At 35.2% G+C, this 72,089-nt stretch overlaps 2 protein-coding genes and 1 long non-coding RNA gene across 12 annotated transcripts; all 3 read right to left on the bottom strand.

Moving 5' to 3' along the window:
* Positions 1 to 31,636: 31,636 nt before the first annotated feature.
* Positions 31,637 to 34,367, bottom strand: LOC149987911 (uncharacterized). Its single transcript, XR_016505981.1, has 2 exons — positions 32,904 to 34,367; positions 31,637 to 32,710 (listed from the first exon to the last, which is right to left on the bottom strand). It is a non-coding gene; the product is annotated as an uncharacterized LOC149987911 (long non-coding RNA).
* A 704-nt stretch (positions 34,368 to 35,071) lies between these two features.
* LOC112290562 (uncharacterized) lies at positions 35,072 to 40,461 on the bottom strand. The gene is made up of 17 exons (XM_024536949.3): positions 40,245 to 40,461; positions 39,483 to 39,708; positions 39,208 to 39,300; positions 38,774 to 39,048; positions 38,563 to 38,633; positions 38,236 to 38,365; positions 37,986 to 38,058; positions 37,710 to 37,802; positions 37,487 to 37,575; positions 37,272 to 37,312; positions 37,090 to 37,124; positions 36,782 to 36,928; positions 36,414 to 36,520; positions 36,231 to 36,278; positions 35,906 to 36,005; positions 35,553 to 35,645; positions 35,072 to 35,410 (listed from the first exon to the last, which is right to left on the bottom strand). Exons 1-17 carry the CDS (start codon positions 40,436 to 40,438, stop codon positions 35,366 to 35,368), a joined length of 1,860 nt encoding a protein of 619 aa, XP_024392717.1. The 5' UTR covers positions 40,439 to 40,461; the 3' UTR covers positions 35,072 to 35,365.
* Positions 40,462 to 41,615: 1,154 nt separating this feature from the next.
* LOC112290560 (uncharacterized) lies at positions 41,616 to 48,588 on the bottom strand. Of its 10 annotated transcripts, none has more exons than XM_090255219.1 (10): positions 48,355 to 48,582; positions 47,614 to 47,926; positions 46,572 to 46,838; positions 45,942 to 46,278; positions 45,349 to 45,486; positions 44,317 to 45,105; positions 43,894 to 44,099; positions 42,758 to 43,771; positions 42,384 to 42,477; positions 41,616 to 42,065 (listed from the first exon to the last, which is right to left on the bottom strand). In XM_090255219.1, the coding sequence occupies exons 3-8, from the start codon at positions 46,799 to 46,801 to the stop codon at positions 42,946 to 42,948; spliced, it is 2,526 nt and encodes an 841-aa protein (XP_090111345.1). In that variant the 5' UTR covers positions 46,802 to 46,838; positions 47,614 to 47,926; positions 48,355 to 48,582; the 3' UTR covers positions 41,616 to 42,065; positions 42,384 to 42,477; positions 42,758 to 42,945. The 10 variants fall into 10 exon arrangements, with proteins under 10 accessions (XP_090111345.1, XP_090111344.1, XP_090111343.1 ...); XM_090255218.1 differs by having other exon boundaries at positions 48,318 to 48,580; XM_090255217.1 differs by having other exon boundaries at positions 48,148 to 48,576.
* Between the last annotated feature and the right edge of the window lie 23,501 nt (positions 48,589 to 72,089).

The raw sequence follows: 72,089 nt of genomic DNA, 5'->3' as shown, positions 1-72,089 counted from the left end.
TCAGTTCATGCATATATTGCTAAGAGCCAACATGAAGCTTTGATGGAAGAAAAAAGATGAGGAAATTTTGATGATACTAGAGAAGGAAATTCTTTTAAGAGGCAAACTCGAGGAGACAAGGCTCGGGAGGCAGCTTCACAAGAACTGCTTGTAAAGGATACCTCAGCATCATTGGGAGAAAAAACAACGGAGACAAAAGATAAGGGCAAATCAATTGCTTATAAGCTACTTTCTGACATTGAAGCGGCAACAAATTTGAAAGGGGTGTTGGATGAACGTATATTAAACGCTAAGGTGGAATTCACATTGAAAGAAGTCTTGGAAATTGCAAAGAAGGAGTTTCATGATGTTATCATTGACAGCATTAAGCGAAAGAGGCAATTAATGAGCGAAACTGGAATGAGTCATGCTATTGATGCAAGAATATGTAGAGATGAAGAAGAGGTTGATATTGGTTACAAGCAACCAACAAATGAAAAGAATGGATATAATCAGCGAGTACGTTTCGAAGATTCTAGTGACAAGGAAATGGAAACTTTGAGCCATTATACTCGAAAGCATTGGGCAAGGGCAACTACTGAGGTGTTGGTGAAGGTAGGAGATATAGAAGAACCAATAGTTGCTTTGGTGGACCATGGTTCTGAAATAAATCTCATGTCTAAAGATCTTTATAAGAAGCAAAAATGGCCAATTGATATGGAACATGGATGGGCAATACGAGCAGCTAATAACACACGAGGCGAATTATATGGAGCTTGTCCAGATGTGAAAATTCGGATTGGGGATGTTGCGACGGAGCAACATTTCTTCGTTCAAGATACAATGTCTTATCCGTTGATTTTAGGACAACCTTATATCATGGCAACACGGATGGAAACAAAGGTACTTGACGATGGTTCTGCTTATGCAAGGGTACGGAGCGGAGATGGGAGGAAAGCTGTACAATTTCTAACAGTACCTCCTAACCATGAACGGAATCGAGATAGGTTGAGGGAGAAACCATTGCCAAAGATTGTTGAAGGATTTAAGGATTTTGGGGAGGTACCACTGTAAAGCGAGATTATGGAGGTACAAAAGAGGAGGTACTCTCGCGAGATGAAGGTGCCTTTGATGCGAGTTTTATTGGTATATTGGAGAATGGAAATATTATGTATAAGAAAGTTGATGATTTTAAAAGAAAAGAAAGAAAAAGATTATATGATATTGAAGGACAGTTACGCAAGATAGGTACATTGTAAGATGATGAGAGGATTTTGGGTGTTTATGAAGAAAATGGACTGGAAGATTCATTGGAATTGATTACATCTATTAGGTTAGGGGATAATGATAAGATTGTTGAGATTCATTTGAGAGAGGTTTATACCATGCTTGAATCTTTTCAAGCACCAGAAGTCACAGTAGAGACGAGATATAAAACGGCAGATAAGAAGGTAAAGCCTGTTGCCGGACCATTACCAGAGGATTCTAAAGAACAAATGGGAGAAGCATCAAAAGAAGCAAGTTTAAGAGATCCAATGAGTATTGGACATCAGTTTATTGAAGAGACTTTTGAAGAATTGAAGATTGGTTCTGATGGTTCTTTATTGCCGAAGGAAATTACTTGCTTCAAAAAGATGTGGGCTAAACAAGGTAGATCGTTTGCCTTCGAATCTCATGAAATTGGGTGTGTGGATCCAAATATTATAACACCTATAGTTATCTTCACTGTACCGCATGTACCTTGGAATCTAAGACCGATTCCAGTACCGAGGGCACATTTACCTAAATTGGTGGAACTATTGAAAGAAAAGATAAAGATGAAAATATTAGAACCTTCATTTGCGCCGTATTCTAGTCGATGGTTTACGGTACCTAAGAAGAATGGGTCACTACGGTTTATTCAAGATATGCAGCCGGTGAAGGCTTTAACTGTCAGGAATGCAAGAATTGGACCTATTGTGGATGAATTTGTTGAGGCGTTTGTTGGAAGGGCGATCTATTCAATGGGTGATTTGTATTCAGGTTATGATCAATTTCAACTTGCCGAAGGAAGTAGAGATATGACAACGATGAGAACACCGCTTGGATTGGTTAGAATGTGCACTCTTTCTTAAGGCGCGACCAACTCAGTTGCGCATATGATGAATGGGATGAATAAGGTATTGAGAGATTTTATTCCGGAAAAGACTATGCCTTTTTTGGATGATGTTCCTATAAAAGGGTGCAGAGAAGGAGACAAGGATGAAACTTTAGATACGAGGGGATGTCGCAGATATGTTGTTGATCATATACAAGATTGTGAAAAGATTTTAACTCGGCTTGGAGAAGTTCATCTTACATTATCGGGTATGAAGTCCGTATTTGGAGTGCAAGAGGTTGTAATTGTTGGACATTTATGCGGATCTTACGGAAGAAAACCAGATCCGACTAAAGTTGATGCAATTGGAAGGATGAAAGAGGATTGTGGTTCTTTAACAGAGGTTCGCAGGTTTTTGGGTGCATGTGTATTTTATCGAATCTGGATCCCTCATTTTGCTCACATAGCGGATCCATTATATGAACTGTTACGCAAGGGTTACCGATTTGAATGGGAAGAAAGGCATATTCAGGCAATGCAAAGATTGAAGAAATTTTTGATGTCACCTCCAATATTGAGGAAGGTTGATTATAAGTGCAATAGACCAGTGATTCTTACTGTAGACGCTAGTCCAATTGCCGTTGGATGGACGGTGGGTCAAGATGATTCGAATGGGAGTAGATTTGCAGTTCGATTTGGGGCTAAAGTTTTAAGTATTTATCAGCGTGCATATTCGCAAGTCAAAAGAGAACTTTGGGGAGTCGTTTCGGCTATGAAAGCTGAAAAGGACTATTTGATTGGGGCAGTAGTAGTAATTGAAACAGATTGCTTGCCATTGCTTGGAATGATTATTAACTATTCAACGCCAGATATTGCAATGTTGAGATGGATTGCTTATATTAAGTCACTAAATCCAGAATTTAAGCATATCACTGGAAAAGACAATTTAGTAGCAGACATGCTATCTCGAGCAAGATACGAGAGGGAGGACGAAATGGTTGAAGACATTGATGATGTCGGATTGAAATTCTATTCAATATCAAATCTCAACAGAGAAGACAAGCTATTTCTTGAAGAATCTTATGAAGGAGAATTATTGGATATTGGTCATTATTTGAATACCTTGTCTAAGCAAGGGAATTGGTCTACAGAAAAATTCAAACAAATAAGAAAAAAAGCATATGGATTTTTACTTCGAGATGGATTCTTATGGAAGAGACCGAAGAAAGGAATTGGGATGCCACAACGAGTGATAGGCAAAAGGGAAGAAAAACTAAAATTATTAAAGGAGTTTCATGATAGTTTATGGGCAGGGCATAGAGGAATCTGGGCTACTTTTGCTAAACTCAAGGAACGATATTGGTGGAAAAATATGTATCGAGATGTGCTCTCATTTGTAGAGTCATGTGAAATTTGTCAATCGTATTCTAATATCCGACATCGAGATGGTCTTCATCCTACGTATCCTCTGGCTATTCATTTTAAATGGGTTGTTGATTTGATTATTATGCCAGTTGGGTTATGGCAGATGAGATATTTGGTTTTAGCTTGTAAAGATTTATCAAATCAAGTAGAAGGAAGAGCATTGAGGACAAAATCTACAGAGGGGATTTGGAGGTTTTTGCTTGAAGATGTCATTTGCCGTTACGGGTGCATAAGAAAAATCACTGCAGATCGTGGAGAATTAAATGCACAAGAAGCTCGTAAGTTCTTTGAAAGATGTAGAGTTAAACTATCACTGACTACTGCTTATAATCCGGAAGGGAATGCAAAAAGCAAATGTGGTCACCCACCGATTGTGAAAGCATTAATTAAAGCTTGTAATGGGAAGGTTAAAGAGTGGCCACGGCTTTTGTCATTTGCATTATGGGCTGATCGAACAACACATAGTTCGGTGACAGGATATATGCTAGTAGAACTTATGACAGGTCGAAAACCAATTATGCAGATTGAAGAAAAGGTACTTACTTGGAGTATGCTACCATGAAAAGATGGATTGACAAGAGAAGAACTTCTGGCTATTAGGATTCGACAATTGGAGCAAAGAACGGAAGATGTCCAGATAGCATTGGAAAGGTTAAAAAGAGCAAGGTTACAAAACAAGGCGCGATTCGATAAGCAACATCGATTGAGACCAAAAGCAATCGAGGAAGGTGACTGGGTACTTGTTTATGACAATAGTCTGGATAATCAACATAGTACTTTGCGGAAATTTTTAAAACGTTGGTTTGGACCATATGTTGTAACAACTGTTCATGATAATGCGACTTACTCATTACGGGAGTTAGATGGTACAAAATTGAAAATACCAATTGCAGGGAAGCGAATAAAAATATTTAAACAAAGACAGGCGGAGATGAATATGGAAGACCTTAATGAAGGTACAGAGATTCCGCAGCAAGAAGATGAAAGTGATATGGATAATGAAGGTGATGACGACGAACTGGACAAAGACGTAGGGGATATATTCTGAATCAAACAGCAATTGGGTAAATTGGTGCATACCGGAAGATGCACAGGTTCAGAGGGGGTGGATGTCGTGTTGTAACACGAGTATACAGTGAAAATAAAAAGAAAGGGGAATTTTATTAATATTCAGTTATCTCGAATATTGGGAGCATCGACCAACTCCAGTACAAATACTGAGTGGTCAGGTTCAGTCACTCCGATACAGTCAGCCGAGGCATACTGAAATGCTCCATTCGATTCCAATAATGGGAGTCAGCAGGAAGAGAAGGACCAATTCACAAGACGGGTTCGAGGAGCCAATTGGATCCAATTTCGATAATCCAATCCGGGTCCTCTTATCCAATATGAGACCTGAATTGGCCGGTCAACCCAGTGCAGTCTAATTACGGGAAATCCAGGTCTTACTACGGGTCTTAGCCAATCTGACGCGAGGACCAATTTGACCCAATTACGGGAACATCCAGGTTACTACGGGCATCTTTCCCAATATAGGACCTGAATTGATCGAGCGACTCAATGTGGTCCCGATTACGAGGTTCGATTCTGTTTCAGGCTGTCCTGTTCTCTGTGCCGTCTCAGGGAACATTGTTTTCGGTAAATGGATTTCTTAAAGGCAAAAACGGAGGAGAAAGCTTGACGGCGAGAGCCAATTTCGGATCCAAGCTTGAGGTGGGAGCCAATTCCGGATCTAAGACGAAAGATTGAAGAAATTCAGAGGATAAGGTTAGGTGGGAGATAGTTTTGGGAGTGGGTTTTTTTTGAGAGAAATCGGGGGGGGGAGCGAGTTTTCAAGCTTCGGCAAGGTTACCATTTCGGTTTTCATTGGAGGTTTTTGAAGATCAAGGGAATTAGAGAGAGGAGCTTCATGCTTCGGGTCGGGGAAGGAAAGACATAGAATTTGGATTTTTCTTCTTCGTAGAGTTTTGGGGAAGACTGAGGCAATCGCTGCTGAAGTCAGTGTTGTAATCGTGAATCGGGATTCTTAAATGAAGTGGGTTTGAATACTCTTGACTGTTTTGTGAAATCGAGTTACGTCTGTGATTGAAGGATTAAAAGGGTGTCTATAGGATTGAGTATGCGGAGTGAATGAAATTTATTGGATTAATCTAATAAGACAGTCAGTGGATACAAGATCGTAAGTACAAAGGAGTATTGAAGGTTAACAGTTTGGGTTGTACGGGGTTCTCTGTAACGTCTAGAGACCTATCGGCTGGGGCAAAAAGGACTTCGACAAGCAGTCGATGAGCACTCGTGTAGATTTACGGTACATTGTTGCAGTCGTTTATATTCCAGCAGTCAAAAACTGATAGACTGCTTGACTATCGGTGAATCTCCATACTACCTTCTACAGCCAGACGCCCGACGCGTTTTCGAGCAAGAAAGCACGTTATATGATAACGGTACATTGTTGCAATCGTTTATATTCCAGCAATCAAAAACTGATAGACTGCTTGACTATCGGTGAATCTCCATACTACCTTCTACAGCCAGATGCCCGGCACGTTCTCGAGCAGGAAAGCACGTAATACGACAACGTACCGCGTCAATTTACATGTCTTCTACTTTCGAATGTACGTTTGGCAAAGATGTTGATGTTGCCATTGAGTAATAACGTTGAGGTTCCCGTGAATGATTCTCAGATCGAAATTCGAAAAGTCGATTATCACATTTTACCGCAAAATCGATTGCTATACTCAAAGTTTGAGGATTAGGTAAGTTGAGCATCAATTTCTTTACTTCGTATTGCTATCCATAAAGAAATTGACTAATGAGTGCAGCATCATCCCACTTGATGTCAATTGCAAGTTGTCGAAATTGTGAAGCATACACTGTTACTGAGCGATTTCTTTGTCGCAGAATTCGGATCTTATTTGTTGCAACATGAGTTGCATCGTGTTCACCATACATAGATCGAAACTCCACCAAAAAAGCTTCCAAATTGTCCAATATTGGATTTCGTTGTTCAAGAAAAGACGAAAACCATGATAATGCAGAACCAGAAAGTAGAGTGCCAATAAACCTGACTTGTGATCCTGGAGTTGGATAGCTTTGCGGTTGAAGTTCAATTGCCAATTGTACTTGATTGATGAACCCTCGAAACTTAGATCTCGTACCATCAAATTTCTTGGGTAAGGCAATTCTTGGTTCTCTAGTGCTTACAGGGTGTTGTACAATTGGAGAAGGAACGTGATTTGTTATAGATGTTGAAGCAGCTCCGATCATCTCTATATCCCCACTTTCTGCTATTCTTGTTCTTTCTTGTGTTGGTGAATTGAGTTGATGCATCGCAAGCATTAACTCCCTCATTTGCTCTTGCATTTGTGCCATTGCACTCTTCATTTCAACAAGCTCTACCATAATGACACTAAGAAAAATTTGTTTGATACTGCTCAAGACAAAAGAAAAGAAAGACTTGATAACAAAGAAGATACTAAGAACAATATCAGTTTAGAAGTGGGTAATCCGCAAACTTCTAATACGCTTATAACTTGTCAAGAGAAAGGGGTAATCCACTCTCACTCAAGAAAAACAAAGCTCTGATATTGTAAGTGTACTCTTGTCAATCGGTTAAGGACAAAGACTCGATGAGAGAAAATATACACAAAAAGGCTATCTCGATATAATAAGTCAAAATATAAACAAGTATGTATATTAAAAGGAAACTGGAATGGCTATTGCCACAAGACAAGAAACTAAAGACTCTTGAACCTAGACTAGGAGCAAGAAAGGAGTTGACAAGAGTGAAGAAGCCTTCACTCTTGTCTCTATATATACTATCTAACTAGGGGCTACGTGGCGACGTTCTATAGGACCTCCAATATGTGTTGACTTTATAGGACACATGCCTTGACTTACAAGGCAAGTTTTTCTACGTGTGGGCCACACAGTTAGCTTGATCTTCAAGCTAACAACATGTGTGGCACATGGCCAACTTGTTGACCACGTTTCTAATCCAAAAAGTCAATTAAAGACACCTATGAAGTCAAAGCAGCATCTAGGAAGTTTCTAGGAAGCTTCTATATTAAATATTATAGAATTAACTTACTTTTATCTACTTTTACTTACTTCTACCTATTTCTATATGTAATTATTAGCTTACATGATTATGGCCGTGACATAGTTTGATTTAAGGTTTGGTTTAGGGTTTAGGATTTGGATTAGAGTTTAGGGTTGAATTAGAGTTTGGATTAGAGTTTAGGGTTTGGTTAGGGTTTGATTTAGGATTTGAATTAGAGTTTGGACTAGAATTTGGTTAGGGTTTGATTTAAGGTTTGGTTTAGGGTTTAGGATTTGGATTAGAGTTTAAGGTTGGATTAGGGTTTGGATTAGGATTTGGATTAGACTTTAGGGTTTGGTTAGGGTTTGATTTAGGGTTTGGATTAGGATCTGGTTAGGATTTGATTTAAGATTTGGTTTAGGGTTTAAGGTTGGATTAAGGTTTGGTTTAGGATTTAATTTAGGATTTGGTTTAGGGTTTAGAATTTGGAATAGGGTTTAATTTAAGATTTGTTTAGGATTTGACTTAGGGTATAGGAATTATTAGGGTTTAAGATTTAATTAGGTTTGGTCTAAAGTTGAGTGAAATTCAATAGGGTTTTAACTAGAATTAAATTAAGGTTGAATTGACATATATTTGAGTAAAATTTGTGATGATTCTAATATTTCTTTAAGAATTTTATTATTTTTTTGAAATTTCTTTGAATTTTTTTGAATTTGATCACGTTTGTTTATCATTATTATAGTCTAATTAGAGCATTGTTAGTATTCTATTTAGGATTTTGTTATCGCAATTTCTATTCTTCCTTCTACAGCCAGGTGCCCGAAGCATTCTCAAGCAAGACTTCACACATTACGACAATGTTGAATTGGCCTTTATTGGCAAGCAATTTATACCATTCTATGGGACCAATTTTTACAGAATTGGCAGTTTTCGCTATTGAAAAGGTACCCAACAGAGTACCCAATTCTTTTGTGTTTCTTCCACTTACAATTAAAGAGCTCAAAAGATACGTTGGACTGTTGACAAAATTTCTTACGAGTGCTCTTGGCAATTTTTTTAATGATATATATATTTGAAATATTAGAGATCGGTCAGCTTCTGAGTATGCTCGGATATGCTGACAGGCATGCAACCATGGCTTAATCCAACTTTGTTGACGCTTTCTTTTTAACTTGCATTCTTACTCATTTTACAACGATTCTCTTGCCTGCGCTTTCTCTTGTCTTTCTTTCAACTGGCGTGTTTTCTTTACTGTAATGTTTTCATTCTTAATAACCATAATCTTTCATTATATACTGCTGAATTTGCTTCCTATTTCTCAACTATTCATCTGACACTTAATTTCCTACAGTCAATGCTATTGTTATTCCGCGACAGCAGCGCCAAAATGTAATTGTCGTTTTACTTATTCTACAAATTTCTTTCAGAGTAAACATGTATAGGAGAATTTGAACACAGGGAAAGACTAAGCACATGAGCTTTACTTGTTAGGATCACACAATTAATTGTATTCTAAACCACTAAAACACCAAGAAATACTACAATGCTTCTTTCCAGTAACAATACTCCTTCATCAGCTAATAACAACAGTGTACAACCCTGCACTCTTAAAAGACTGCTCAAAATTCATAAATTCCATCCAATACCAGGAATGACAGACTTCACTCCAACCAATCTGAATTCACAGAATTTCTATAATCACAGACTTCTTTTGTCCAAAATACACACAACTCTCAATAAACAACAATCATAATCTTCCATCCATAATCAATCTTCCAATAACTTCTCATATAATTCAATCACATAATACTCCAATTACATAATCAATAACTCATAAATCAATCTCTGATTTATTCCACAAACTCACTTCTCAATATTCAAAAACTATCCATTATTCTTTAATAACAAAAAAAACAAAGAAAAAAGTAGCTTAACCTCGGCTCACGACTATCACAGTCTAGCACCCCAACAAACTTCTACAACTCCTATTTAATTGCTACTGCTTTCTACATCCTAACCGTTGTCGTATTACATACTTTCCTGCTTGAGAATGCGTTGAGCATCTGGCTGTAGAAGGTAGTATGGAGATTCGCTAATATTCAAGCAGTCTATCAGTTTTTGACTATTAGAATATAAATGACTGCAAGAATATACCATAAATCTATATGGATGTCCTTCGACTGCTCACCGAAATCATTTTTGTCCCAGCCAATAGGTCTCTAGATGTTACAGAGAACCCCGAACAACCCGATCTGCTAATCTCTGATATCGCTTTATACTCATGACCCTGTATCCACTGACTGTCTTGTTAGATTAACTCAATAAATTTTATTCACTTCGCATACTCAATCCTATAGACACCCTTTTAATTCTTCAATTATAGACGTAACTTCGATTTTACAAAACAGTCAAGAGTAATTACATCCACTTCATTAAAATCTCGATTCACCAGTACAACACTGACTTCAGCAACGATTGCATCAGTCTTTCCAAAACCCTATGAAGAAAAAAAATCCCAATCCTCTGTCTTTTTTCCCCGCCCAAAGCATGAAGCTAGCTCTCTAATCCCTTCTCTCAAAATCTTATTCTCTCCCCTTCATTTCTTAACCTATCATCCCCTTTAACCCTAATTCTCTCCTCTTTCAAATCCTAGCCTCTGAATTTCTTCAATCTTCCATCTTGGATTTGAAATAGGCTCCGCCGTCAGAGCTTTTTTCTCCATTTTTACCTTTAAGAGATCTTTTTACTGAAAGGACGTTCCTAGAATGGCACAAAGGATGGAACAGCCTGAAACGAAATCGGAGCCCCGTAATCAGAACCACATTGAGTCGCCCGACCAATTCAGGTCTCATTTTGGCTAAGAGGCCCGTAGTAAGACCTGGATGTTCCCGTAATTGGACCGCATTGGGTTGCCCGATCAAGTCAGGTCTCATATTGGATAAGAGGCTCGTAATAGGACCTGGATTGGATGTCTTGAAATTGGATCCAATTGGCTCTTCGAACCTGGCTCACCCGTCGTTGAATTGGTCCTTTTCCTTTCTACTGACTCCCGTTATTAGAATCAAATAGAGCATTTTAGTATGCCCCGATTGACTGTAACGGGGTGACTGAACTTCCCCCGAAATATTGGCACTGGAATTGGTCGTTGCTCCCAATATTCGAGGTAACTGAACATTAATAAAAGTCGACTTTCTTTATATTTTCATGGTATACTCATGTTACAACACGACATCGATCCTCTCTGAACCTATGCATCCTCCGGTATGCACCAATTTATCCAATTGTTGTTTGATTTAGAATATATTCTCTATGTCTTTGTCCAGTTCGTCTTCGTCACTTTCATTATCCAAATCACTTTCATCTTCTTCCTACAGAATCTCTATACCTTCATTAAGGTCTTCCATATTCATCTCCGCGTGTCTTCGTTTAAATATTTTTACTGGCTTCCCTGCAATTGGTATTTTCAATTTTGTACCATCTAACTCCCCTAATGAATAAGTCGCATTATCATGAATAGTTGTTACTATATATGGTCTAAACCAATGTTTTGAAAATTTCCACAAAGTACTATGTTGATTATCCAGACTATTGTCATAAACAAGTATCCAATCACCTTCCTCGATTGCTTTAGGTCTCAATCGATGTTGCTTATCGAATCGCGCCTTATTTTGTAACCTTGCTCTTTTTAACCTTTTCAATGCTATCTGCACATCTTCCGTTCTTTGCTCCAATTGTCGAATCCTAATAGCCAGAAGTTCTTCTCTTGTCAATCCATCTTTTCATGGTAGCATACTCTAAGTAAGTACCTTTTCTTCAATCAGCATAATTGGTTTTCGACCTGTCATAAGTTCTACTGGCATATATCCTGTTACTAAACTATGTGTTGTTCGATCAGCCCATAATGCAAATGACAAAAGCCGTGGCCACTCTTTAACTTTCCCATTACAAGCTTTAACTAATGCTTTCACAATCGGTGGGTGACCACATTTACTTTTTGCATTCCCTTCCGGATTATAAGCAGTAGTCAGTGATAGTTTAACTCTACATCTTTCAAAGAACTTACGAGCTTCTTGTGCATTTAATTCTCCACGATCAGCAGTGATTTTTCCTACGCACCCGTAATGGCAAATGACATCTTCAAGCAAAAACCTACAAATCCCCTCTGTAGATTTTGTCCTCAATACTCTTCCTTCTACATGATTTAACAAATCTTCACGAGCTAAAATCAAATATCTCATCTGCCATAACCCAACTGGCATAATAACCAAATCAACAACCCATTTAAAATGAATAGCCAGAGGATACGTAGGATGAAGACCATCTCGATGTCGGATATTAGAATACGATTGACAAATTTCACATGACTCTACAAATGAGAGCACATCTCGATACATATTTTTCCACCAATATCGTTCCTTGAGTTTAGCAAAAGTAGGCCAGATTCTTTTACGCCTTGTCCATAAACTATCATGGAACTCCTTTAATAATTTTAGTTTTTCTTCCTTTTTGCCTATCACTCGTTGTGGCATCCCAATTCCTTTCTTCGGTCTCTTCCATAAGAATCCATCTCGAATCAAAAATCCATATGTTTTTTTTTTTATTTGTTTGAATTTTTCTATAGACCAATTTTCCTGCTTAGTCAAGGTATTCAAGTAATGACTAATATCCAATAATTCTCCTTCATAAGATTCTTCCAGAAATAGCTTCTCTTCTCTATTAAGATTTGATATTGAATAGAATTTCAATCCAACGTCATCAATATCTTCAACCATTTCGTCCTCCTTCTCGTATCTTGCTCGAGATAGCATGTCTGCTATTAAATTGTCCTTCCCAGTAACATGCTTAAATTCTGGATTTAGTGACTTAATATAAGCAATCCATCTCAACATTGCAATATCTGGCGTTGAACAATTAGTAATCATTCTGAGCAATGGCAAGCAATCTGTTTCAATTACTACTACTACCCCAATTAAATAGTCCTTTTCAGCTTTCATAGCTGAAATAACTCCCCAAAGTTCTCTTTTGACTTGCGAATATGAACGCTGACGAATACTTAAAACTTTAGCCCCAAATCAAACTGCAAATCTATTTCCACTTTAATCATCTTGATCCATAGCCCATACAATGGCAATTGGACTAGTGTCCACAGTAAGAATCACTGGTCTATTGCACTTATAATCAACCTTCCTCAATATTAGAGGTGATATCAATAATTTCTTCAATCTTTGCATTGTCTGAATATGCCTTTCTTCCCATTCAAATCGGTAACCCTTGCGTAACAGTTCATATAATGGATCCGCTATGTGAGCATAATGAAGGATCCAGATTCGATAAAATACACATGCACCTAAAAACCTGTGAATCTCTGTTAAAGAATCACAATCCTCTTTCATCCTTCCAATTGCATCAACTTTAGTCGGATCTGGTTTTCTTCCGTAAGATCCACATAAATGTCCAACAATCACAACCTCTCGTACTCCAAATACCGACTTCATATCCAATAATATAAGATGAATTTTTCCAAGCCAAGTTAAAAACTTTTCACAATCTTATATATATTCAACAACATATTTGCGACACCCCGTCTTATCTAAAGTTTCATCCTTGTCTTCTTCTCTGCACCCTTTTATAGGAACATCATCCAGAAAAGGTATAGTCTTCTCCGGAATAAAATCTCTCAATACCTTATTCATCCCATTCATCATATGCGCAACTGAGTTGGTCGCGCCTTGAGGAAGAGTGCACATTCTAATCAATCCAAGTGGTGTCCTCATCGTCGCCATATTTCTACTTCCTTCGGCAAGTTGAAATTGATCATAACTTGAATACAAGTCACCCATTGAATAGATCGCCCTTCCAGGAAATGCCTTAGTGAATTCATCCACAATAGGTCCGATTCCTGCATTCTTGACAATTACTTCATTCACTAGTTGCATATCTTGAATAAACCGTAGTGACCCATTCTTCTTAGGTACCGTAAACCATCGACTAGAATACGGCGCAAATAAGGGTTCCAATATTTTCATCTTTATCTTTTCTTTTAATAGTTCCACCAATTTAGGTAAATATACCCTCGGTACTGGAATCGGTCTTAAATTCCAAGGTACATGCGGTACAGTGAAGATAACCATAGGTGTTATAATATTTGGATCCACATACCCAATTTCATAAGATTCAAAGGCAAACGATCTACCTTGTTTAGCCCACATCTTTTTGAAGCAAGTAATTTCCTTCGGCAATAAAGAACCATCAGAACCAATCTTCAATTCTTCAAAAGTCTCTTTAGTAAACTGATGTCCAATACTCATTGGATCTCTTAAACTTGCTTCTTTTGATGCTTCTCCCATTTGTTCCTTAGAATCTTCTGGTAATGGTCCAGCAACAGGCTTTACCTTCTTATCTGCCGTTTTATATCTCGTCTCCAGAATGACTTCCTGTGCTTGAAAAGATTCAAGTATGGTATAAACCTCTCTTGAATGAATCTCAACAATCTTATTATTATCCCCTAACCTAATAGATGTAATCAATTCCAATGAATCTTCCAGTCCATTTTCTTCATAAATACCTAAAATCCTCTCATCATCTTGCAATGTACCTAACTTGCATAATTCTCTTTCAATATTATATAATCTTTTTCTTTCTTTTCTTTTAAAATCATCAACTTTCTTATACATAATATTTCCATTCTCCAAAATACCAATAAAACTCGCATCAAAGGCACCTTCATCTCGCAAGAGTATCTCCTCTTTTGTACCTCCATAATCTCACTTTACAGTGGTACCTCCCCAAAATCCTTAAATCCTTCAACAATCTTTGGTAATGGTTTCTCTCTCAACCTATTTCGATTCAGTTCATGGTTAGGAGGTACAGTTAGAAATTGTACAGCTTTCCTCCCATCTTCGCTACGTACCCTTGCATAAGCAGAACCATCGTCAAGTAATTTTGTTTCCATCCGTGTTGCCGTAATATAAGGTTGTCCTAAATTCAACGGATAAGACATTGTATCTTGAACAAAGAAAAGTTGCTCCGTCGCAACATCCCCAATCCGAATTTTCACATCTAGACAAGCTCTATATAATTCGCCCCATGTGTTATTGGCTGCAGGTATTGCCCATCTATGTTCCATATCAATTGGCCATTTTTGCTTCTTATAAAGATCTTTAGACATGAGATTTATTTCAGAACCATGGTCCACCAAAGCAACTATTGGTTCTTCTATATCTCCTACCTTCACCAACACCTCAGTAGTTGCCCTTGCCCAATGCTTTCGAGTATAATGGCTCAAAGTTTCCATTTCCTTGTCACTAGAATCTTTGAAATGTACTCGCTGATTATACCCATTCTTTTCATTTGTTGGTTGCTTGTAACCAATATCAACCTCTTCTTCATCTCTACATATTCTTGCATCAATAGCATGACTCATTCCAGTTTCGCTCATTAATTGCCTCTTTCGCTTAATGCTGTCAATGATAACATCATGAAACTCCTTCTTTGCAATTTCCAAGACTTCTTTCAATGTGAATTCCACCTTAGCGTTTAATATACGTTCATCCAACACCCCTTTCAAATTTGTTGCCGCTTCAATGTCAGAAAGTAGCTTATAAGCAATTGATTTGCCCTTATCTTTTGTCTCCGTTGTTTTTTCTCCCAATGATGCTGAGGTATCCTTTACAAGCAGTTCTTGTGAAGCTGCCTCCCGAGCCTTGTCTCCTCGAGTTTGCCTCTTAAAAGAATTTCCTTCTCTAATATCATCAAAATTTCCTCGTCTTTTTTCTTCCATCAAAGCTTCATGTTGGCTCTTAGCAATATATGCATGAATTGAAAGAGACTCAACAGGATCCTCCCAACCTGTTGCACCTCGTATTGTAGCTGCAGTCCTCAATAACGCTTCTCGAGGTAATTTCCCTTCTTACATTGTAGAAATGGCAGAAGCCCAAAACTCACTAGTTTTCGTACTTCCACCAAGGTCATCTTCTACTCTAGCACCATAACTTGCACTTTCTCGTCCTGCTGTTTGATGCTCTTTTAAGTAATCTTGAACCAATGCTCTCATTCCTCCCTTGCCAAAATTGGTTTGAAGAAGATCCCCCCTATCTTTTAATGCTATCTTCCCATCTTTCCAGCAAATAATTCCTTGTCGTATCATATTATTAAATTCATTGCAATCTTTTCTAGTGTGTGAAGCATCATCACACCAAATGCATCTTTGTACATATCCTTGTTTTGAAACATTCTTCGAATTGTTTGTAGAAGTATTCTCTTCAAGTCTTGCTAATTTGATTTGAAGATCTCGCATTCCTCATATAATTTCTTCCATACCCATATCTGCTTTCTTTGATAAGAATGTCGAAGGTTGAACTGTAGGCATTGTTGGTGGTGTTGTACGTACTGGAGCTTTGGGTGCTTGTACTGTTTTCGGAATATTGCTCTTATCCTTCCTCCTTTCTCTTTTTGCAAGCAAACCTACGGCATCTTCAATGTTTTTCTACTTTGTTTTCAATCCTTCATCTTCTTCTTTATCTTCAAGAAGGAGTTTCAATTTTCCTTGCAATTCTCCATCAGCAGCTTGAAGAAATAGATCAACTTTGTTCGGCTCCAATGTCAATTGTTCTACCTTCGATAATTGAGAGTACTGCCTCTCAAATTCCCTTAGTAGCTCTGTTGCTTGTAAATTCTTATTAGGCCGTTCAATCCATTCCAGAAACACCTTCTTAGTAATGCAATCAGCATCTTTCAAGAAATATTCGTCTTTCAATGCATATAAAAAAATCTCCCATGAATTCCCATAACGATCCGTAATCGATGTAATATGGTCTCTTATCTCTGGTATCGTGGCAAGTCCAAATAATTCAACCATTTTCTTCTCAGAAACCCGATTTAATTCCATTTCACGAACATAACATCTTAAATACCTTGAAATATTCCTTCCATCAAATTGATCAATTTTATTGACCATTGCTTGCAATGCTTTGGTTGCCAAAGCTTCCTTTCGATCATTGCTTTGCTGTTGCTGCATTGATTATGAGAAGGCTTGAAACATATTAGCAATAGATGGATCCATGTGCATACCTTGTCCTTTAGAAGAACCCCCACCAGAAACTCCTCCCAAAGATCCTTCAAAATTTTTATTTTCGTTCTCTATAAAAATAAAAATAAAATCAAATGAAATCCAATACCTTCCACCTCAAGCTTTCACGTCAGGTTCACTACTTGTGTCATATTACGTGCTTTCCTGCTTGAGAACGCACCGGGCGTCTAGCTGTAGAAGGTAGTATGGAGATTCGTTAATATTCAAGTAGTCTATCAGTTTTTTATTGTTGGAATATAAACAACTGTAAGATTATACCGTAAATCTATACGGATGTCCTTCGACTACTCACCAAAATCCTTTTTGCCCCAGTTGGTAGGTCTCTAGACGTTACAGAGAACCCCGAACAACCCGATCTGCTAATCTTCGATACCGCTTTATACTGACGACCTTGTATCCACTGACTGTCTTGTTAGATTAACCCAATAAATTTCATTCACTCCGCATACTCAATCCTATAGACATCCTTTTAATTCTTCAATCACAGACGTTACTTTGATTTCACAAAACAATTAAGAGTAATCACACCTACTTCATTAAAAACTCGATTCACCAGTACAACACTGACTTCAGCAACGATTGCCTCAGTCTTTCCAAAACCCTATGAAGAAAAAAAACCCCAATCCTCAGTCTTTTTTTCCCACCCGAAGCATGAAGCTAGCTCTCTAATCCCTTCTCCCAAAACCTTATTCTCTCTCCTTCATTTCTTAACCTATCCTCCCCTTTAACCCTAATTCTCTCCTCTTTCAAACCCTAGCCTCTGAATTTCTTCAATCTTCCATCTTGGATTTGAAATAGGCTCCGCCGTCAGAGCTTCCTCCTTCATTTTTACTTTTAAGAGATCCTTCTACTGAAAGGACGTTCCCGGAACGGCACAAAGGACAGAATAGCCTGAAACGGAATCGGAGCCCCGTAATCAGGACCACATTGAATTGCCCAACCAATTCACGTCTCATATTGGCTAAGAGGCCCGTAGTAAGACCTGGATGTTCCCGTAATTGGACCGCATTGGGTTGCCTGACCAAGTCAGGTCTCATATTGGGTAAGAGGCCCGTAGTAAGACCTGGATGTTCCCGTAATTGGACCGCATTAGATTGCTTGACCAAGTCAGGTCTCATATTAGATAAGAGGCCCGTAATAGGATCTAGATTGGATGTCTTGAAATTGGATCCAATTGGCTCTTCGAACCAGGCTTACCCGTCGTTGAATTGGTCATTTCCCTTTCTACTGACTCCTGTTATTGGAATCGAACGGAGCATTTCAATATGCCCCGATTGACTGTAACGGGGTGACTGAACGTGCCCCTGAATATTGGCACTGGAATCGGTCGTTGCTCCCAATATTCGAAGTAACTGAACATTAATAAAAGTCCCCTTTCTTTATATTTTCACGGTATACTCGTGTTACAACACGACACCGCAATTCTATAATAAATCACTTTTAATAACTAAATCAACCATCCGTTCTCCTGAATTGACTATTCTATGGACTATTAATCTATTTTTATCAATATCTTACAAAAACGAACTAATATCTATTCTACAATTACTGACATTAATCATAGAAGTATTATTGCTACATCTATGGAAGAAGTTAACAATGAAGTTTAAATTTTATACCAAAAAATATTACTATTGAAAGAAGTAAATATATTAAGCTCATAATTGAATTTGAGAAGTCTTACTACAACAACTATAAGAGAAGTAAAGATAAGTATCTCTAAGAAGTTTGATAGAACAAGATTAAAATTTTGAAGATTTCTACAATAAATTAAGCTCTATCTAAAATTGTATCTTTTTCAATATTTTGATGGATTTAGTCAAGTTAGATTCATAAATTCACTTCTATTTGGAAGTATTTTTTTTAATTTATAATTTTGATAAAAAAATATCCATAATTTTTTTATAGTTAGAATATATTTTTAAAAATATTTATAACCACATTTTAAATTAATAATCAAAAAAAGATAAAAGAGACCAAATTCCTATCTTTACAATAAGAATCACATTCAGCCACCATATACAAATTAATATGATAAGTTTCAAATCTTTCACCGAGCAAGAAAAGACTTGACATTGTAAAAAAAGTTTCTACTTATATTATAGGAAAACTAAGAACATTGCTTAATATTTTCCAAAGAAGAAATACAATTACTAAAATAAAGAACATAGTTACTAAAGAGGACAATGAATCAAAAAATGAGTTTCTCTAGCTACAATAGAAATTGTGCGCTTAGAATCTTGTACAATATTTATTAAAGATTTTATTTTATTTTCAAATTTTCTACCTTATATTATAATAGATGTTTGTTTAGGATCAAAAAATTAAAAATCTCTTTTCTTATTTGATTCAAGAGCCTTAGATTATTTTATAAAAAAAAAAATTGTTAAAAAATAAGAAATATTTTTAGTCAAAAAAATTAAGCTTGTACATGTATAAGTCATAGATAGTTGTTTGTTGTCTTATAGAGTTGTTATCCATGAAATTGATTTTTTAAATATAACAAATAATTATCATAATAGCTTAGTTATATTTAATATTATTAGATTCTTTTTTAATCCAATTATTTTAGAATTATTATTGCTAGAAAAGTATAATCTTTAAATAAATTTTAAAAAATTATAATCTTAATTTTTTTATAGAATAATCCAAAATTCAATAGAAAGTCACAAGTCTAATACATCCAATTCTTTTTTGGTAGATACAAAAGCATTTATGCATGTTTAAAAAAAATGATCATTTTTTTTATATTTATCCCACATCTATTTTTTATGGTGAAAAGATTTCAAATTATATTCTAAATAAATATCAAGATTATGAAGATGTTTTTAAAAAAAAAAATTAGATGCTCTTCTAAAGCATTGTTATTATGATTGCTTAATTAATCTTTACAAAAGATCTTAACCACCATTTGGACTAATCTATAGTTTATCAAGAAACAAGTTGGTTGTACTTAAGAAGTATATTGATAAGAATCTCACTAAGAATTTTACACGTCATTCTAAATCTGCAACAAGTATGGATAAAATTCACCTCTCAACTCAAATTACAAAATGGCCTCAATTAAAAGTTACTTATAATTAGTGGTATGAAATGAAACAAGTAATTAAAAAGAAAAAAATAGGAAAAAATACAAAAAAAGTAAAAAGAATATATTCAAGCAAATACATATTTCAAAACTTAATAATAATCAATTTTTAGGGTTTAGATTTAGGATTTAGAGTAGTTGCTAATCCTCCTATTTATATTAATAAAACTAATATTTTTGTATTTTTAAATTTACCATAGTATTCAAAAATATCCAAATACACTAAGAACCTATGAATGGAATTTTAAATCTTGCTCTATTTTTTCATAATAGCTCTCAAAGTAGAAAATCTCAATTTTATCAAAGTGTTAAAATTTTCTCTAAAAATTTCTTAAAAATTCTAAATAAATTCTAAAAGTTCTTAAAATATTTTTATAATACTACTATCAAATTAAAATCAAAATTTTCTTCCTTTTTAATTTTTTATAGTAATAAAATCAATTTAAATTTACTAAAATATTTATTTTTAATACAACTAAAAAGACATGAGGTTCTTTCTTATGCTTTTTTAAACTATTGATTAATATTTATAGATTTTTAATAAGTAATATATATATATGTATATAAGGTCAATATAAAAATTAGTCTTAATATTGATCTTTAATACTCAATAATAAGTAAAAATATTAAACTAACTAAGATAATTATCTCCAAAATTTAATAAGATTCTATTTTTATAATTTTTTTTCTAATAAGACTCTTGTATCTTAAAAAAAATTCTTAAATTCGAATAAATATTTAAATCATCAAAAAGACTCTCTAATACTAATATTTTATATTTAACTAACTAAAACCTATAGTTTTAATAGTTCCATCAATAAAGATCTATTGGTGGAATTCACAATAGGAGTTCTTATTTTATTTGTAAAAAAAAAAAAAAAAGATAAATCACTCCAAATGTGTATAGATTATTAAAAATTTAATAAGCTCACTATTAAAAATAGGTATCTTCTACCTTTGATTTCAAGACTTTTTGATCAATTGAATCAAACAAAATTCTATATCAAAATTGAATTTAAAAAATTATATAATCTAATATGCATTTAAAAAAAAAAAACTAAAAAGAAATCTTAAATTTTTTTCAAGTTACAATTCTACTTATAAATTTAACTAATAAAGATAAATTTAAATGAAATAAATATTTATATTGAAGATTGCTTATATATTCTAAAAAATGAAGTATAATTACATATTCTTTAAGCTTGTCACAACTTTCCAACTATAAGACATTTTGAATACAAAAACACTTTGAGGCTAATATCTAAAGATGTTTTTTGGCCTCAAATGTAAAAGGCAATCAAAGACTTTATAAAATCATGTGATATTTGTTTAAGTTTAAAAATTCTTTTTCATCAATCTTATTGATTTTTTCAGCCATTATCTATATCAAAAGAACCATGGTCTTTTATTTCTATTAATTTTATCATGAATTTTATAATCTCATATTTATATGACTCTATATTTTAGATTTTATATTATTTCACTAAGATGGCACATTTTGTATCATATACAAAATCTATCACATGTAAAGAAACAACTAAAGTTTTTTTTTTCATAGTATTTATTATTATTATAGATTATTAAGTGATATTATATCAAATAGAGGAACACAATTTATATCAAGATTTTAGAGAATATTTTTTAAGATATTAAAAATAGACTTAAAACTATCTTTGATTTTTATCCTTAAATTAATGGATAAATATATATATATATATATATATATATATATATATATATTAAAAGAATATTCTAGATATATCATCAATTTCCATCAAGATAATTGAATAATTTTATTGCCATTGAAAAAATTTGCTTATAATAATATGGTATATTTTTCAAATAAAAAAATTATTTTCTTTATTAATTATGATTATCATCTACAACTTTATATTTTTTACTTTTCAAAAGTTGATAATCTTATAGTAGAAGATTTGGCAAATTATCTATCAAAGTTATATGCAACAACAAAGATACAATTAACAAAAATTTAAAAATAACAAAAGATCAACATAGATGTCTATTACAAGGAAAAACCTTAATTTCACACTGGCAACAAAGTATGATCAATTTGTTACAATATCAAGTCTATTTGCATTTATAATAAGTTGAAATGTTGTTGACTTGGACCATTTTTTATTTGTTAACATATCAATCTAGTTGCTTATCAATTACATCTATCAAAGTCTATGAAAATCCATTTCATATTTTATGTGTCTTTATTTGAGCCATACAAGATAATGGATATACCAAAAAGGAGACAAATGCCATGTCCTCCAATAGAATTGGATAATAATTAAGAGTATAAGGTCAAAGAAGTCTTAGACTCAAAATAACACCAAATTAGGTTGAAATATTTTATTCATTGGCGGAGACATTATATTAATGAAAATACATAGAAATCAAGTAAGAATCTTATAAATACAAAAAAAAAAATTTGATGTTTTTCACTGAAAATTTTTATTAAAACCAAAATGAAGAATATCAATTCTTTGCTATAAAAGAAATAACGTTCATAAAATATTACATTCTACCTCCTATCTTTGTTTATAATTTATGTATATTTATAACTTGGAGATGGAGAATCAACAATCAATAGATTCAACTTAAGAGTTATCATTTGCTAAGTTATCAAACCAAATGTTACAATTGTTACAACCTTCTAGACTATATAATAGAAATGAAGACTCTTAAGAAAAATATAATCTTCTTTGAATAGATAGTAAAATATAATATATTTAATATCACAACATTAAAAGAGACTTTTAATATTTGATAATATTATTAGAAATAGGAACTACTCTTGATGGTCTTTCAAATGTTTTATTTCAAAAGAAGATAATGTCACAAACATAAATATTTATTTAGATTAAAATAGATAGATAGGAATAAATAGAAGAATTTTTTTTTAATAATATCTTTAAAAGAAGCTTCTTTGAAGTTTTATAGATGTAGTTTGACTTTATATGTATTTATAGGTGATTGGTAGGTTAAAAACTTGATCAACAAGTTAGCCATATGTTGCACATATTGGCCACTTGTGATAGAAGTTTTCTATGTAGTGCACACGTGAAATTTGTCTTACAAGTTGGATATGTGTTGGAGGTCCTATAGAACATTTTCACGTAGCTCCTAATCAAATAGTATATATAGAAGCAAGAATAAAGCCTTCTTCACTCTTGTCAATGCTTTTCTAATTCTTAGTCTTGTTTTAAGATTCTTTAGTCTTCTTGTTTTTAGTAATAGCCATTCAAATTTAAATACTATATTAGTTTTGAAAAAATATCTATTCTTTCCAAATGACACAAAAGTGTATTGAGTTTTTATTTGTTTGTGATTCATGTCCTTGATAGAATATTATTAGAAATTTAGTTATTAATCTTATAAAAAACTACCAAATATATTGGAATCAATATCTATCTATAATTTTATTTTTTTGCCATACAATTTATAAGATAGGAGTGGAATATATATTATTTAAGTTGGTCTACAATTTTCAATACTTATGCTAATAAGATATATAGCATCAAATTTTTATATAATTAAATATATTTTTATATTGCTAAATATGTATTAATATTTTTTATCTAAAATTAATTTTTAAATATTATTAATTAATTTAATAAATATTTTATATAATAAATTTAATAATTAATCTCATATTAAATGAATGTTATTTATAATAATATTACCAATTTAGATTTAAAATTTTGGTAAATTTTTATAAATTATAAATATTTTAATTAAAAATATTATTTTATTTTTTTACTTTATAAGATACTATTAATAGATTTTTTAGTAGGTTAAATGGTAAAATTATTCTTAGTGAGATTTAAATAATTCAAAAAACTAAATATATTGGCATAATTCAAAAAAAATATCTTAATATAATGATAGTAGGTTGATTTAGTAATTAGATTCTTACTTCTTAGATGATAGTATCTATGTGCAACTTTGTGCTACCAATTGAAAATTTTGTAGATAGTTGTAGAAAATAAATTGAGGATTTGTAAAAATATTAAATTTTTTAATCTTTTTTTAAAAAACTATTAATTGATAATAAAATAGACTAAAATATTGATAATTTTTTTCTTTCTGTTAATTATTTTTCAAACTTTGTAACTATTGAATCAATTTTTTTTTCTTTTGTTTAATATTTTTTAAATTTAGAATTCTTAGATAATATTTAAAAAATATGATATTTTTAAGAAATAATTTATCATAATTAGTAAAAATTAATATCAAAAATGATAAATTCCTAAATATCATTAATAATAATGGATTAAATCCTAAAATAATATTTTATTTTTTTAACCTTTTTGATCTATTTTTTATTAGTAAGAATCTTAGTATTAATATATCTTGTAATTATAGCCTATCTAATAATTCAAATAAAATATAAATTTATTATCTTTAAAGCTTGTTGAAAAAAATAATATTTATTTCACATAAAATTATATCATATAGATGAATATTTTTTTATATTTAAGTTATAATATAAAGATGACAACTTTTTTATTTTATTAGATAGATTAGTAGGACTATTTTTTAAAAAATAGGCTATTCAAATTTGAATTCTAAATCCATATAAACAACCAATAAAGATTAATACATAGTAGTTAGTAGGAATTTTTAAGATTAAAAAAATCGAAAATTTAGATAACTAAACTAAAAATTAAGTACTAATTTTAAATCTTAGATAATTTTAGAGAGGTATAATTAAAAAAAATAATTAAGTCTTTTATATATTAAAATAAAAAGTAAATTTAATATTAATAAAAAAATTTAAACTTCATATTGCAAAATCAATAATAATTATTTTTACTAATTTTAAAATTTTAGAATATTTTTAAAATTATAAAAATAGAATATTAGTCTATTATACCAAATATTCTTTTATTTTCCTTTTTAAAGTTCATAATATACTTTTATCTAATAAAAAGTTCTTTTAGGTTAATACATTCTTCAAAGTTATAATATAAAAATACTATAGACTTTAATTGTACATGCACATTTTAAGGAAACATGGCAAAAAAATAAAATAGTAAAAAATATTTAAATCTTTAAAAAACTATTTAGTCAAAATATCAAAATATTACTAATAATATGATATAATTTTAAATAATATTAAAAAAAATACTTGGAATAAATTAAAGAAAAAAATTACAAATAACTTTTTAAATGATGCAAGGTTTTTAAAAATTTGCAAACAAATAGATTAAAAAAAAAAAAAAAAAAAAAAAAAAAAATCATGTATTAGGGCTACTTCATACTATGGCCAATTGTGAAGTAGGTTAAGGAATCCAACAACATTAATTGGTGGCAAGAAAACAATTAACTGCTTGGTTTTTATAGTAGAGGTAAAAGGCCAACAGACAGTATGGTCAAATTAGCCTACATGGTAGCACTTTGTAGTAGTTTTGGCACTGAGTTGTTTGCTAAAGAAGAAAATAAAGGCTCAATTTTCACTCAAGAGAATAAGCCAAAAGCTAGAAATGTTATATTTTAATGACTTTTACATTGGCCTTTTGCCTAATTTCAAGTGGAATTGTCCAAAGTCTACTAAACCAAACGACCATGATGTGAATGTGAAGTGGCCCTTAAAAACAAAAAAGTGAGAACAAAATCTTATTAGGAGAACAACACCCACCCCCAAAGATTTGTATCACTTATTATCTCCTAGAATCATAAATTAGACTCTTCAAAAATATAAATCTCAAATTGCAATCAATAGCAAGAATATCAACCCTCCTACGTTCCCAAAAAAGTAAAGAAAGCGAGTGGCCGGCCATCACAATGGAGGAATCAGTTTTTCTAACGTTGGTCCCAGTATAGTCAGAATCACTCCACATAACAGGCAGACCAGGCCCATCCACGAGCATTTGGGTTAACCCTCTGACGAGCAGCAGTTGTGGTAGGAATTGTAGTAACAGCGGCAGCAGCTGCACAACTCACTGGACTGCACAATAAAAGTGGCGTTACTCCACACCACCAAGGCATCACCGATTCCATGACGCTACCAATCTTCGTGAGAACTGTGGAACTGGAAGCTAATTTGACGCTGTCTTGGCTCTTCCACATGCTGATGTTGAGTTCATTGCACTGTCCCGATTCTAGCAGGATATGATACGGTGCAGAGATGGGCCGAAATGAAGGATCGCTCCCTGGCTACGCACTGCTGCTTCGGAGTATGAGGCAATTTGGAAGGGTTTATTTACGTGGGGTGTTCTCCGAGTTCAGCCTCTTCGATACCGCACAACTTGCGTGGAGATGGGCAGACTTCTCTGCTGTTCTGGAGTGAGTGTGCGGTCGTCAGGTTGGCTGCGTTCAGTAGCGAGATCTCATGCACCATCCTAGGAAAACTGGTGGAGAGAATCTGTGTTCATTTGTATAGATCTTATTTCTATCCGCCACTATAGATCTATGACACCACTTGGGTCATAGCGCTGTCCATGCTCACACACATTCAATTTTCGAAGGCAAGTGAGGATTGTCAGGAATGTGCTCAAGACTTGGATGGTAACGGAACACGTCTTGATCTTACGAGTGTGGTTCTCGGGTAGACTGGAGACTGCTTTCACAGCTCTTACAGAATTATCTCTTGTATAAGTTATGAGAAGAACATTATAAAAAACATAGATATTCTGTTCGCAAGAAAGAATAGATTCCAAAGTTTTATAGATGCGGATACTGCATGATTGTGGAACTCTGACAACCTGAGAAACTAGAAATCTCACCGTGAAAGTAGAAATGCAGTGAATAAAGCTCCAGGTTGTTCGCGGAGCAAAAAGTTGCAGGAAAATATTCTACCGAGTTGAGCAGAATCGTATGATGTGAATTTCTAAAGACAGTCCACCTATGTCACCATGGCGAATCACCGAGGTGATCATCTCTTGACAAGACAAGACTCACAAATCGCACAACTCATCGACATAATTGGAATGAGAGAACAACAGTGCCCTGAGCAGGAGAATCCAAGGAGCCCAAGCAGGAGAATGCATTCGAAGCCCACGATGCTCTAATCTCCCATGACATATTCAAAGCTTCATTCAACAGTATCGGTATCCTTCCACCATCACTTGTCTTGACTGGTACTGAGTTTCTGAAGCTGACGATTCAGGTCAAGTGCACTTCCATCAGTAGCTGCAACTCGCACTAGCATTTTATCAGGCTTGGGATTTGTTGCGCCACAAAGATATAATTCTGGTGGAAATGCATGTTGGATTATAAGGGGGTATTACATTCAAATTGATCCCAAGCGCTATTCTCTTAAAAGAAATGATTTCCCAGCATTTCTTCAGAAGCTTAACATTCATACGCATGAAGGTTTGCCGAGAAAGAATAGTCTGGGATCAAGTATTTATTCCAAAGAGACACAAGTCACAGGCTTGCAAATCATACAACACAATTTACATTCTTGAAGGTTCATGAATAGTTGATTTTATTTACACATTTTTGGACGAAATTATCGTGTGGGTGGGTTTTTCTCTTGTTGCAAATGTGCCATTATTTCTATTTGTGCATAATCGGGTTTTGATTTTTAATTTTAATTTTTTTAGTGCTATCTTTTACATTGAACAAAGTAGAGTCTTAACTGAAAACGACTGAAATTTCTGTGTTATTTGATGCTTCAATGGTGCTAGTGTTTTTGTGTGACTTTTTGAATTGCAATCCATTAGACACTAAGAGATTTGAAGGATTTGTTGATGGCAACAAAACTAGTAAAGAAAGTGTTTTTTTAATGAAGAAATATGCAGAGTACTTAAAGTGAATCCTCACAAGTTTAAATATATCATAAAATTTAATTACAAAGTTTATATTCATCAAAAAAAAATATGCAGATTAAATTTATGATGTATTTAAACTTATGCCTAGTATCCAATACATTCTATAAATCTTGTATTTGATTTAATTTCTTTCTAAAAATAAAAATTCTTTACAATTGGTTATTATTAAAGTTTTTTTTAGTTTTTTACAATCTGCGATACAATTTTTTATTTCTAAAATTATTTTTTCTTAGTTCTTAAAATTAGATGCTAATAATATTAGGTATTAATAAAAAAAAATTAGATGCTAACATTCTCTTTAAATAAAAATATATTATTTCAACCAAATTTCTTCAAAATATAAGTATGTATTTTTTTAAAACTTTATTAGTTTAAAATGTATTTTAGGCATTACATCATTTTTAAAAAATTATATAAAATTATTAAAATTACTTTATAAAACATTTTTTTTCTTTGCAAGCATAAAAATATTAATAAATAAATAAGAAAAGTTTTTTTAAAAACTATTGATTAAAGATTTAAATAAATTCCAATATATATATAATAAAAAAATATCATAATTTTATATTTTTAAATAGACATAAAATTTATTTAATTTTTATAATTTTTGGCTTTTAGAAATTATGATTATTATCTATTTATATTAGAATCTACTACTAAAAATCACAATATTTTATTAATATTTTTTCTAAATTCATATATTAATAATAATTTTGTATATAAGAATATATTAGAAATTAAAAATAAATATTTTAATATTTAAAAAATCATAGAAATTTTAGTTTTAATAAAAAAAAATTTAAAAGATAACATAAAAAACTATGTATTTACATAGTATAGAGAGAATATATATTATATATATTATATGTATAGAAAAATTAGAAAGTTTTAATTTTTTAGATTAAAAGTGGATTTTGAAAAAAAAAAATGGTTGATAATGTAAAGTGTTAAGAAAAAATAAACACAAAATTATATATGCATAAAAAATTAATATACAATAAAAAAAATTAATATTTAATTAATTATATTTACAACTATAATTCTAATAAATTGAGAATTGAATCCACTAAATCTCTTGAAAGTTGTTTACATGAAATCCTGAATTTTTATTAAATAAGATTCCAAATATATTACATCTTTGTTCCCTTTTCTACCTTCAATACAAAGTAAGAGTGCAACATACTTTAAATTATTGATGCTCAAAGGAGAGACACAAATAATAATGCCTTTGTTTCTATTGCAACTTTATGTCAAAGACAAGAATTCTAAAAATGTATGTAAATAAGTAAGATGTGTATTAAAGAGAGATGACAATTTTTTTTTAAATAAGTAAGTATATTTAAGAAGAAATTGAAATGGCTATTGCCAAAGACTAAAAAACTAAAGACTTTTGAAACTAGACTAGAAGTAAGAAAAGAATTGATAAAAGTGAAAAAGATCTCACTCTTTCTTTTATATATACTATCTAACGAAAAGCTATGTAGTAGTGTTTAATAGAACTTCCAATACATATTCAACTTATAAGGCACATGTCTAACTTTCAAGGCAAGTTTTTCATATTTATGCAATATGGACAACTTGTACCACAAATAGTCAATATGTGTGACACATGGCCAACTTGTCAGCCATGTCTTCAATCTACTAATTACCTAAAAACATGTATAAAATAAAATTTGAATTTATAAAGCTTCTAAGGAGCTTATTTATAAGATATTATTAATATATATTTCTACCTACTTCTATCTAACTCTTCTAATTTAGATAAATATGTATGTCCATGATATTACCTCCATTTCTAGGAACAATTTCTATAAAGAGCAATAATCATGTATTGACAAAGTCCAAGATATAAAAAATTGTATTTGCTACATATATTGATCTTTGTTTCCTTCAAAAGTAATTGTGAGATCCTCTTAGCCATTAATTGTGTCTTAGATTAGGACAAGAAAATTATCTTGTTATTTAATCATTATTGGGGTCTTTATAATTTCTTTCAAATTAAAAATTTGAAATACCATTAACAATGGTTTATAATTTGAATAATATTATCAAAAATTCAAAGTCTCTTCTAAGGTCATGATATTAAATATATTATATTTTGCCATCTATTTAAGAAAGAGCATGTTATTCTTGAAGATCTTTATCTCTATTACATTGTTTTAAATAATATGACAATCTCAATGCATCATCCTATAATTTAGCAAAAAATAGCTCTTAATTTAAATTTATTAGTTATTGATTTTCTATCTCTATATTTCTATAAATATAAAGAAATGACAAACAAAGATAGAAGATAGAATGTAATATTTATTAAATCTTATTTGTTTTATAGTAAAGAATTGCTTAACTCTTTATTTTAGTTTCAATACATATTTATGAAAAGCATTGTTTTTCTTTGCTATGTTTACAAGATTTTTAGATGACTCCCATGTATGTTCACTAATATTATATTTCCAATAATGCATAAGATATTTCAACCTATTTTGGTGATGCCTTGAATTTAAAACCTCTTTTATTTAAATTTCTTGATTATTATCTACTTTTATTAAAAGAAGTAATATCTATCTATTATTTGATATATTTACTCTCTTATATGCTTCAAAAGAGATATATAGAATATATAATGGATCTTTATAGACTTTGGTAAGTATTATTGATATGCAATTGAATTGAATTATTTATGAATAAAAAATAATTTAAGTCTATGGTAATCTAACTTATCACAAAAGCTAATAGACTTAATATTATAATAAAGTAATTATATATTTTTGCTAACATGGAATTGAAGTTGTTTCTTGTAATAGGCATCTATATTGATCTTTTGATATACTTGAATTTCTTGTAATTGTGCCTTTATTGTTGCATGTAGCTCTAAGAAATAAATTTTCAAATCTTCTACCAAAAGATTATAAACTTTTGAAAAGTCAAAAGTATCAAATTATAAATAATAACCATAATTAGTATAAAAAGATATTTATTGAGTAAAAATATATATTATATTATTATAGAAAAATTCTCCTAATAGCAAAAGAGTTATTCAATCATCTTGATAGTAATTGATGATACATCTCAAATAATGTTCTATAACTTTATTAACCTACTTTATTTTTTCATCAATTTAAGAATAGAAAATTAAATATAGTTTTATGTTTCCTTCAATATCTTGAAAAGAATTCTCCAAAATCTCAATTCAAATTTGGTACTCTCATTTGATATAATATCCATTGGCAATCTATAATAGGAGTAAATATTAAAAAAAAAAAAGTTTTTTTTTATCTATAATAGATTTTGTACATAATATAAAATATACTATCTTTGTGAAGTAATCTATTATCACAAATATAGAGTTATAAAACGTAAAATTAGAAGTTCTATGATAAAATCCATAGAAACAAAAGTCCATAGTTGATTTGATATATATGTCTGTAACATATTCAGGAAAAAAATTATTACTACCAAATAAGTATACTTTATTCTATCTATATTAAGTAGAAAAATATAATATATGATAATAATATTAATATTTTTTTTATTGATTAAATAAAATAAATAAACAAGATAAATATTAATTCAAAAATAAAAATATAACTTTTTGTTTCTTAGAAGTAAAAGTAATATTTTTCATGAGCAGTCACATGCATCTTCTTACAAAACAACATGATATAATATGATACAAAAATAAACTCAAGACTTATCTAAAAATGATGGTATTTATTATGATGGAATTTTTTTAAATAAATAAACAAAAAGAATTATTAATGATACATCTCCAATTAATATTGTCAGATCCCATAGAACCTCTGTATGATTTAAATTGATTAGGAAGTGTAATTCTACACTTAGGGCATGTTTGACAAGTCAATATTTAAATTTGATATTAATCCATATATATATATATATATATATATATATATATATTTGGAATCCAAAATCTATATTTTTTAAATTTAAATTCAAATAAAAAAATATATTTTTGAATTAAAGAACATTTGAGGCAAATATTTGCTTTTAAAATTAAAAAAAACAAAAATAAACAAACAAACAACTTGTAACTTGTTTTATCATAAAGTATTCACTATCTTTTTAAACCACCATCCTTTAGTAAAACCAATTAAAATAATAATAATAATAATAATAATGCTCAAAAGAAAGAAACATATTATATTATGAATTAATTATCTACTAGGAGTTCACTAAGGGTGTAGCAATATCAAATTGGGATTTTGAGTTAACAACTCTCTAAATAAACAAATAAGTAGATAAACAGAACACCAAGTATGGATGGGCTAAACAAAATCGGAAAAAGCAAGACCTCATACGGCTTGTGAAAACTCTGGTTCAGCAACTCTTCGAAATGGATCTACATGAAGTGTCGTCTACAACATGAAACCTATCAGAGGTTTAGAGGTTTCTATGTGTTGTTCCAGATCAGTGATAAGCCTGCCGAAGCCTGCACTCATACCCACTCTCAAACTAGGATTCTTTACGTATCTGCATTGGTAGACTGACGAGTGACAACCATCTGAGGCTAAGTATATATCCGCAATTCATCTCGGAATGAGTCAGCTTAGTGGTAGGACCAGTATCGCGTGCAAATTGCTAGGCGTAGTGATTGTTGACACGAATTCCATACAACTGTCGGCCGACCACTGCGGCACGATTAGTAAATGCAGTAGGACTCATGCTTTCGGAGTTAATCTGGTTCTTCATATTTTCAAGCAACACAGATTCTATATTACAATAGGCTGTCCACCCCAAGTGTGATTCATTGCCGGCCGATCTGATCCATGGCTTTGACGGCCATATCTGTGATGTGCATCAACCTAGCTCTTCGATACCCCTGAAGCAGAGGGAAGCCCCTAGACTCCGATCTCTAACCACTATCCATTATACTCAGAGGCCTCACAAGCGGTCTAGATTGAAGCCAGAGAAGCGGAGAGGGAGCCTTGTAAAACCTCTGTCAAACTCTGGAAACGATAGATCGGATGTCCGACTGCCATGAGCGTTCATGTTGACGATGTGAATATCTTACGGAGTGTTTCGGGAGTAGTTTCGTTGTGTTGGTAGTTTGTGAACCTTTGGGTGCCGAACTCTCCACCGCCGCCTCCGCATAGAGGCCGAACCGAACCCAAAGTTGGTTGCCAGAAGGCCTCGCCATCCTCTCTTGGAACTGCGATCCACACCTAGTTTCTCAAACCCTGCTCTCTCCTCAGATCACCACCTTCACGAGCAAGGGGATCAAACCCGTGTAAGATTCTACAAATTTTTCAATCCTTGACTGCATTGTGGCTACGCTCGATTGCAGACACCAGGTACTCAGCAGCTTCAAACTTCCCAAAATACGAGAAACGACTTAAGCGCAATCCTTTACAGTACCGAGGATTGAAGAGCATCTGATCGTTACACTTCTTAACCTTTTGTGTAGAAGCCGCCCATTGCGTGGATTTGTTTGATGCTTCACTGCGAATGGCATCTTGAGCGTCTTGAGTCGAGGACTGCCAGGCCGTCTAAGTAAGGCGGAGGCGTGAGTTCAAACCAGTCACCATCATTGACTGAATGTTGAACCTCCGCGCACAAGGAAAAGTGTGAAAAATGCAAAGATCATTGCCCTTGGGTTGCACAAAGAAGGATGGAAACCGCCGAATGCTGACAGGTGCAGGAACGGAAAGCTGTGCTGGTCTTACTCATGCTCAAAGTACGACCACCCACTGGCTTTCAATGGTCCCAGGTCTAAAATGTCTTGATTGGGACTTGCAAAGTTACATGATAATTACATGATCCTGATCTTGCAATCTACTGAAGCGCGTCCAAGGCGGTAACCAGAGCTGCAGGATTGCAATGACAACTTATACACAGCAGCGGTTAATGTCTAAACCCATGTGGGAAACGATTAAAAACGCCCCCTGTTGATGCACATCCACATGAACTCCAATCTATTCTAATCCTCCATCACGCATCTGTTCTTGTGGGTAAAAACCACATGTACTGAAATTTTCGCCTACACTGTTTCGCTCTTGCAGTCCCCTATGGAAGGCTGAATCGAGTACCAATTCGATAACACGAGGCCCTGGAATGCAGAAATTACTGATCAATCGATCAGATCACAAATTATTGTGTTCCAGCCTCAGTGTGGTGGCAACAGCGTCCTTGACAGTGCAACAGTCAACTAGGACTTGCGGAACGCGTCAACCAAAATGTAATAATTGCTATCATGGAGAGGCTTGTGTGTACCGCTACGAAAACTCATGTGCAGTGTGTCAGGTAGACAGAGATACCTGACATCGACACACTCAGACACACTGACATGAACACCTACCGGGACAATTGACGGTGGTGAGTTCGGCACCCCGAGGGTCTCAAACCCTAAACACTCCGTGAAGTATTCACATCGTCGACATGTGATCAATCGTTTCCAGGGTTCGACAACGGTTTCACCAGGCACCCTCTCAGATTCTCCGACTTCAAATCTAGACTACACTGGAGTGGCCTCTGCGTGAAACATGTGGGGGGATCCTCACAACTCAATTGCAACTAGTACTTGGAACGAATCACACTTTCAGTGAACACATGTTGTGTGGTGGAATCACATCTGCACTACAGGTTGTAGAGTTTCATTGCCAGTGAGGAGTTGATGTTGCATTTTAAATACAAGATTATGGATAGTGGTTAGAAGTCGGTGGCTATGACTATCCTTTTTCATGAGGGGAACTGAATTGCGGTGTCAAGTCTAGTTCCGGGTATCATCGTCCAAGCCATGGATCAGATGGGCCTGCTGTGAATCATATATGGAGGTGAACAGGCTGATTAAGGGGCACCAGGGGGGGAGAGAATGGGTGGCTGGAAAACTTTCCTATCATAGCAAGAACATGGATTTAGTTTTTTTTGAAGGATACAAAATGAAGATTGTGACAAAAATTGTGTCTTGCAAGGTGTGTTCCAATTTTTTCATTGATCTAATTCTTGAGTTTGTTGTGATAGATAATATTTACAATGATTCGTGCTACACACATAAATAAGCCAAGCATAATTACTACCAGATAGTAGAAGTTTATTTGAAAATGTGTAACAAGTAATTACAAAAAGAAATAATAAATAATTAAAAAAATCGAGTAATTTTTTTCAAGTTGTCATTAATCATAATAGAATTAGAATTTTATTATATCGAAATGCACCATGTCTAAGCTTTTTTTTATTATATAAAAAAAGTTGGTAATAAGATTTTTGTTTTAAAAAAATTAGATTAACATTATAAAATATTTATATGAAAAAGATTATTTGATAAGATAAGATAAGCATAAATCTTAATATTAATAATAAAAGCATAGACATTAATATTTACAATTCAGCATTCGTGTTTCATTTTTAAAGAATTGAAGGAGGAAATGACTTTAAATGTCTTGATTCTAGACACAATGGTAATAAGAAAAAGTTAACATTATTAAATACTTACTACACGATTCTACTCACAAGTGTCAAAAGATTGAATTATAAAAGTTGATGTTTTTGGTATGTGTTCTTAATAATTGGTTAAACAAGAGATTTCGAAAAAATTTACAAACATCTTAATAATTCTTTTAAAAAATTCTAGGGAAGATAAAATCATCTTATGGTTTATAAACTAATAGAGTTTTTGTTTGTGTTCGAGGACACACAACGTTCTCTTCAACCCGAGGAGTCGTCGGCGATCTATATGAACAAAGTATAATAATCCTCAAGTCTATCGATCATTACAACTGATGTATGAGAACTCACTATATAGTACAACTAATTGTTTCTCTTATTCAAACACCATTTCTAGCACCTGCTTCTGAATGCATCTGAAACCACCGAATCCTAAACGCTAAAATATCTTCAACTGAGCCACAGCCCACATCATTCAGACAGCATTGGGAGATGCGCTTGCAAGAGCCTTTGAAATCCCCTGTTCAAGTCAAAATTGTCGTGAGATTATGGGGATCACTGAAACCGTGAACCATATTCTAAAACAAAGCAATACATAAAATAAATTTTAAACATAAAAACCCCACTTGGAAGCATATTTAAGGCACAGTTTCGGAGCTGACCGTTTGAGAAGCTTCTTGCGATTTACGTTTCTGGATCAACTTGGGCAACTCATGGTCTAGTATTTCATTTGCCCATGTGTAGTCCACAGGCACCTGCACCGATTCATGATTTTAAAATTATGAAATACTTTTAAACGAGTGTCTTGATTCCACATCTCAACCCATGAACTACGGTAAGAAGCAATACAAAAATCCTGTTAATGCAAGCAGAAACACCTTCAGATGCAACCCTGTCTACCTTCTTTGAACAAACAAAGTTTTATCAGTTTCAGGTTGAAAGCTGAAAAATCAAACATCGTATTTGAGAAAATATTCCTCTAAGCTGGCTAATAGGCAAGATATGCAACAATTACCTCAACAACTTTCACACCCTCGTGGTTGCCATGCAAGCACTCATGTAGTATTTTGGAATACTCGTCAGCACTTGTCACTCGGTATCCCTTTGCGCCATAGCTGTCAGAGTCCAAAAGTGAGCAATGACAATCTGAATAAATGATTGTTTCCCATTCATGCAACTCCTCAATCACATAAAAAGAGGCTTTCTGAACAGATAAAAATTTTACGAATCATGTGGGTAAGAAACACCGACTTCACACAGCTGCAAAACCATACGGATAGATTCCATGCTTGCACCAGCATTATCGTGTGTTTGACTGGGTGTGTTCAATAATCACTCACCTGTTTGCGTATGCGACAAAATCTGGATTTCCGAGGTTCAAACCAAACCTGCACATACCGCACAAAGTGAGAACAAGAGACAGGCCCTGAACCTTTTGGTGCTTAGTACTACTGTTCATTCGAAACGTTTCAACAATACAAGCAGGAATTGGTGACTCTCTGCAAAGATTGATGCTGACGCACTTCTCAAATCCGACGAGGTTTTGCTTCCACTTAATCATGCCGTAAGCATTGTCGTTTAGGATCAAGACTGTCAAATTCAGTTTCAATCGAACGCATGTTTCCAGCTCCTACAAAAGACAAGGCTATGTCAGACTTCACAAGGCTCGTCTGAATCCTGTATGAGCTACCAAGTATCTTGAAGCACCTAGTTCATCTATTCCATTGTCAAAGCACAAGATTGGTGATTATAAAAACATCTTAGGAACAAACAGCTTATAACCTGAGAGACACACTAAAAGAAAGCATGTTGATGTGGACTAGGTGACAGTAAGCACTGCAGTGTTCCATATCATTTGAAATCAACCATGACGCGAACAGCATCAACTTACTTGTGAATTCATCATGAATCCACCGTCACCACAAACAGCAACAATCTTCTTCTCTGGGTGAAGGATCGCCGCTGCCATTGCTGATGGAAGTCCAGCACCCATACTTGCAAGAGCGTTGTCTAAAAGCAACGTATTCCGCTCATATGCCTGCACTCACACAGATGCCATCCGCAATTTCCACGATTCGTATCACTTTTCTCTATTGAGCTAGTTGCAATAATCAGATATATACCAGAACCGATTGACATCAACAAGACTAGCACAAGCGCTGAAGTTATAAAAAAGTATGAACCAGAGATAATAACTACCTTATAACACCGAGCAAACCAGATCTTGTACATACCTATCACAAGTTGAAGATTGAAATCGTCAATAACTCTTGGTTTAGAAACCTCACAGATACATGAGGTGTTTTAAGAGAAGCACATCAATAAACTGAGAAGATTTTAAAGAATCCAAGTTAACGTTTGAACCACATCCGTTCACCCACCATTGTCCAAGCACACGATGCCATCATGAGGGACTTGTTTTCTGCAGCAAAAGGACGTCATCATATTTCGCAAATGTGACCGTTCGTCTCATTATCGTTAACTGCCAGTAGGAAAGCCCAAATACGTACCTTCGAGACTAAATGGAGAACTTTCTGCTAACTCAAAAAAATGAACCCAAGAAAAAACATTTCGAAATTTTCTCCTATATACATACCGCAAATCTGCCACTACTCGCTGCGGTACAAGTGGGAAACGAGGGTCATCAACACCCTTCAACATGTGTGCCTCGAATTCTTTTTTCACCTGCCATTCCCACAACCGCACCCTCAGCTTCAGTCTCAGAGGCGTAAGATTGACTATAAAAAGGCTGCTATATTTTCTTAAATAAAACATCATCAGTTAAAAGTGAAAGAGGCGCAGGGCTAAGTCAGCAGTACATCCAACATGAAAGAAGTGTCCCAACAAGGTTGATTCTTCAGGCGCTCCTTGAATTTCCAGATTGTATTCGCTATGTCGCCCACCACTTCCAACTGAGGAGCAAGAATCACAAAGTTTAATATCCAGGGATTTAGAACACTGGAACAGCACTATGCATTCTCTTAAAACATTAGAAACTTCTCAACAACAACGTAGTTCGAAAAGATACAGCTATACGTTCATTATTTTTGAGAAGATTCTAAATTTATGTACTGAAGAGGGCCATGTCATCAAACCTGCGGAAAGTAGACGTTGTCCACTTTTGCGCTGTAGAAATTGACGTGGATAACTAGAGGAGGTTCACCAAATCTGAAGCACGAAACCCCCATAACTCAATCAGTATATCAAGGCACAAGAACTATTATAGGCCGTCAAGGGATCGTCAAGCAGAGTTCATTCAGTCACTCAATATTTCAGTATTAATTGGTAAAATCATCGCTACTCCTCAACTAGTCGATTGCGAAAATTGAAAGGTGAGGCTCATACTTCATCAAGAAAGGAGGCTTCTCAACCACGTCATGGCCAACATTGATAATCAAATCAGCTTTCTCAATGCACACGTGCACATAGTCCTTCGCTGATAGTGCACAGCACCCTAAATACAACGGGTGGTCATCTGAAGAAACCGACTCAAGCCAAGTCAGATGCCATACGAAATTCTGCACTTTTTTAAATAATTATTAATATTCTGCTGTGTTTGTTTTATGCTTCAAGAATAAACTATTTGAATATAAAACAACTGGGCACGACACAAAATTTCGCAATCTATGATACAAACTCAATGAAAAATGTTACGCATGGTTCAAATCATACCAGACACAACACCCTTGCCCATTTGAGTCGTCACAAAAGGTATGTGCACCTGATCTACAAACTCCCTAAGCCTGCAAGATCCATCACGGAGCCGGTTCGGGAATTAAAACTCACACATAATGTTGCTACAAATATCACAGTCAACATTCACCTTTTACAAAAGAAATACTAAAAGTACAAGTAGAACTGAACTGGATACGATTTCACTTACATTTTCTGTGTTAATTTGCGATTAGCACCTGCTCCAATCAAGAGGAGAGGATGGGAAGCATTGTGGATCATTTCAATGGCTTTGTTGATTGCTTTATCTTCAGCAATCGGCCGTCTGACTGGATAAACAGGAAATGGATGTGCATCCGTGTCTGTTCCTGCAATATCTTCAGGTAACTCCAAGTGCACAGCGCCAGGTCGCTCTTCTTCTGCGACTCGAACAGCCTCCCTCACTAATGAAGGCACCAAGTCTCCGTCCACGATTTGTTTAGCAAACTGTTTGCAAATGATCACTGTTATTGCCCCGCACCGAGACTGCACACTACGTTGACGATTACATCCACTTCAAGGTTTGGAGGACTATATCAAATCCCATGATAAAATTCTCAATTCCACTACTAGATGCTTCTTGTGCATACATGGTTCATAACTTACCTTCGTCATCGGACGCATGCATTCCACAATGTCCACAATCTGAAAGGAGCCCTGCTTACTCTTCCGAATCGGCTTCTGCCCAGTGATCATCATCTGGTTGCGATTCCGAACAACCTTAAACGATTAATCCCAAATCACAAAACCTCATTTACAAAGGCCGCAATTGCCACGTCTCCAGCATCTGAGAATGTCAGCTCTTTCAAAGATAAGGTATAAATCGTTAGCCTAAGTATTAAATAATGCAGTGAAGCTCAGAAGAGAATTTTGATGATCACCATGGGGAACCCAGCTAGCTGAGCATATGCAGCTGCTGTAGCAAAATTGGTAGCACCTGGGCCAAGAGTAGACAAGCAACAGCCAGCCTTTCCAGTGAGGCGGCCCACTGTGGCAGCCATGAATCCTGCAGCCTGCTCATGGCGCGTCACCACCAGCTTTATACTCGAACCTCGCAACGAGTCAAGAAAATCCAGATTCTCCTCTCCTGGTATTCCAAATATGTACCTACGCACATCACGAAAAGACGTAATGATCGATCAATCTCAACTACCGTGTAGTCCATATAATCAAGGAAACCTGCAAATTAACATGATCGCATAGCAGATTAAATACAATCGGCCCTTTCTGAAGGTGAGCTTCTTCGTACTCCTGCCAAGACTAAATGCGATGCAAGCCATTGACTGCTGCTTGGGCATGTCCCTCCCCTCACTGATTCACACTTGATAGACTGTGCTACACTACGCTTCCCAGTAAAGCAAACTTTTACCCAAAGATTAGAGTGACCCAAGCACGAGTTGATTTTTCAACTACAAAGGATGGAGTAAAAATTAACTACTCACAGACAATTCCCAGCACATTATTAAAAACCATCGCTCCTCCAAAAGCGACTTCATGCAGCCCATTTCAACAAACAAATACCAAACTAAGAAACAAATTTGGGAGAGATCAAATCGAGACGGACCCAAGAAATCACGAAGGGGGGAAAAAAAAAAAAATCCCAAGAGTCCCAAACACAATCAACCCACACCCTTCTCACTCACTCAATATTCTCATTCTCCAGCGCCTTCACGAGCACGTCGGACGTCTTCATGCTGCGCGGTCGCGTAACCTCCTCTCCGATTCCAATCTTAGATAAAGTCCCAGTCGATGCCTCAGGCGCTTCGTGTCCGAATGTTCGCGCAGCTCCCCTTAAATGCAGACATACGAGTTTGGCGATGGGCTGGGACCGAAACATCCCTTACGGACTGTGGGCTTAAAACCCAAATCCAGTACCACAGTGTGGTGGGGGGGGGGACGTTATCAAAGGTACCGAAACGCGGGCTGTGACGTCCTTCATCGTCCACAAAACCATAAGACGGGATCGAAGCGAAACGAAGCAATCCGAGGAGAGCATCACCCACATGTACCACCGCGGCGTCGCCAAGTGGCTCTGGCTCTGACTCGCTTAGCTTTACGAGAAGCTCCTCCGTAAGCTTCCACCCGAACGAAACTCCTTTTGCACCTTGTTCTAAATACGGAACTGTCGTCTGCTTCGTCATCTATGCGACGGTTTTGGTGTGGAATTGGACTCTTCCAGAGTGCTGTTCCACTGTCCTCATTCGACCTTGGGCTCTGGATGTGGTGCTTCTTCGTTGGATTCTGTGCAACACGAGTGGATAATTTACATGAAAAAATACTAACACCTCTTTTTATGTTTATTGTGACTGTTCTTTCTTTTCGTATGTTGATTTTTTTTTTTTTTTTAAATTACATGTCGTTACTTGAAATTTTAAGATAATTATATAAATTATTTTAGCTGATTTATGTTTTTTTTTTCTTCTAAATTTTGGGTTTTTATTTTCATTTTTGCCAGAGTGGCACAAATTTTTTTCTTTAGATTAAATAAATTTATTAACCTTTATTAGAGTTATAATTTGTTGCCAACTAGTGGTTGTCATTGGTACCTTTACTAGTGGTTGTCATTGGTACCTTTACTAGTGGTTGTCATTCTGACCTTTTACATCTTTGTTCAGTCTTCTTCAGTTCGCATTGCATTTCTCCAACATTACGTTCTTGTGATAAATAGTTTTCAAAGTTAATTAAGACACTAATGCAATTGTTTGTTCGAAGTGTACTTCAAGGATCTCATGTTTCACTATTTTTCCAATTTTACACGTGACACATGCAAATAACAATTGCTACAATTTTGTGAGAACCAACATCCAAAAATAGGTTTCAAAAGTGATTTTTATGATTTACTCGTACATAGCTTGATTGGTGAATTAAAATAGATGATTAGTAAATAGAGAAGAAGTGGAATAGAAACGATGTGCAGATTCACTATTTTTAATTTACAGAACGACAGATGTTTTTGTAAAATGTGATGTTGCATTGTTTTTTAAAAAAATCTGTTTGAATTACGAAATCATTACTCATTGTTAAACATCATCATCTCGTATTTGAAAACTTGTTTACAATAATGATAGGGACTAGTCCCCATTCCTCAAAAAAATCTTGTCTTTGTTAAATTGAATCAGAAATTTCTGTATTTTCTTCTTTTGGACAATCTTTGTCACGAATAACAATCTGACCATTATACAGCAGATTGTTTTGAATACTGGAATACACCTTGTTCTGAAAATTGAAATTGCGTTTAGTTTATGATCGAATCCTTGTATAAAGGTTATGATATACCTTTATATTTTTAGTCAAATAGTTTGTGCACTATCGGAATTGCCAGAAGGGAACCGAAGTTCAGGATTGAAACTCATGAAGATCCTCCCTTTCATCTTCAAGAGTTGAGCATTGACAAATCCGCTCACGCAAAAATCAAACCAAAGAGGAGATCTTAGAAACATGGCAAACGTAAGTCGCATAAAATTCTGCAAATAAAATTAGAAAACTCTGTTTAGTATAACGCTGCCATAGTATACACAAACCGATGACTCAGAACTAGCAATTCGGTACAGATCAACATGAAGTTTCGTTGAAATTCATCAATCAAATTGTCACAACTGCCTACCACTAACTATGGCGTCAAAACCCTGAAAAACCAAAATTCAGTATACATGAAGATCGCCGCAATAATTCAACACTCATCTTCCAGATACCCTGCAAATATTGTGAAGTGGTACCTAAAACTCAGGGGTCACTAATTCCTATTTCACATATAGACAACTATGAGATCCAGCGTCATTAACCTGGCATTCCTCTTCCTGAACACACTGTTCACCAAACTTGAACCACGCCACCAAGGTTATACAATAACACGATACAGCTCCCAATGACTTGAATCTGCAAAATCAAAAAAATAAAACCTAATTTGATTGGTGATCAGCAATAGCTTGAGTATTTTGGCATAGTCCAGAACTGAACGTCACTAAAACCTTTTAGGCACGTATCACATTTTCCAGATATACGTGTCAATTTATGTTCAGTCCACTTATTTTTCGAGATATGCTCATAGCTGGATATCACGTGCTGAAAAAATTAGTCAAGATATGGAAATAAAAATGGCGCTCGGAACTTTGTAGACGGAGTGCGTTGTGTGGACAGGTAAAAAGTAAAACGTCACCTGAAAAACGAGCAAGTATTGTTGCGAAAGGCCGGCGAATGCTGTGATTCATTCCAGAAATTCTGCTCCGCATGCGTGGTAGACCCTCTCGCCCATACATTCACTATCCCTAAATGTGTAATAGCCGCATCACCTAACCTCAAAATTTTATTCATTTTTTGTTTACTGCGCCTCAGTATGAACTTTCTTCAAATCGTCTCATCCATTGGCATCTCTTCGTTTTCAAGGCTTTTGGCAAGATTTGAGAAACCACCAGCTTGACATTCATCAGTGCCGCTAGATGTAGACACTGGTGGTCCAGACTGAGCCAGCTCACTTTCTTCTCCAAGTAGAGGAGCGGATCCAACATCCAGATCTTCAGCAAGGACTTCAGTAAGCTCTTTTAAACATGCAGCATGTTGCAGCCGCTCCCTCTGAATTCCATTTTTCATCTTGCAAAGTTCCGTTTGTGATGAGCCTGCCGCATTTTGAGCTGATCCAGCTCGTAATTCACCATCTGTTCCATTTCGCAACTGTGACCCAATTGGTGCAGTAAGATCACCACTCATACCACTAGCTCCAGCCACATTGCCCTGCAAGTGCCCACTCAATGCACTTTCCTTACCACCTGCTAATGCCATGCCATTTTGTTGTTCAGTAGATCCAATTGTCCTTAGAACTGAACCGTCCTGCGGTCTTGAAACAGGTGTAGATACCATGAGAACCTTAGAAGGCGGAAGCGAAGGTACTGAAACCACGTCAACGCTAGGAACAGTGCTCTGACGAATCCCTCCAGCTGGGTTCATAGGAGCTTGTTGTGCAGCCCGGTTGCCTTGTAACGCACTTCCCTGGTTCCAGGTAATATGACCATTCACTTGTCCAGCAAGTTTAGTCTGTTGGGAGCCGACACGGTTGCTACCACCACTAGGTGCCACTTGAGTGGGATTCGGTTGCGGATGCATTTTATGAAATAGCAAGTGTGCGATGGTGCGATCAATAGGATTTGTGTGTGTTTCCACCACAGACATATCCATTCTGTAAACAAGAGATTACGTCAGATCAGAAAGTGAGAAGTTCTAATGCCTGCCTAAAACAATCAGCAATGCAGTACATAATCTATGCATTAACATAAATGAATCATGTGCGACGATTCAAACCTAGAAACCCTGCTTGATGATGAAGGATCGCTGTTAGTAGAAGATTCAAGTCCAGTTGATGTGGCATCAGTCTCCTGAGAGATTTGAGGACATTTGGCACCGTCATCCCCAGCTGGTCGTCCACTTGAAGCTTGCCTCTTCATAGCACTCCTTGCTAATCGATACAAAGCATCCCTTATGCACATTCTAGTTCCAAGTTCCAACTGCTAAAATAAATAAAAAAACAAAAAAATTGAAGTTAGTTAATATCCATGTCTGGTCAGTCTAGTACTGTAAAATACTTCACTAGAATACTTTTTGAAACAAGTGAAACTAAACAACAAGCACATACACTCAGTCCTAGAATATGAAGAAAACTTGAGAATCAGTTGTGCTACGAAATTATGAACAACCTTCCTCAACTAATAAGCCTAGAGCTCATACCGTCTTAATAGTACTTTGGAGTTCATCCAATACTGCAGCTTCCAATGAGCCACCTTCGTCATCAGATGCGGCATCAACGCTGGTTTGACCTACCGAAAGGGAGGGCTCAAAATCACTTTCCGACACTGGCATCTGAGATTCACTGGGATTTACACCTACATCCAGATCTTTCGCAGCTAGAATAGTGGGCATAGGCGTAACCCCATTCCTCAGACCAATTGTATCCGGTGTAGAAATTCCTTGAGCAGCAAATTGTTGCCCCTGTTGCTCCACTGCCAACCGTGCATGCATCTGCTGCAGATACTTAAGTTTTTCAATTTTCTCCCGCGGAGTCATGGTTGGAGTACTTGGTGGCGGACGAACTTGAATCTCCCCAGAAGGCCGGAGTTGATGTTGCTGATGCGGTGGCAATGAGTGTGGGAAAGCACATGGTTGTTGGTAACCCATATACAATCGTTGCCCTGGCACTTGGGTAGGAGCAGTGGGTGGTACAGCCTGTGGGATGACATGCATAGGATTGTATCCAACGTGCATGTAAGGAGGCACAGGCCGATGCATTGGCTGCAGAGGTAATAAGGTCGGAGGGTTCACAGAATAAGTATGCATAATAGGATTAGGTGATTGATGAAGATGCGCTGCCTGTACCGGCATATGCATCGGATGCAACACTTGCAGATCATGTGTAACGCCATGAGCTGCACCATGCAAACTCTTACGATAGTTGAGCTGCCGCTTGCTTCTTTCTTCAAGCCTTTTGCGAGTCACGGCATGCCGTCGCGCCCTCTGGACCTGACACAACCGAAGTCTTTGTCCTGTCAGAGAGAAAACCGAGAGAGAGAGCGAGAGGGAGAGAGTTGATAACATCGCCCCAGATATATTACCTTAAATAGATAACGTCTCACTCTACTGCATGTGGAAGAAAAGTAATTCGATAAATCGAAGATATGAAGCCTTAACAGTCATTAGATCATGCTCAACGCAATCCCCCTCCACTTATTACAAATGCACCAAGAACATCCAGTGTCAACGCACCTGAGCCACTTTGACCTTGTCAGAATCGGAGATGCTGACGGAAGATGGTCCTGGCTCATCTTCTTGAACATCCATCCCAATCGATAGATTGCCATTACTTTCAGGTGTAGGCATGCCTCCGGTGAGAACTTCTATCATCTGTAACAACGACAATCAAAAACAAAACAAAAACAAAAAAAATCCTTTAGTAACCTATTCATGCAAATTCAGAACCCTACAGCAGATCTGCGCATAAACTATAAATAGACTCGGGCCGGGTCCAGAATCCGTTTGAGGCCAAGCTACATCCTGCAAAAAAGATCACTGATAATCCTTTAAGCAGCACAACCAGAAACACTTAGAATAAAAGTGGCCTACCTCAGTCTTCTGGATATCATGGCTACTTCAAAGAGTTCCAGGCACTGACCTCCAAAGACCGAAAACTATCTGAAACCTGACCGACACATCCAATCTGGCAAAAAGTCACTATAAAATGAACCTTTCCTATGTTCATGCATTCCAACCCCTTAGATACAACAGATGGTAGCCCTCATGTTGACGAAAAACTAGGCATTAGATGACGAGGTTAGTGAGAATGTACGTTGAGCTAGTACCTTCTCATCATCTAAGCAATCGCTTGAATTAACCTGGGCCCCAGAATGCAGATCGGACTGTTGTTCAACTGGGACATGACTGTTATGCAAACTGCTCTCAAAACTAGTTGCAGGTTGAAATTCAGCTTCATGGAAAGTCGCATTGTGACCATTTCCTCCACACGGTAGAGAAAGATTGTTGATAGGAACGAAATCCATTTTCAAGTCAAAGATGTCTGCCTTTCCATTCCCACCTGGTTCAGCGTCGATGACCGATGATGACTTTGTACCAGATAATTCACTCTCCGACTGCAGGTCGAGAGGTGATGCTGAATCAGCCCACCGCAAAGTTGCAGGACTGGAAGAAACCCGTCCGAATGCAGAATCAGGATCAGAGCTGTAACCAAATACGAGAACAAGCACTACCAAAAAAAAAGTCGAGTAGATGGGATCCCCAATACCAGACGCACTAAACATAACCTACCATCATCTCGAAGACACTGCTAGTCGATGCAAGGATATTTACAGGTGGCAGCATGAACACCGGAAGTGAATGGTATATCATACAACAGAATGACAATAGAGAAACTTGAAGCAGTGACGTCGTTAAAATACAAATCGCGTTCATCAACCTCGGAAGATGCGGCTTACCTAAGCAAGGTGTCGACATCTTCCAAACTGCCGAAGCAGTTCTCCCAGTTGTAGTCTGCTTTGACATCATCGCTGTCACCTCCGAATAACGAAAGGCTGGTTTCTTCAGCATTACACAGCGAAAAGTGGCAATTACCGGAAACTAAGCTGGAATCGTCCTCCGAAAAAAAAGAATCCGCCATATATTCACCTAAGCCGCCAACTCCTAGAACTGGCGAATAGACCTTCATGTCTTCCTTAATAAGATAGCCTGTCTATATGCAAGATCTGCACGGATGCAGCGCATTCAGATTAACAGAAATTCAGAGTCCTTGTCGGATCATCTCCATGAAATGCACCATGAGAGACAAATCCAGCCAGTAATTACAAATTCTCCAAGAGAGCGAAAATCACAATATCAAGCTCCATTAATCCCGTTTGCTTCAATATGTATGATGAGTCTAAAGAGAAGAGTCTCCTGGCATTACGACTCTTCTGGGAGATCCAGCTTCTTCCCTTTTCACATGAAGTGCATTGCACTGCTGTTAAACACACTTGCTAAATAATGTGGTCCACCAGCCTCATGTTTGCAACAAACTTCCTAAAGATCTTAGCAGTAAACGCCCACGTCTCAGTAATTGCTTAATGAATACATCTAACTCTACTTCACACATAGCATATTCACTACTCACAGAAGAAAAGGAGTAAATGCAACTCTCCCAAAAAATAGTCTACACTACCGTTGAGGAATAACGTACACAACTCTGAAATTTGTATAGAATGAATGAACTATGCCAGGGCGTGCGTTAACTAAGCACAGTAGCTGCCCAGAGTGCAAACTGATTTGAACGGTCCGATAGAGACCAGAAAAAAGATTTCATGTTCAGGACTTGGAGGTCGGCGCCCTCTCCATTTGCAAATTCTCAAGCCCGACGTGATTTCACAAAGGAAGTCTTCAATTCCAAAGGATGAAACATACGTATGTATTTATGCAAAACATGGTTGCAGAGAAGAAGCTCTGATGCAGTATTTGCAAATAGTGTGAGCTTGTATTCATAAGTACCTGTAGAGGGAGCACCTGCCTATGTGTTGTTCAGACAAGCTTCCCAGGACATACAAATAACATACGCCACCTTCTTGAGGCGGCTTCGAACGCAGCCCACGATTAAATTTCACGATAAGGAGATAGACCTTGGCATCACGAACCAAGTACAGCTCCTTCTGACGGGCATCTCCCAGGCCCGAAATAACTCTTTAACACTTTCGCCCCTCGAAGTTCATCGCTACCCTTGACAGAATTGCGGTTATCCGACCAGTATCAATCAGAGTCCCCCGACGCTGCGACAGTAGTCGCTTCCTATTTCTTATTCAACTGCCTGCAGTAGATTGAAACATTAACTAAATGAGAAAGATCCTGTAGCAGGATGGTCTCGCCGCCCTCGACACTTGCGAAAGCACAGATGAATAGAATGCACCACTAGAACTACAACCGCTTTGTGTTCTGTGTCCGACGACGGAAACCGAAGCATGAAGACCAGCACAATATTGAAGCTTCCAAAGTTTCAAAAAAAAAATACACAGAGTCGAGAATTCACACCGTTTAAAGAGCAAAATCTCCTCTGTTCTAACTAACGACAGCCTAGATCTGTACTTGACAGTGCAAAAACTGAACACACGAGACCAAGGAGAATTGAAAAAATCTAAAAGAAAATAAGATCCTGTATGGCATGTACAACTAAAACACTCAGTAATTACTTCCTCCACTACCAGTTGCAATGCACGCCTGAGCTAACTCCAAGCAGACCTGTGAAACCTCTCTCCACGATACGGCTCCCACTAGATTTGTGACAACAGATTAGGGTATAACACGATGAATTGTAGGATGCTGGATCTCGGTAATGCGAAAGGACCAAACCACCACTACTGTTGCGAGCCTCTGCGACCAAGCGTAGAAACCTGACGACAACATCGAGAACGACAACCAAGCAATTTCGTGAGGAAGCTCCGAGAACCACGAACCAGCACCACAAGAGAGTGCGCACATTTCGTCAGGGGGGAGGAGCTTGGGCAGAGGAATGAGTACCAGAGAGAGACGGCTGGAGACCACGTTCATCCTCTCGATTATCATCCTGTAGATGAATTACTTCATCCCTCGCCCTCACCCTCGCCTCTCGCACAAGTGAAACCGTTCATATGCCTTAAGCTTTTACTTTTTTCATTCTCTTTCACCACTTTCACAAATATGTTTGGCCGGAAAAAGCTCAAAGCTACCCACTCACCGTTTGTATGTGAAATTTACTCAATTCTTCTCCAGATATTAAATTAATTATTAAAGTAAAATTCCTGCGTTTGGCTGTATGCAGCCTCTTGTGAAAAAGTTCCTCCTCCCCGAAGCCATTCATTCATGCTTAGTTTTACATGGGTTAGATAGAACACAGTACAGTCAGCAGTTATAAGCAAATTATGTGTGACCAGTAGTAAGGCAATAGAATTTGGTGCCAGGGGAAAACTAAGCCAATTGAAGAAATTGAGTAGCCACCGGCTTGCTCGACACTTGGCCACATCGAGGGATGGGCTCCACAACTGCATGTGGGGGGATGGGGCCCATGTTCCCATGTTCCCAGGTTACCATGTCTGGTAGTAGCCTCTCCACATTCCACAAAAGGAGTGTAGTAGTTTGCAACAATATATATATATATATATATATATATATGTGTATATGTAATTTTATTTTAGAATTTGTTTATTGACTTGAAAGTGTGGTAGCATATGGTGGCTGCACACACATGAATTGTCCATTAAGACACATTTTGGTGAGTGGGCTCAGATGAGAGGTTGATGTGGACTTTTGATAGACACAGCTCATTAATGAATGATGATGAATCAATGCTTTGCACCACTAGATGCAATTCCCCTCTACAAAGTATAGAGAAACTCCACCAAGGCCCAAGATACAGGTCCCTGTATAAAATTGCTTTGGATCCAAGCCTCCTTCTGAACCCAGCAGCAGCCTTCTCACCTTATCCATTGTAATCTTATTGTCCCTTCCCTTAGTTCCAAGTCCGTGCGCAGTGAACAGTAAACGTAAAAGGTGAACAGTTTAGGTTTGGTATTTCATTTATTTTATCACAATGGGTGTTCATGATATGGAAGGACTATTGTCCCCTTTAAAACCGCCACCGTTGGACCCTCAAGGTCCATTTAGTAATCACATGACAGCCCCACCAAGAAGCTCAATTTTTGTGGTCTTGGTCCATCCACCTGCCCATTGGACTGAGCCCCCCTTTTCCTCCCATTCAACATGTGGATGGCTGGACATCTCATCTGATTGGCCCTTGTTAATTGGGCTCCAGGGGTTGGGCCAATAGAAAGCCGCTCACTCCAGATCTTAAATATAAGATGATTTTGGGATCTGGCCATTTGGAAGCTATCTCGTGGCTTCGTATTGGGGACTGTGAGAACCAGGAGGGATCCCATCGGGGAACAGGCATGGGCTTCTTTATCCGCCCGAGCCTTGTGCAAGTGAAGAGTGGATCATTTTTACGTTCTTATTTGACATTGCTCGGCAGGTTTTGCAAATGAGCATGTGATTTATTCGAATTTGTTACACATTCTACCCAAAAATAGAATTTATGGAGGTGGATTTGTTCGAAAAGGGTGGGTTTGGTTGTAGTAACCTTCTTGTACCTCTGTTCTTGTTTCGTTTTGATTATTTTTTGGGGGGTTTGTTTACATTCCGTGAGGTAGAATTTTTTAAGCTGCTGTGGTTGAGATCGTGTACAATTCACTGTTTTGACGATTTCGATCGGTATAAAAGTTGTAAAATACACTCCCTCTTCCAAATGGATGGAAATAGTAATTCGTTAGAGTGGGGTATGGACCAGAATCCCACGACGGTAAGTGTGTTGGGGACAGGAAGGAAGTGGTGAAGTGCTCTGTCGCAAATTAGAACACGGATACTGAGCCCCAGAATCCACAAAGGCGACCCCAGCAAATCTGATACGGAGCTTGAATCCAAGGGATTAGTGGGGGGCAAAAAATTTAGTGGGAGCGGATAGGCCAGAAGTGGAGAGTGGGCATCCTGGGGTGGCAGATTCGAAGCTCTAGGCTGAGAGTGCTGCCTTCTCCTCAGGGCCAGGCAGGCGTTCGCCGTTTCAATGAAGTCACCGGAATAGCAATCCGTGGAATAGAATACTAAGGAAATATGGGATGGTTTTATCCATTGGCCACTGAGCGATCCGCTTCGAAGCGCTGCACGCCACCAGATCACCAAGTGGCTGGCCCCCTCTCTTTCCCCTCCCTCCCCCGTTTTTAATGTTGTTTGATTGTTTGTTTGCATGAATCTGATTGTGTGTGTGTCCCCGCGCTTCCGCCTGTACGAGTAAACACTGTCGATCGTTCATTTTTTTGGCAGCAGCCTTGCGACGAGTGGCCTCTTCTGGTCGAATTGCGAAATCCCGGAGCGGCGGGACGGAGCGGAAGACAAGCTTTGACGTTCCACAAACCCTCGCTAAGTATTCCTAACGAGACGAAACCATCATCTTTTTTTGTGACTCTTATGTCAAACTTTGAGCACTTCGTATGAAAAGTAAGAATTATTATCTTTTCCATTATTATTTTTTTTTTAAAATAAGAAATTCTGAAAAACAATAGTTTTATTCTTACTTTTTGGATGTTGATCAATGAATTTATCTTATTTTATTTTATTTTTGTTTTTTGATACTCTATTCAAGAAATCAATATCTATATATGTTTGATGTGTTGAAATCTTGTTTGTATGGTTTTTTAGACCTTCTATTAATAATAAGAAAACAACTATTATTTTATAAGAATCATATAACACATTACTTTTAAGTTGGTAGCTTCAAAAAAAATTAAACATTCAATCTTTATTATTATAAATGTATTTATTATACTATTATATTTATTTTATTATTATTTAATACAAATATTTCAACAATAAACTTAATAGATTATAAATATTTTTTTTCTTTTTCTTAATGAATAGTTATTATGTCAAAAATAATAGAGAATTTAAAATATTGATAAATATTTTTTAAATTTTAATATAAAATAAAATAAAATAAAAATAATATGTTTTATATTATAAAAATATAAAATTTTAAATAAAATTATAGTAAGTTATTGATAAAAAGACTTAATATGTTAGAACCAATTTAAAAGAATAATATTGTATGATTTTTCTAAACTCATCTTTTTAAATTCTTATTTGAATAAATATATATATATATATATATATATATATATATGAAACTATAAAACTTACAAAATATTCTAAGATCATAAAATACTTTATTAAAATCTGAATGAAGGACATGAATTTAAGTAAAAATATGAAATATAATACACTTATATATCGTTGAAAAGTAAGCAAAGAATAGATAAATATAAGACAAAAAATATCTATAATAGTTGTTGCCAAATATAAAAAAAGAAAAGAACCTTGAATTAAGATTAAAATACAAGAAAGATTTTAATAATATTGAAGATGATATCATTCTTACATCTATATATACAACTATAAAGATGGTTTCAAGGACAAGAACTCGACGAAAAAGCAATTCAAACAGGTGAGCCTTCACTCAAAGAAAGGTAACAAAATATAAATAAACAAGTATGTATATTAAAAGAGAAACTGGAATGGTTATTGCCAAAAGACAAAGAAACTAGAGACCCTTGAAACTAGACTAGAAGCAAAAAAAGAGTTGATAAGAGTGAAGAAGGCTTCACTCTTGTCTCTATATATACTATCTAATTAGGGGCAACGTGGCGACGTTTTATAAGACCTCCAATATGTGTTGACTTTGTAGGATACATGCCTTGACTTACAAGACAAGTTTTTCTATGTGTGGGCCACATAGTTAGCTAGATCTTCAAGGTAACAACATGTGTGGCACATGGCCAACTTGTTGACCACGTTTCTAATCCAAAAAGTCAATTAAAGACACCTATGAAGTCAAAGCAATGTCTATGAAGCTTCTAAAAAGCTTCCATATTAAATATTATAGAATTAACTTACTTTTACCTACTTTTACTTACTTCCACCTATTTGTGTATGTAATTACTAGCTTACATGAGTATGTCCATGACATTATCCCCCTTTTGCATTTGCAAGATTCTTTATTGGCTCCCATGTACATTTACTAATATCATATCTGCGCCAATAGATAAGATATTTCAATTTATTTTGACGTCGCTTTGAATCTAAGACTTCTTCTACTTCAAATTCTTCATTATTGTCCACTTCTATAGGAAGAGGTGGAGCTTGTTGTCTTCTTGGTATGTCCACTATCTTATATGGTTCAAGAAGAGACACGTGGAATACTAGATGGATTTTTATTGACTCCGGTAGATGTAAACGATATGCAATTGGATTGATTTGTGCAGAAATTGAAAATGGTCCAAGCCTTCGATAGTCCAACTTGTTACAAGGACAACCATTTCAGAACAACCATGGTCTTCTGTTTCTATGGACTTCATCACGGATCTTCCAATCTTAGGTTCTTATGACTCTATATTCGTGATAGTAGATCATTTTACCAAGATGGCACATTTTGTACCATATACAAAATCTATCACAGTTCTAGTCCTTAGTCTTGTTTCAAGCCTTTCTATCACAGTTCTAGTCCTTTATCAATAAAATATTTTATTTAAATTTAAATAATTAAAATAATTAAAATAAAATATATTCTATTACTATAAATATATATATATATATATATTAATAGTCATCATTAATATATAATAGATTGTAGATAATATTATGATAGTATTTTATGAAAAAAAATTATAAATTTTTTATATTACTTCTAAACAAGTTGGACTATCGAAGGCTTGGACCGTTCTAGTCCTTAGTCTTGTTTCAAGCCTTTCTAATCTTCTTATCTTTGGCAATAGCCATTCTAGTTTAATATACTACCATCTTTAGTGATTTCCTAATCTTTTTGAGTGACACAAGAGTGTATTGAGGATTTTTTTAAGATTCATATCCCTGATAGTTTGATAAAAGTCCTAACTTATTATTTTTATCTTATTTTAGAAGTGAGTAGATTATTCCACTTATATTGTTGTATTTTAAAGATTTTGGATTATCTATCTTTAAACAAACTGTTTAATTTTTTAATATTGATTTTATTTTATAAAAAGAACAGATTATCTTTCTTTGTAGAAATTTTCATTTGATATTAGAGGTTGTGGATTATCTTCCTCTAATTTGACTTGTAGATCTGTTAAGTTGTTTAAAATAGAAGAAAAAATTATGAATGCTACACTTGATGGAAGTGAGAATAGATTTATAATTATTATAGATTTTTACAAATTTGTCAATATACTTAGAATAGAAATTTCATACATGACCAGTATCAATCATAGATATACTAATTGTACTTATAATAAGGCATAGAAAGAATATTTGTATTATTCATACATAGAAATATGTAGTTGGAGTAGTTATTGAGAAGTTTTTAAAATTGAGATTAGAGTGGTGATTCATGTGGGAGCTACCATAGAATCTCCTAAAAAAACTCAGGATGGTTATCACGATGGAATCCACTATTAGATACATTCTAAAAACTTCTAGGATAATTGAACAAAATATAAATAGAACTAGCTGAGGTCATTTTGACATTTGGTCAAGTATGGCTTCAAACTCTTTGTTTCAATAAAATTTAGTTTTCTTATTTTATTCTAATTGATTTTGTTTGATTTTGTTTGATTCTATTTGTTTTTTTTTATATTTTGTTTTGTTTTATTTTGTTTTGTTTTGTTTTTGTTTTTTTTTTTTTTTTTTTTTGTTTTTTTTTTTTTCAGTCCTATCTTTCATGTTCTATTTTTTTAGTTAATTTTAATTTTATTGATTTGTGTTTGGTCTTATGTTGTATTGAAATCTTTCTTATTATGGACTTGATAAGGTTTTAGATCTTAAAAAATTTGATCGTATTTTATTGGTATCAAAGCAAAGATTAGTCTATTCTTTGATAGTGTATTAATAGTCATTATTTAATTAGAAGTTAATTATTGTGATCACATTGGATACTATTTTGGAGCTACAAAAATCTACTTTAAGAAGTCAATTGAAAGAGAAGAAGGCATTATAATATCAAAATTCAGTAAAATAATTATAGTATAGAAGATATGGCAGAGCAATTGAAGATGGAGACTTAAATACAATACTTCTTTGGCTAGATAACTACTCTCTAAGGACAAATAAAAGCTTCTAAGAAAAGAGAATTAACATCTATTAGGCTAAAATTGAGCAAATTCAATACATATTTTAAGACCTCAATGCAAGAAGATGTATGCCAATGGCTCTTTAGTATGCAATTGTCAAGGATATATCTATATCTATATCTATATATATATATTTACATCAATAACTACTTATATGATTGGATAGAAGTAGGTAAATATAGATTAATTTCATAAAGTCTTCTAAAGAAGCTTTATAGATACGGTTTTGACTTTAGATGTGTTTATATGTTAGAAATTTGGCCAACAAGTTAACTATGTGTTGGTAGCTTATGGAACAAGTTAACTCCGTATAATAGCTTGTGAAACAAGCTAAATATATAGCACATATATAGATAATTTGTCTTACAATTTAAGACATGTGGCTAACAAAGTCAATATATATTGGAGGTCTTATAGAGTATTGTTACATAGCTCCTAGTTAAAGAGTGTAAATGGAGGCAAAAGTGAAGCCTTCTTCATTCTTATCAATGCCTTTATAGTTCTTAGTCTTATTTCAAGTTTTTTTAGTCTTCTTGTTTTTGGTAATAGCCATTCTAATTTAATATTATATCACCTTTTGAGTAACTCTCTAGTTCTCTTTTGTGATACATGGATGTATTAAAAATTTTCTTTCTTCAAGATTTATGTTCTTGATAGTTTGATAAGAGTAAAGACATACTGTTTCTATCTTATTTTAGAAGTGAAAGGATTATTTCACTTCTATTGTTGTGTTTTGAAGATTGTAGACTATCCACCTTTAAACAAAAAATCTTGTTTTCTAACATTGATCTTTTTCTTAAAGAGAGTAGATTACTCTTCTTTGTAGAAATTTTTATTTGAGGTTGTGGATTATCCTCTTTTAATTTAATATTTTGTATTTGTTTGAATTGTCTATGGAAAGAAAGATTATTGATGCTACACCTAACAAAAGTGAAAATAGATTTACAACTATTGCAAATCTTTATAAGCTTTTCAACATTCTAAGAGTGAAAATCTCACATATTTCTAACGTGAACCATAGAAGTACCATACATATGCCTATAGAAGAAGTTCAGAGTCTAAAGCAAGAAGTTGTACAGTTGAAGGAAGCAAGTAGATTAACCTCATAATCAAATCCAAAGGATTTTGCTTTTATGAATATGACAAGGACAAGGATTAGTATGCTTGAGAAGTTTGATAGAACAAGATCAAAATTTTGAGGATTTTTGCAACAAATTAAGCTCAATGAATTCACTCAAGTCGGATTCATAGACACACTTCTATCAGGAAGTGATTTCTTTTAGTTTGCATCTTTAATTAAAAAAAGATTTGCGACTCCTTTATAATTCAAATTCATTCCTAAAAGTGTTTATAGCCACATTCGTAGAAAGTAATCAAGAAAGAGTAGTAAAGATCAAGCCCTTATTTTTATGGTAAGGATCACAATCAACCACTATATATGCTGCTAAATTCCAAAACCTCGCTTCCAACGTAGACTAGAATAACAAAGCCCTTATCAATCAATTTCGATATGAGTTGAAAGATAATATCAAAGACTTGTTATTGATAATGCCAAAGACAAAATCTTTGGAACAATTTATTGCTCAAGCCATTGCATGTGACAATTGATTATTTGAAAGATGTCTAGAACAAAGATATGACTGAAGAAGAACAAATCAAATAATGACTACAGCTCCTAAGTTTTGAAGAACTCATTTATCAAAGCCGGAACCAATGCAAATTGACATGGTATGTTTTAAATCTCTCACAAAATATGAAAAGAGTCAACAACGTCAAGAAGGCTTATGTTTATATTGTAGAGAAGCTAAACATAGTGCTGAATATTATTCAAAGAAACAACACAATTTCAAAATGAGAAGCATGATTGTCAAAAAAAATAATGTGTCAAAAAATGAGTTATTCCAAATACAATAGAGACTATGTAGCTCAAATCATGTGCAAGATCTAGCAAAGGTCCTATTTTCTCCTCTGATCCCTCATCTTATTTTATAATAGAAGTTTATTTAGGACCAAAAAATTACAAAGTCTTAGCCTTATTGGATTCAAAAGCCTCAGCTTGTTTTATAGATGAAGACTTTGTCAAAAAAAGATATATCCTTAGTCAAGAAAACTAAATCCATACATATAGAAGTCATAGATGGTTATTTGTTGTCTTTTAAAAATATTATTCATAAGACTATTTCTTTAAATATAATAATTAAAGTTCATAATAATGTATTAGTATTTAATGTAATAAGATCTCCCTCCAATTTGGTTATTTTAGGATTATCATAGCTAGAAAAATATAATCCTCAAATAGATTGAATTTTTCATAACTTTAACTTTTTTGGTAGTATAATCCAAGACCACATTAGTAAAGTAGAAATATATAAGTCTAATACATCCAAACCTTTATTGATAGGTGCGAGAGCTTTTATGCATGTTGCAAAAGAAGAATCATCTTTTGCTATATATGCTACTTCCATTTCTAAGTGAAAAAAAATATCAATAGGTATTCCTAATCAATATCAAGAATTTTAAGATATTTTTGAAAAAAAGAATGTAGATATTCTTTCAAAGCATTGACCTTATGATTGTTCAATTGATCTGCAAGAAGAAGCTCAACTACCAATCGGACCAATCTATAGCTTATTTCAAATTGAATTGGCTAGATTAAAGGAATATATTGATGAGAATTTGGTAAAGAACTTCATATGTCATTTTAAATCTCCAATTGGGGATCCTATCTTATTTGTGAAGAAGAAAGACGGATTTTTGCGGATGTGTGTGGATTATCAAGGATTCAATAAGATCATTATTTTCAACAAAGGCCTTATGATAGATCCCAAGAAGGTTCAAACTATCATAGATTAAAAGATTCCAAGAATAGTACGAGATGTATAATATTTTTTGGGCTTTGTCAATTATTATCAAATTTTTATCAAGAACTTTTTTCAAGTTGCATCTCTACTTATACATTTGACTTATAAAGACAAATTTGAATGGAATAAAGAAGCCGAAGTATTGTTTATTATTTTGAAGAAAGAATTTATTACTGCACCAAATTTATATCGTGTCAACTTTTTTAAGGCATTCTTTATGGAAACAGATGCATTAGACTTTACTTTAGGTGTAATATTGTCATAAATGGGAATAAAAGATAAATTCCATTTAATAGCTTTTTATTTCAAGAAATTTTTAGTAGTCGAGATTAACTATGAAATCCACGATAAAGAACTTTTTGCAATTATGGATTCATTTCAAGAATGGCATCATTATCTAGAAGGTACTTCAAGTCCAATTATAGTATATATAGATGATAAGAATCTCAAGTATTTCATGTCGACACATGTTTTGAATCGTCACCAAGTCCATTGGAGCATGTCATTATCAAGATTTGATTTCAAGATCACATATCGACTTTAAAAATAAGAAGGTTTATCAGATGTTCTTTCTAGATGCTCTTATCTTGCACCAAAAGAAGAAAAAATATCTTTTTATCAATAAAGAAAAAACTTCTTGAAGCCAAAGCTTTTCATCTTCAAACAATAAAATCAACATTGATTGTTGATTTGACCTTTATCAAAAAAATTCAATCAAGTATGTCTTCTGATCTTTTTGTTCATGATATCAAAAATCTTTCTTATAAATCTCATGATATTTCAAAGTTTGAGTTTAGAAACAATCTACTCTACTTCAAAAGACATATGTTTCAAAAACAGAAGCATGTTTATGTGTCCTTCAAGCACATCATGACTTTTAAGTAGTAGGACATTTTGGATATAATAAGACTTTAGAACTTATATTCAAAGATTTTTGGTACTCAAAAATATAAAAGGTGGTAAAAAACTTTTTCTAGTCATATGACATTTGTTCAAGATCAAATATTCCTTGTCATCAATCTTATGGACTTTTCCAACTATTGTCTATAGTCGAACAACTATAGTCGTCCATTTCTATGGATTTTATTATAAATCTTCTAAGTTCAAGTTTATATGATTTTGTATTCATAATCGTAGATCAATTCACCAAAATGGTACATTTATATCATATATAAAATCTATTTCAGGTAAAAAAATAGGTAAGCTTTTCATTAAAAATATTTATTTCTATCATAGATTGTCAAAGGATATAATATTGGATAGGGGGATTCAATTTGTATCAAGATTCTAAAGAATCCTATTCAAGATTTTAAAGATAGATATAAAGCTCTCTTCAGCTTTTCAACTTTAAATTAATTGGCAAACGGAACAGGTAAATCATATTTTGAAACAATATTTGAGGTGTACCATCAACTATTATCAAGAAAATTGGACAATTCTTTTGCCATTAGTAGAATTTGCATATAATAATTGAGTACATTCTTCTATTCAATAAACACTTTTTTTTTGCCAATTATGGTTATCATCTATAATTTGATATTTTTGACTTTTTAAAAGTTGATAATCCTACGATGAAAGATTAAGCAAATTGTTTGTCATAGCTATATACAATAATGAAGATATAATTAAAAAAAAGCTTAAGAATGACAAAAGACCAACACAAATGCCTATGACAAGGAGTAGCTACAATTCAACGTAAATGACAAGGTATGGTTATTTCATCGCAATATCAAGATTATTTATCTTTATGATAGATTAGACTATTGTAGACTCAGATCTTTTTCTATTTGTGAATAAATCAATCATATTGCTTATCAATTATATTTATCAGACTCTATGAAGATCCATCTTATATTTTACGTATTCCTTCTTGAGCCATACAAGACAATGAATATCTCAAGAAGAAGACAAATGCCACTTCCTCTTACAAAAGTGAATAATAATTAAGAATTTGAGGTGAAAGAAGTTTTAGACTCATGATGACATTAAAATAGGCTAGAATATCTTATTCATTTGTATGGATATGATATTAGTGAATGCACTTAAGAATTAGCAAAGAATCTTGTAAATGCAACAAAGAAGGTTGAAACCTTTCATCCATGACATCCATCAAAACTAAAATGAAGAATTGCAAAGATCCATAAAAAATGATGACTATTTTTTGTAGAATTTGTCTCTAGAAGGGAAGAATAATGTCACAAACATATATATTTATCTCAATGATTACTTGTATGATTGGGTCAATGTAAGTATATATAGATTAATTTTATAAAATCTTTTAGAATAGCTTTTTAGAAGCTTCATAGATGCAATTTTGACTTTAGATGTGTTTATAAGTTAGAAACTTGGCCAACAAATTAATCACATGTTGGTAGCTTATGAAACAAGTCAAGCTCGTAGAAGCTGCTTGAAAAGCTATCTAGCTTGTGGAAGCTGCTTGAGAAGCTTCTTAGTTTGTGGAAGCTACTTGAGAAGCTTCCTAGCTTATAGTATATATAGGAGCTGAGATTGAGGGAATCCTTAGTCTCGACAATAAACCTCTCAGAACTCTAGCTTACCTCTCTAATATTGTTATTAGACTCATCTGATTAATCTAGTTCTTATCGATTCTTCTTAAGCTTCTTGTTTAGATTTCCAGTCAGTCTTCTAAATTTATGACAGTTTGTTAAGACTGTACTCATTTTTCATATCAGAGCTATTTCTTTCTTATTAGAGTAGGAATTATCCCTCTACTTGAAGGTACTAGCATTTTAGAGGTTACGGATTACCCTCCTCTAAATTGATATTTCTTCTATTATAATATTGGAGTCTTATCTTTCTTGGAGAGAGTGGATTATCCTTCTTCTTAAAGGTTTTAAGGCGTTTTAGAGGTTGCGGAGTACCTTCCTCTAAACCAATACTGCCTTCTTGTAGAGTGGTTTCTTTCCTTCTTTTAGAATGGCCGAAGGTCAAGATATTAGTATGACTGAAAGTTCAGAGTCCAAGTTGGATGCCATTATGAATACTCTTGCTCCGTTATCATAGAGAACTGTAGAGATTAAAGTAATCATTACAAGTCTTCATAATGATAGAACATCATAGATGGCACAATCGAGGATTCATTAGCCTTAAGCTTCAACACGAAGAGAAGTAGCTTTGCTTCTAGTTCAACAAGGACCTTTGGTCTTACAATGAAAGGAGCCCCAAATTAGCCTTACAAACAAGTTTGATGGTATATGTTCCAAGTTTTGAGGTTTTGTCAATCAAATTAGTTTGCTAATAGCTTTACAACCTGAACGCTATCCGACAGAGGAGTCACATGTTGGACTAGTTGGAACTTTGCTCATGGGACAAGCTCTATTATGGTTTGTTCTTTTGTTTGAGTAAAGATAGTCAATTTTAAACAACTTTGAAATTTTTTTGGAGGCGTTTGCGGAAGCAATTGGCAAACATGACAAGGCACAATGGACTACAATAAAGATCCAATTGCTACAATATAGGACACGCTCCTTATCAGTCTACACATCAAAATTTAGACAATTAGCGTATGACATCAACTGAGACGAGGAAGCATTGATGAATCAATTTTATTTGGAGTTGAGGGACAATGTGAAGGATTTATTATTATCTCTTCTTGATCCACAAATGCTCAACAAAGCCATTAGTCAAGCTGCAAAGTACAATAATTGCTTATTTCAATGTCACCAAGATCAACGCTCAAGACAACATATGGCTCACCACGCTCCAATTGTGTCAATAAGCAGTCTGAATTCACATTCAAAAGTGGAAGACATGCAAATTGAGATGGTACGTATCAAATCCCTAACTCTAGAAGAAAAAAAGCGACGTAAGGAGGAAGGATTATGCTTGTATTGCAGTGAAGAAGGCTTTAGAGCTGAAAAGTACCCCAAGAAGCAAAATCAATGCATTGTTAGGACCAGAGGTGCATTTGTTCAGGAAAACAAAGATGCCCAGGCACAATAGGGATCGTGCGACTGGACAATTCAATACCACAACAACAATCAGGTTCCTCTCTTTCCACTCAACGTGTCCATTACTTTACCATTCTTCTATCTTTTGGCTCTCAAAAACTAAAAAATTTAGTGTTATTAGATTCAGGAGCATCTGCTTACTTTCTAGACGAAGAATTTACTAAGCGTCATGAAATTCCTCTAGTGCAAAAATCTAAATCCGTTGTCGTGTTGTAATACGAGTATACCGTGAAAATATAAAAAAAGAGTACTTTTATTAATGTTCACTTACCTCAAATATTGGGAGCAACGACCAATTCTAGTGCAAATACTGAGAGGCTAGTGTCAGTCACCCCGTTACAGTCAGCTGGGGCATACTGAAATGCTCCATTCGATTCCAATAACGGGAGTCACTAGAAAGAGAAAGGACTAATTCAACGACGAATGAGCCTGGTTCGAAGAACCAATTCGATCCAATTTCAAGACATCCAATCAAGGTCCTATTATGGGCCTCTTACTCAATATGAGACTTGACTTGGTCGGGCAGCCCAATGCGGTCCAATTACGGGAACATCCAAGTCTTACTACGGGCCTCTTAGCCAATATGAGAACTGAATTCGTCGTGCGACTCAATGTGATCCCGATTACGTTGCTTCGATTTTATTTCAGGCTGTTCCGTTCTTTGTGACGTTCCGGGAACGTCCTTTTGGTAAAAGGATCTCTTAAAGGTAAAGACGAAGGAGAAAGCTCTGACGGTGGAGCCAATTTTGGATCTGAGACGGAAGATTGAAGAAATTCAGAGGCTAGGATTTGAAAGAGGAGAGAATTAGGGTTAAAAAAGAGGATAGGTTAAGAAATGAAGGAGGGAGAATAAGGTTTTTGAAGAAGGGTCAGAGAGCTAGCTTCATGCTTTGGAGGGAAAAAAAAAGACCGAGGATTGGGATTTTTTTCTTCATAGGGTTTTGGGAAGACTAAGGCAATCGTTGCTGAAGTCAATGTTGTACTGGTGAATCGGGGTTTTAATGAAGTGGGTGTGATTATTCTTGACTGTTTTGTGAAATCGAAGTTATGTTTGTAATTGAAGAATTAAAAGGGTGTCTATAGGATTGAGTATGCGGAGTGAATGAAATTTTTTGGGTTAATCTAACAAGACAGTCAGTGGATACAAGGTCGTGAGTATAAAGCGGTATCCGAGATTAGCAGATTGGGTTGTTCGGGGTTCTCTGTAACGTCTAGAAACCTACCGGCTCGGACAAAAAGGATTTTGGCGAGGAGTCGAAGGACATCCGTATAGATTTACGATATATTCTTGCAATCTCTTATATTTCAATAGTCAAAAACCGATAGACTGCTTGAATATTAGCGAATCTCCATACTACCTTCTACAGCCAGACGCCTGGTGCGTTCTCGAGCAGGAAAGTACGTAATACGATACAAGTGGTGAACCCGACGTGAAAGCTTGAGGTGGAAGGTATTGGATTTCATTTGATTTTATTTTTACTTTTATGAAGAATGAAAATAAAAATTTTGAAGGATCTTTGGGAGGAGTTTCTGATGGAGGTTCTTCTAAAGAACAAGATATGCACATGGATCCATCTATTGTTAGTATGTTTTAAGCCTTCTCATTATCAATGCAGCAACATCAAAGTAATGATTGAAAGGAAGCTTTGGCAACCAAAGCATTGCAAGTAGTGGTCAATAAAATTGATCAATTTGATGGAAGGAATATTTCAAGGTATTTAAGATGTTATGTTCGTGAAATGGAATTAAATCGGGTTTCTGAGAAGAAAATGGTTGAACTATTTGGACTTGCCACGATACCGGAGATAAAAGACCACATTACATCGATTACGGATCGTTATGGGAATTCATGGGAGGTTTTTTCACATGCATTGAAAGATGAATATTTCTTAGAAAATGCTGATCGTGTTACTAAAAAGTTGTTTCTGGAATGGATTGAACGGCCTAATAAGAATTTACAAGCAACAGAGCTACTAAGGAAATTTGAGAGGCAGTACTCTCAATTATTGAAGGTAGAAAAATTGACATTGGAGCCGAACAAAGTTGATCTATTTCTTCAAGCTGCTGATAGAGAATTGCAAGGGAAATTAGAACTCCTTCTTGAAGACAAAAAAGAAGATGAAGGATTGACAACAAAGTGGAAGAACGTTGAAGATGCGGTGGGGTTGCTTACAAAAAGAGAAAGGAGGAAAGATAGGAGCAATATTCCGAAAACAGTACAAGCACCCAAAGCTCCCGTACGTACAACACCACCAACAATGCCTACAGTTCAACCTTCGACATCCTTATCAAAGAAAGTAGATATGGGGATGGAAGAAATTATACGAGGAATGCGAGATCTTCAAATCAAATTGACAAGACTTGAAGAGAATACTTCTACAAACAATTTGAAGAATGTTTCAAAACAAGGATATATACAAAGATGCATTTGGTGTGATGATGCTTCACACAGTAGGAAAGATTGCAATGAATTTAATAACATGATACGGCAATGAATTATTCGCTGGAAAGATGAGAAGATAGCATTAAAAGATAGGGAGGATCTTCTTCAAACCAATTTTGACAGGGGAAGAATGAGAGCATTGGTTCAAGATTACTTAAAAGAGCATCAAACAGCAGCACGAGAAAGTGCAAGTTATGGTGCTAGAATAGATGATGACCTTGGTGGAAGTACGGAAACTAGTGAGTTTTGGGCTTCTGCCATTTCTACAATGCAAGAAGGGAAATTACCTCGAGAAGCGTTATTGAGGACTACAGTTACAATACGAGGTGCAACAGGTTGGGAGGATCCTGTTGAGTCTCTTTCAATTCATGCATATATTGCGATGAGCCAACATGAAGCTTTGATGGAAGAAAAGAGACGAAGAAATTTTGATGATACGAGAGAAGGAAATTTTTCTAAGAGGCAAACTGAAGGAGACAAGGCTTAGGAGGCAGCTTCACAAGAATTGCCTATAAAGGATACCTCAGCATCATTGGAAGAAAAAACAAGGGAGACAAAAGATAAGGGCAAATCAATTGCTTATAAGCTACTTTTTGACATTGAAGCGGCAACAAATTTGAAAGGGGTGTTGGAAGAATGTATATTAAATGCTAAGGTAGAATTCACATTGAAAGAATTCTTGGGAATTGCAAAGAAGGAGTTTCATGATGTTATCATTGACAGCATTAAGCGAAAGAGATAATTAATGGGCGAAGCTGGAATAAGTCATGTTATTGATGCAAGAATATATAAAGATGAAGAAGAGGTTGATATTGGTTACAAGCAACCAAAAAATGAAATGAATGGGTATAATCAACGAGTACGTTTCGAAGATTATAGTGATAAGGAAATGGAAACCTTGAGCCATTATACTCGAAAGCATTGGGTAAGGGCAACTACTGAGGTATTGGTGAAAGTAGGATATATAGAAGAACCAATTATTGCTTTAGTGGACCATGGTTCTGAAATAAATCTCATGTCTAAAGATCTTTATAAGAAGGAAAAATGGCCAATTGATATGGAACATGGATGGGCAATACTAGCAGCCAATAACACACGGGGCGAATTATATAGAGCTTGTCCAGATGTCAAAATTCGGATTGGGGATGTTGCGACAGAGCAACATTTCTTTGTTCAAGATACAACGTCTTATCCGTTGATTTTAGGACAACCTTATATCACGGCAACACGGATGGAAACAAAAGTACTTGATGATGGTTTTGCTTATGCAAGGATACGTAGCGAAAATGAGAGGAAAGCGGTACAATTTCTAACAGTACCTCCTAACCATGAACTAAATCGAGATAGGTTGAGGGAAAAACCATTGCCAAAGATTGTTGAAGGATTTAAGGATTTTGGGGAGGTACCATTGTAAAGCGAGATTATGGAGGTACAAAAGAGGAGGTACTCTCATGAGATGAAGGTGCCTTTGATGCGAGTTTTATTAGTATTTTGGAGAATGGAAATATTATGTATAAGAAAGTTGATGATTTTAAAAGAAAAGAAAGAAAAAGATTATATAATATTAAAGGAGAATTATGCAAGTTAGGTACATTGCAAGATGATAAGAGGATTTTAGGTGTTTATGAAGAAAATGGACTGGAAGATTCATTGGAATTAATTACATCTATTGGATTAGGGGATAATGATAAGATTGTTGAGATTCATTCAAGAGAGGTTTATACCATATTTGAATCTTTTCAAGCACCAGAAGTCACAGTAGAGACGAGATATAAAACGGCAGATAAGAAGGTAAAGCCTGTTGCCGGACCATTATCAGAAGATTCTAAGAAACAAATGGGAGAAGCATCAAAAGAAGCAAGTTTAAGAGATCCAATGAGTATTGAACATCAGTTTACTAAAGAGACTTTTGAAGAATTGAAGATTGGTTCTGATTGTTCTTTATTGGCAAAGGAAATTACTTGCTTCAAAAAGATGTTGGCTAAAGAAGGTAGATCGTTTGCCTTTGTATTTTATGAAATTGGGTATGTGGATCCGAATATTAACACCTATGGTTATCTTCACTGTACCACATGTACCTTGGAATCTAAGACTGATTCGAGTACCGAGGGCACATTTACCTAAATTGATAGAACTATTAAAAGAAAAGATAAAGATGAAAATATTGGAACCGTTATTTGTGCCGTATTCTAGTCGATGTTTTACAGTACCTAAGAAGAATGGGTCACTACCGTTTATTCAAGATATACAACCGGTGAATGCAGTAACTGTCAAGAATGCAGGAATTGGACCTATTGTGGATGAATTCGCTGAGGCATTTGTTGGAAGGGCGATCTATTCAATGGGTGACTTGTATTCAGGTTATGATCAATTTCAACTTGCTGAAGGAAGTAGAGATATGACGACGATGAGGATACTACTTGGATTGGTTAGAATGTGCACTCTTTTTCAAGGCGCGACCAACTTCGTTGGGCATATGATGAATAGGATGAATAAGGTATTTAGAGATTTTATTCCGGAGAAGACTATGCCTTTTCTGGATGATGTTCCTATAAAAAGGTGCAGAGAAGGAGACAAGGATGAAACTTTAGATAAGAGGGGATGTCGCAAATATGTTGCTGAACATATACAAGATTGTGAAAAGTTTTTAACTTGGCTTGGAGAAGTTCATCTTACATTATCGGATATGAAGTCCATATTTGGAGTACGAGAGGTTGTGATTGTTGGACATTTATTTGGATCTTATGGAAGAAAATCAGATCCGACTAAAATTGATGCAATTGGAAGGATGAAAGAGGATTGTGATTCTTTAACTGAGGTTCGCAGGTTTTTAGGTACATGTGTATTCTATCGAATCTGGATCCTTCATTATGATCACATAGCGGATCCATTATATGAACTCTTACGTAAGGGCTACCGATTTAAATGGGAAGAAAGGCATATTCAAGTAATGCAAAGATTGAAGAAATTATTGATGTCACCTCCAATATTGAGGAAGGTTGATTATAAGTGCAATAAACGAGTGATTCTTACTGTGGACGCTAGTGTAATTGCCATTCGATGGGCTGTGGGTCAAGATGATTCAAGTGGAAATAGATTTGCAGTTCGATTTGGTGCTAAAGTTTTAAGTATTTATCAGGGTGCATATTCGCAAGTCAAAAGAGAACTTTGGGAAGTTGTTTCGGCTATGAAAGCTGAAAAGGACTATTTGATTGGGGCAGTAGTAGTAATTGAAACAGATTGCTTGCCATTGCTTGGAATGATTATTAACTGTTCAACGCCAGATATTGCAATGTTGAGATGGATTGCTTATATTAAGTCACTAAATCCAGAATTTAAGCATGTTACTGGGAAGGACAATTTAGTAGTAGATATGCTATCTCGAGCAAGATACGAGAGGGAGGACAAAATGGTTGAAGATATTAATGACATTGGATTGAAATTCTATTCAATATCAAATCTCAACAGGGAAGACAAGCTATTTCTTGAAGAATCTTATGAAGGAGAATTATTGGATATTAGTCATTACTTGAATACCTTGACTAAGCAGGGGAATTGGTCTATAGAAAAATTTAAATAAATAAGAAAAAAAATATATGGATTTTTGCTTTGAGATGGATTCTTATGGAAGAGATCGAAGAAAAAAATTGGGATGCTTCGGCGAGTGATAGGCAAAAGGAAGGAAAAACTAAAATTATTAAAGGAGTTTCATGATAGTTTATGGGCAAGGCATAGAGGAATTTGGGCTACTTTTGCTAAACTCAAGGAACGATATTGGTGGAAAAATATGTATCGAGATGTGCTCTCATTTGTAGAGTCATGTGAAATCTGTCAATCGTATTTTAATATCTGACATCGAGATGGTCTTCATCCTACGTATCCTCTAGCTATTCATTTTAAATGGGTTGTTGATTTGGTTATTATGCCGGTTGGGTTATGGCAGATGAGATATTTGGTTTTAGCTCGCGAAGATTTATCAAATCAAGTAGAAGGAAGAGCATTGAAGACAAAATCTACAGAGGGGATTTATAGGTTTTTGCTTGAAGATGTCATTTGCCACTACGGATGCGTAAGAAAAATCACTGCACATCGTGGAGAATTAAATGCACAAGAAGCTCGTAAGTTCTTTGAAAGATGTGGAGTTAAACTATCACTGACTACTGCTTATAATCCGAAAGGGAATGCAAAAAGCGAACGCGGTCACCCGCCGATTGTGAAAGCATTGGTTAAAGCTTGTCATGGGAAAGTTAAAGAGTGGCCACGGCTTTTGTCATTTGCATTATGGGCTGATCGAACAACACATAGTTCGGTGACAGGATATATGCCAGTAGAACTTATGACATGTCGAAAACCAATTATGCCGATTGAAAAAAAGGTACTTACTTGGAGTATGCTACTATGGGAAGATGGATTGACAAGAGAAGAACTTCTGGCTATTAGGATTCGACAATTGGAGCAAAGATTGAAAGATGTGCAGATAGCACTAGAAAGGTTAAAAAGAACAAGGTTATAAAACAAGGCACGATTCAGTAAGCAACATCGATTGAGACCTAAAGCAATCGAGGAAGATGATTGGATACTTGTTTATGACAATAGTCTGGATAATCAACATAGTACTTTGCGGAAATTTTCAAAACATTGGTTTGGACCATATGTAGTAACAACTGTTCATGATAATGTAACTTACTCATTTCGGGAGTTAGATGGTACAAAATTAAAAATACCAATTGCAGGGAAGTGAGTAAAAATATTTAAACGAAGATACGCAAAGATGAATATGGAAGACCTTAATGAAGGTAAAGAGATTCTGCAGCGAGAAGATGAAAGTGATTTGGATAATGAAAGTGACGAAGACGAACTAGACAAAGACGTAGAGAATATATTTTAAATCAAACAGCAATTGGGTAAATTGGTGCATACGGAGGATGCACAAGTTCAGAGAGGGTGGATGTCGTATTGTAACACGAGTATACCATGAAAATATAAAGAAAGGGGACTTTTATTAATGTTTAGTTACCTCGAATATTGGGAGCAACGACCAATTCCAGTGCAAATACTGAGAGGCCAGGGTCAGTCACCCCATTGTCGTATTATGTGCTTTCCTGGTCGAGAATGTGCCGGGCGTCTGGCTGTAGAAGGTAGTATGGAGATTTGCCGATAGTCAAGCAGTCTATCAGTTTTTGACTGTCGGAATATAAACGACTGCAACAATGTACTGTAAATCTATACGGGTGCTCTTCGACTGCTTGTCGAAGTCTTTTTTTTTTTTTTTGCCCCAGCCGGTAGGTCTCTAGACGTTACAGAGAACCCCGAACAATCCAAACTGTTAATCTTCAATACCCCTTTGTACTTACGATCTTGTTTCCACTGACTATCCTGTTAGATTAACCCCATAAATTTCATTCACTCCGCATACTCAATCCTATAGACACCCTTTTAATCCTTCAATCACAGATGTAATTCGATTTTACAAAACAGTCAAGAGTATTCAAACCCACTTCATTTAAAAATCTCGATTCACCATTACAACACTAACTTCAGCAGCGATTGCCTGAGTCTTTCCAAAACTCTACGAAGAAGAAAAATCCAAATTCTATGTCTTTCCTTCCCCGACCCGAAGCATGAAGCTCCTCTCTCTAATTCCCTTGATCTTCAAAACCCTCCCATGAAACCGAACTGGTAACCTTGCAAAAGCTTGAAAACTAGCTCCCCCCCCCGATTCCCCAAAAAAAAGAAAAAAAACCTCCCTCCCTAAAACTATATTCTCCCCTAACCTTATCCTTTGAATTTCTTCAATCTTCCATCTTAGATCCGGAATTGGCTCCCGTCGTCAGAGCTTAGATCTGAAATTGGCTCACGTCATCAAGGCCTTCTCCTCCGTTTTTACCTTTAAGAGATCCATTTACCGTAAACAACGTTCCCTGAAACGGCACAGAGAACAGGACAGCCCAAAATAGAATCGAAACCTCGTAATCGGGACCACATTGAGTCGCCCGACCAATTCAGGTCCCATATTGGATAAGATGCCCGTAGTAACCTGGATGCTCACGTAATTGGGTCAAATTGGTCTTCGCGTCAGACTGGTTGAGGCCCGTAGTAAGACCTGGATTTTTCCGTAACTAGACTGCATTGGGTTGCCCCACCAATACCGGTCTCATATTGGATAAGAGGACCCGGATTGGATTCTCGAAATTGGATCCAATTGGCTCTTCAAATTCGTCGTGTGAATTGGTCCTTCTCATCCTGCTAACTCCCGTTATTAGAATCGAATGGAGCATTTCAGTATGCCCCGACTGACTGTAATGGGGTGACTGAACCTGACCACTCGGTATTTGCACTGGAGTTGGTCGATGCTCCCAATATTCGAGGTAACTGAATATTAATAAAATTCCTTTTTTTTTTTTTTTTTTTTTTTTTTTTTTTTTTTTTTATTTTCACTGTATACTTGTGTTACAACACGACACCGTTACAATCAGCCGGGGCATACTGAAATGCTCCATTCGATTCCAATAACGGGAGTCTGCAGAAAGAGAAAGAACCAATTCAACGACGAGTGAGCCTGGTTCCAAGAGCCAATTGGATCCAATTTCAAGACATCCAATCCAGGTCCTATTATGGGCCTCTTATCCAATATGAGACCTGACCTGGTCGGGCAACCCAATGCGGTCCAATTACAGGAACATCTAGGTCTTACGACGAACCTCTTAGCCAATATGAGACCTGAATTGGTTGGGCGACTCAATGTGGTCCCTATTACGGGGCTCGAATTCCGTTTCAGGCTATTCCGTCCTTTGTACCATTCTGGGAATGTCCTTTTGGTAAAAGGATCTCTTAAAGGTAAAAACGAAGGAAAAAGCTCTGACGGTGGAGCCAATTCCGGATCCGAGACGGAAGATTGAAGAAATTTAGAGGTTAGGATTTGAAAGAGGGGAGAATTAGGATTAAAGAGGAGGATAGGTTAAGAAATGAAGGAGGGAGAATAAGGTTTTTGAAGAAGGGTCGGAGAGTTTGTTTCATGCTTCGGAGGGAAAAAAAAAGACAGAGGATTGGGATTTTTTTCTTCATAGGATTTGGGAAGACTAAGACAATCGTTACTGAAGTTAGTGTTGTACTGGTGAATCGAAGTTTTAATGAAGTGGGTGTGATTACTCTTGACTGTTTTGTGAAATCAAAGTTACATCTGTGATTGAAGAATTAAAAGGGTATCCATAGGATTGAGTATGCGGAGTGAATGAAATTTTTTGGATTAATCTAACAAGACAGTCAGTGGATACGAGGTCGTGAGTATAAAGCAGTATCGAAGATTAGTAGATTGGGTTGTTCGGGATTCTCTGTAACATCTAGAGACCTACCAGCTGGGACAAAAAGGATTTTGGCGAGCATCAAAGGACATATGTATAGATTTACGGTATATTCTTACAATCGTTTATATTTCAACAGTCAAAAACCGATAGACTGCTTGAATATTAGCAAATCTCCATACTACCTTCTACAGCCAAACGCCCGGTGCGTTCTCGAGCAAGAAAGCATGTAATACGACACTGTTTACATAGAAGTAATAGATGGACGACCTTTATTATCTGATAGTGTCACCTTTGAATCAGAACCTATAGAGGTGATATTTAAAGACCATAGTAGTTATATTACTAAGAATATTTTAAGAGTAGGCATATTAGAAGATCTCGAATCAAAAAACCCTTATTTATTGGAGCAAGAGTGTTTGTAACATCATCTAAGGAAGGCACATCGTTTATTATTTATGCGACTTCAACTAGCGGAGAGAAGATTTTGACAACAAATATACCGGAGCAATATAAGGATTTTGAAGACGTGCTTTAAAAGAAAAATATCAACATGTTACCGGAGCATCGACCATATGATTGTGCCATAGACTTGCAGGAAGGATCACAACCACCTTTTGGCCCAATCTACAATTTGTCGCAAGTGGAGTTAGCGGAGTTGCAAAAGTACATTGACGAGAATCTAACCAAGAACTTCATTCATCATTCAAAGT

The sequence above is a fragment of the Physcomitrium patens genome, chromosome 13 (assembly GCF_059467195.1).
Source record: "Physcomitrium patens ecotype Gransden chromosome 13, ASM5946719v1, whole genome shotgun sequence".
In the NCBI taxonomy this organism is placed as follows: Eukaryota; Viridiplantae; Streptophyta; class Bryopsida; order Funariales; family Funariaceae; genus Physcomitrium; species Physcomitrium patens.
Note: the sequence above shows the minus strand (reverse complement) of the source record. Positions and strands in the feature narration are given on the sequence as shown.

Coding starts and splice junctions, on each gene's coding strand:
- LOC112290562 (XM_024536949.3), bottom strand. CDS start 40,438: ATGTTTCGGTCCCAGCCCATCGCCAAACTCGTATGTCTGCATTTAAGG. Junction 37,125..37,271: donor CATCGTGTGCTTGGACAATG/GTGGGTGAACGG, acceptor AACTTGTGATAG/GTATGTACAAGATCTGGTTT. Junction 36,006..36,230: donor TTTGTCGCATACGCAAACAG/GTGAGTGATTAT, acceptor GGACTCTGACAG/CTATGGCGCAAAGGGATACC.
- LOC112290560 (XM_090255213.1), bottom strand. CDS start 46,801: ATGAAGGTCTATTCGCCAGTTCTAGGAGTTGGCGGCTTAGGTGAATAT. Junction 45,106..45,348: donor ACAAGGTCAAAGTGGCTCAG/GTGCGTTGACAC, acceptor CGGTTGTGTCAG/GTCCAGAGGGCGCGACGGCA. Junction 43,772..43,893: donor TCATCAAGCAGGGTTTCTAG/GTTTGAATCGTC, acceptor TCTTGTTTACAG/AATGGATATGTCTGTGGTGG.